This window comes from Gossypium arboreum, chromosome 11, assembly GCF_025698485.1.
Source record: "Gossypium arboreum isolate Shixiya-1 chromosome 11, ASM2569848v2, whole genome shotgun sequence".
In the NCBI taxonomy this organism is placed as follows: domain Eukaryota; kingdom Viridiplantae; phylum Streptophyta; class Magnoliopsida; order Malvales; family Malvaceae; genus Gossypium; species Gossypium arboreum.
In genome coordinates, this window is record NC_069080.1 from 115,680,808 (window position 1) to 115,746,858 (window position 66,051).

At 31.3% G+C, this 66,051-nt stretch overlaps 2 protein-coding genes and 2 long non-coding RNA genes across 4 annotated transcripts; 2 read left to right on the top strand and 2 right to left on the bottom strand.

Moving 5' to 3' along the window:
- Window positions 1–2,591: 2,591 nt before the first annotated feature.
- On the bottom strand, window positions 2,592–5,076 carry LOC128283794 (uncharacterized). Its single transcript, XR_008274204.1, has 2 exons — window positions 4,973–5,076; window positions 2,592–2,828 (listed from the first exon to the last, which is right to left on the bottom strand). It is a non-coding gene; the product is annotated as an uncharacterized LOC128283794 (long non-coding RNA).
- Window positions 5,077–14,635: 9,559 nt separating this feature from the next.
- On the top strand, window positions 14,636–16,028 carry LOC108472529 (auxin-induced protein 22D-like). The gene is made up of 3 exons (XM_017774067.2): window positions 14,636–15,111; window positions 15,207–15,509; window positions 15,606–16,028. Exons 1-3 carry the CDS (start codon window positions 14,939–14,941, stop codon window positions 15,679–15,681), a joined length of 552 nt encoding a protein of 183 aa, XP_017629556.1. The 5' UTR covers window positions 14,636–14,938; the 3' UTR covers window positions 15,682–16,028.
- A 2,035-nt stretch (window positions 16,029–18,063) lies between these two features.
- On the top strand, window positions 18,064–20,765 carry LOC128284329 (uncharacterized). Its single transcript, XR_008274736.1, has 3 exons — window positions 18,064–18,183; window positions 19,135–19,206; window positions 20,554–20,765. It is a non-coding gene; the product is annotated as an uncharacterized LOC128284329 (long non-coding RNA).
- A 36,979-nt stretch (window positions 20,766–57,744) lies between these two features.
- Window positions 57,745–62,709, bottom strand: LOC108470524 (transcription factor UNE12-like). Its single transcript, XM_017771868.2, has 7 exons — window positions 61,782–62,709; window positions 61,165–61,272; window positions 59,763–59,882; window positions 59,492–59,557; window positions 59,345–59,410; window positions 58,748–58,825; window positions 57,745–58,433 (listed from the first exon to the last, which is right to left on the bottom strand). The coding sequence occupies exons 1-7, from the start codon at window positions 62,094–62,096 to the stop codon at window positions 58,206–58,208; spliced, it is 981 nt and encodes a 326-aa protein (XP_017627357.1). The 5' UTR covers window positions 62,097–62,709; the 3' UTR covers window positions 57,745–58,205.
- Between the last annotated feature and the right edge of the window lie 3,342 nt (window positions 62,710–66,051).

A 66,051-nucleotide genomic window follows, 5' to 3' on the forward strand; every position in this document is an offset into this window, starting at 1 on the left:
TGAATTCCTCAGTTTGTCGGAAGGTTAATTACGACCAAACCTTCACCTAAAGATAAATTCACATGGTCAAAACTATAATTATACACTACGAATCAAAAATGCTATCCCAAATATGACAATCCCTAAAAGTAATTTTGAAACTTAGAACCACAATCTTACCACAGATGGCCCACAACGATGCAAAAAAAAAAACAAAGAAGGAGAAATCCTAAAAGCAAAGAAAAGCGTATCTAGAGAAAAATCTTATGGCTAAACTTGAATTGAAAAGCAAAGGAAATAAACGAAACAAAAATTTGTAGGAAAGAACAAATTGACATGAAAGTGGAAGGGGAAAAGAGAATGGACGGTTTGAGGGAGAGAAATTTTATGTAACACCCCTAACCCGTATCCAACACCGGACAGGGCTCGAGGTATTACCAGAACTTTACACTTTCAGTATACTAACTCGGATCACAAAATTTCATTTGAATTTAAAACTTTTCAATCATGAGCATCTCGTCCCATGTATAGGCCTTCGAGACCAATAACATATCGGAAGGCAATGCGGGACAAATACAGGCACGTTTAATTACCCTTGGGCTCCTCAAAAATTTTTTCTTATTATAAAGGGACACACGCCAGTGCAGGTGGGCCGTGTGGACTCACACGCTTGTGTATCTTGGGGCACGCCCTTGCCCTTCAACCGTGGGCAACACTGACTTATCAACACGGCCATGGCACACGCCTATGCTGCCTACCTGTGGACGAAATTGTTATTTTAACACGGCCGTGGCGCACGCTCGTGTGGCCTACTCGTATACAACTTTGAGCTAAAATTTTAAGTGTAGGGAACACACGACCATAGCACACACCCATGGAAGGGAACCGTGTGTCACACACGGTCTAGACACACACCCGTGTGTCCAACCATGTGGACTTTGTTAGGCTATTTTCCAAGCCTTTAGTCACCCCTTTCTACTACTGTGCCTAGTGGTTACCAAGTTTGAGAGAAAACATAATTTTATGCTTGTAAATAACCTTAATGAAAATAGTTGTATGGAAACCTCATATCATTGGTTTCATACATAATTGGTTATTTCCTCTTTAGTGTCATGGATTCCCATGTTACGTTAATCCATTCAAAATTGGCTCATTCATGTGACTCATTGCCAATTGATAGCAACCCATCATTTGTAATTAAAACCATGCATAAAATCGTAGGTCATAGCCTACTTAAATTAATCCAATTTTCATGGCCATATACAAAGAGATAAACATATTTTTACATGCCTTTACTTGGCAAATCAAATGACACATATAACAAAATACTAAAAAATACTATACATGCCATTGAACAAAATAAACAGAGTCTTTATACAAAAGCTTGTTTAGTTGATAGTGTGTTGACTCTCCAATTATCCTCCAATCCTTTCGAGTCCTCGAGCTCTGTGAGACAGGGACAAAGAGAGGGGTAAGAATTTACATGCTTAGTAAGCTCGAATAACCAGAAAGTAAACTTACCGAGTAATTAGCATACATCCATACTTAATTCATGAAATCATCTATTATGAAATGATTTCCTATCACATGCACTCAATCAATGAGTTAGTCACATAATCATGTATCATGTTATTTAACTAGATGAGCTCATCATTCAACATTTCATTCACACATATATATATATATATATATATATATATATATATATATATATATCCATGTTAATTTCGTTGAGTTTCTAGGAAATATCGATGGAATACCCATTATCTGTTAATTCTTACGAATGATCATTTCACATATAAACGCTCCCGCGAGCCTCTCATCTTATGATAGGATTACCAGTCCAAGCTAAATCCCCCATATCATGAACTCATAAGGTGACGTTAGGATTACCAGTCCAGGCTAAATCCCTTATGACGACAAACACCCTTAATGAGCTCAGATCTAAATTACCAGTCCAGGCTAAATTCAGACCCTAATCGGATTACCCGTCCGGGCTAAATCCATAATGCACACATATTCTTCGGGAGGCTTGATCATTCAAGGAACACCCGTTCGGGCTAAATCCTTTTCATACTTGAGATCACAGATTACCCGTCCGGGCTAAATCCTTACTGCAACACATGCAAGATCTCAGTTCACATGTCAAAGAGGGTTTGTCCATCGAATTCCCTTTTTCAACCTTAACCTAGACATTTTTACATGTTATCATCAAATATGCATTTCTATAATGTTTCATGTAACACCCCAAACCCGGCCCAGACGTTATGGCCGGATCTGACGTGTCACATTGAAGTTTTTAAGAATACCCATGCCTCTTTCAACGTCCTTCTTAGTATTTTAAAAGATAGTCTTTGCTAAGTTAATAAAGTGAATGGAAGTCATGCACCGGTAGGTATCCAAAGCAGAAGGTGAGCCATGAAGGTCGCTTAAGTACTAAGCTCTTGATTGGATCCAATCCTAGACATGCCCACAACCATTGCCACACTTTGGTGCGAGGTTAGGTTTTGAGAAAAACGAGTTGGAATTCATTTAAGTAAATATTTTTTATAAACCAATTAATTGTATCGTTGCATTATTTTGAAAACAATTATCATTTTGGAAACGCGCCCTAAGTCTAACCCATTTTGGATTGTTATCAGTAAAATATAGGGTATAAAATAAAATAATCCCAGAAAAATAATTAAAATAGCCTTATTACAACCCCAAACCAAATAATAATATTAATTAAGATAAAACTCATATAAAAAAATAAATTGGTTACTTATTGCGATTAAAAGAAACAGAAACAGTAGTGTGGCCATCTCCGAGTCCCTTGCAGCTCCAAACCATCTAAGCTTAGGGATTACCTGCACAGTTAGAAACGGGGTGAGTTTATGAAAACTCAGTGTGTAATCCCCAACAACAAAAAAACAGTGAATAACACAGTGTTAGTACAATCTGGGCCAAAGCCCTATTCAGTAACAGTATAGTCTGGGCCTTAGCCCTTAAACAGTAGCAATATGGGCCTAAGCCACGATTGATCTCGACATATCTTGGGTAAAGCCATTTCATAAATCATATCATCGGGTCAAGCCTTTTCATAAATCATATCATCGTCAAGCCTCATCAGAACGGTATGGCCCATAGGCCCATTTCAATATCACATGTAATATCAATGAATGTATACAAGCCCATTTGGGAGACTACTCAACCCACCATCCGCTACTCTCCACCGTACCAACCAACACACCATGTGGGAATAACTCAACCCACCCAACCAAACTCTCCACTTGGCAAAGATAGTCGCTTTATCATATAACTAGAGGCCTAGCCTCTTTTAATAACTGGGCAAAACCCTTTTGATAAACCGGGCAAAGCCCTTTTGATAAACCGGGCAAAGCCCTTTTCAGAACCCAGGGCATAGCTCTTTTGCTTCCTCCATCCATATAAACCTAACCCATGCATAAATGAATACATCATGTGCATATCATACATATCATGTGCATATCGTATCAAATCATATATATCAAAATCTCATGCACCAAACTCATAATTAAACCCTAGGGGTAAAATGGTCATTTTTACCTAGGGGCAAAACAGTCATTTTCATATTATAAGGGTAATTTCAAAATTTTACCAAATATTAGGGTTTTCCATGTTCATTATCAGTTACTAACAATTTCATGTGTTTTGACAGCGATTCTAGCCCATTCTTAGCGAAACCGAGTTATTGGGCCAAAAACCCCTAATAGGCCCTACATACCCGAATTAGTCATCTAGGTCTATTTAGCCCATCTTCCATAACGATCTTAGCCGTATTAACGCGCAGTCTGACAGGATTCCATTTTCTACCAAATTTACCCAAATGGGCCCAGAAGCCCATTGAGCCCGATTTCAGCCCCTCGAGGCCCAACTTACCGTGATGCTAAAAATCGTGCTCTTACCTGTTCCAATGACCCTGATCATCAACTTAGTGAATCTAACTAACCAATGAGCGTTCGCTTGCTCACAAGTCCTCGAAATGCCAAAATTTCGACATTTCAGCTTTTCGGCAAATATCGAGTTAAGCTACGAAAGAGGGTTCGTTACACACCTGTTATGGGTTGAAGTTGAAACGTTTCCAAAATCAATCACTTACGATAACCACCACCTATCACTCAAACTTAACTAATCCAATATCAATATATGTAAATCCTAAGCACATCAGTCATACAGAACATAAGGGCATATTCGTCATTTTACCATGCAGGGGTATTACGGTCACTTTACCCTACAGGGGTTTTACGGTCTTTTACCTATTAGGGGTATTTTAGTCATTTCATTCTACAAGGGTGTTTTGGTAAATCTACAAACCAAGGGTATTTCAGTAATTTTGTAAACCAATGGTATTTCTATAATTTTTAGAAAGTCAAGGGTATTTCTGTAATTTTATAAATTAAGGGTATTTTGGTAATTTTACAAATTAAGGGTATTTTGATAATTTCACAAACCAGTGGTATTTTGGTAATTTTGTAAACCAAGGGTATTTTAGTAATTTTGTAAATCGAGGGTAAAACGATAATTCTATAAATCGAGGGTAAAACGATAATTCTGTAAATTGAGGGTAAAACGGTAATTCTGTAAATTGAGGGTAAAATGTTAATTCTATAAATCGAGGGTAAAACGGTAATTCTATAAATCGAAGGTAAAACGGTAATTCTGTAAATCGAGGGTACTTTGGTAATTTTACAAATTGAGGACATTTTAGTAATTTGGTAAACTAAAGTATTCTAAACAGGGATAACAATACGAATGGGCCTAAAGCCTATTCTCGACCCAAATGGGCCCACACGCTCGTGTGACCCTTTTAGCCCAAATCTAGCCACAAATATAAGATTCACCTAGCCTAGTCCAATATTTACTACACAATCAAACAAACTTATCCAATTGGACCCGTAGGCCCATTGGGCCTACATGGCCCTTTTCGGCCCGAAGTAGCCATCCTACAGCTAGAGTAGTGAGAAATACACACCTGATAGGAGACTGGAGTTAATCCACGCTCTGAGCACTCTTAGCCGACGCCCAACCCAAACAAGCACGCCATATAGCGAAAGGGATCAGCCAAGAAAGGTACCTTTACTCTCCTCATGGTTCTCTCTATTTAAAGCCGACAGCATCCACTCTTATGTTAGCTTCCGATGTGGGATCCTTCCAACATCAGAGTTTAAATTCAACACCAACTCTTGCTGCCCCCTGTTAGCAAAATAAATGCTCTTTGATTGCCATGAGTTTCAAACCTTGGACATCCTTGCCAACTCTATGACGCCACCTTGCCACTTCACCACAGGCTCTTTTTGTGTCATATTTTATCCCCAATTAATTATAAGGTCTAAAGGCCAAAGTCCAGGTTCCCTTAAAAAAAAACAGAATAAATTGCAAGAGCCAAGGCTTGAACCCAGGCTCCCATACAACCTTAATTACGGCATTTCCACTAGACCACATTGCTCCTTGTGTCATTTATTTAACACAATAATTTAAAAGGCCCTCATCCAAGCATTCAGTTTTTTTCACTTAATACCAAAATTTTTGCCAAAGCCCAAGTTTGAACCCAAGATTTCTCCAACACTTCTCAAAGCCATTAACCACTAAAGCAAACATTTAATTGTTTCATTGCATTGCACAATTAAATACCTATATACAATCTCCTTACGGACCCCCACTCAAGGCCCAATACTTCTAGGCCCAAATTCGGGGTGTTACATTTCATGCCAATAATAAATGCAATCATCATGCATTCATAAATCATACAATTAAGCATATTAGGGGTTTACTTTAAGTTATTCGAACTTACCTCGTATTCTTTTCGGGATTGTGTTTCGGTTACTCCGAAACCTTGCATTTACCTCGATCGACCTCCGAAATTTGTTCCTCGGGGTCTATATCAACAAAATTAACTCATTAATACACTACATTATATATTTCAAGTCTAATTCTCACCTCCAGTCCAAAAGACCGTTTTGCCCCTAACCTTTCACATTTTTACGATTTAGTCCCTAGGCTCGAATAATGAAACACATGCACTTTCTATCTTATCCAAGCCTAGCCGAACACTTTTCCTTCTTATGGTAGCCCACATTATCCATTATTTTCTCATTTCTACGACACATTTACATCTTTTGCAAAATGGTCCCTATAAGGGTTTCTCATGAAAATCAACTAGAAAAAGATGTTTAATACACATTCATCTTTCATATTCCTCCATAATCCATCAAAACACAACAAACCCATGCATGGGTAAATTTTTAAACATGAACCTAACATGAAATATGGGTAGAAATGGATAGAGCAAGTTACCGGGATTTCAAAATATAAAGAACATTAAAAACGGGGCTTGGGAGCACTTACTATTGAGCTTGGAAAGCTTGAAAACCCTAGCTATGGTGAAAAAAGAATTTCAACAGCTATGGGGAAGAAAATGGTTGATTTTGGCTTGATTTTTCCCATTTTATTTCATTAAAAAGCCAAATAACCAAAATGCCCTTATCCCCTTTCTTTAAAATTTTATCCATGCAAGCCCATTTTTGTCCAAAAATTTAGAATTTGGGAAAATTGATCTCTAATACCTTCTAATTCATAATATAAAGCAATTTCATACAAATTGCTTCTAGAAACCAAATTTTGCAATTTATTCAATTTAGTCCCTAATTTCCAATTGGACATCTTATACTTAGAATTTCTTCATGAAACTTTAACACATACATATATTCATATTCTATGCCTCATAATAATCATAAAATAAATATTTTGATGTCGGATTTGTGGTCCCAAAACTACTATTCCGATTAGGCCCTATTTCGGGATGTTTCATTTTAGGGATTAAGCGAAATATTAATTTAAAAAAAATTAACAAAAAAAAGATAATAAAAATAATAAAAATTAAAGAATAGACAATTAACTACCCAAATCATATTTGAGACTTCCAAGATTTGAATTAAATTCAAATCCTGACTACATGGCCATACGAACAAAGAATAACAAAAATATTTTCTCTCCATACACACAAAATTCAAACACAAGACATATAGGTAAACTAAAGCCTTTCCACTGAACCAATAAGCTTATAATTGTTAATAAATGCGCAAAAATAATTTATAAATTAGATTCTGAAAGATAGGAGTTGACAAAAATTCAAGGGAAATAATTTGAACACATGACCTCTCACACACAAACACGACTCTTAACCACTAAACCAAATTAAATCACTTATCAAAATTTTCACAATCTTAACTCAAAAACTAAGCGTGAACACTCTTGGTCTCACTAACCTAATTTCTACTAACCCAGTTTTTAAGACGTGACAAGAAATCGTCAATAAAATTTTCAAATAGTTTAAACAAGATTGGTAAAATCTGTGTCTTGAAATTAAAATAACTTCTTAAACTTAAATCACTTGCTTTAGAAAGGCATATGATAATTGGTTTGAAGATAACTATTTGCTACCCACATAATTATCCCTTTGTCAACCTCTCGTAAGAATTGTATAATGCAATGGGGTACTACAATTACACTAAGTTCAATGAGATCTACTAATTATAATATTTACTCAAACATGTCACACATGTATAATTACAAGGATTTTCAAATTAAATACTATGTGGCTTTCTAAATGCGCTATTAAGAAATAAAACAATAATTCTAATTTTATTAAGAAAAACTACACACAATCAACCTTTTCTATAACAGCGACTCGCTATAACAACCACGTTTCTAGTATAACTAAATTTTATGTTTTATTTTAACTCTCTATTGGTAGGTTTGGATGAGCGATGGGGTGCGGTGCGTTTAACTTACTTTTTGTCTCACGCTACAGTATCGTTATAATATCTAATCTCACCGCAACCACTGTTTTTACACTAACTGCATGTAAATACACACCCATCCAAACCCACCCTATAACAACTTTCACTTATAACAACAATATCCATAATTATGAAGTACATTCTTTATTAAATTAGTTATGTACAACAACATAATATCTAAAATTATAGCTATTTCATAAAAGCAAGCCTATTAATTATAATTTATTAAACAAAATGATATTAATTTATATATTATTTCAACAAAATGTTAAATTTCACATGAAAAAATCTATTAATCATATTTATTAAATGAAAATACTTTTGAATGAGTGGGATTAAATATATCAATTCAATAAACTATTAAATTCACTAATTAAATATTCTACTATGAATTTGGAACATCATAAACTTATAAATTGATTACTTAAATTTAATAACTTGTGATAAATTAATTAATTTAATTTGATAACTCATACTGATTAAATGAACTTATTAGATTTATGAACTTCATAATTAATCATGTGAAAGAATGTAAAATAAAATATGCATAAGAGCAATAATGCATGCACATGTTATATGTCTTTTAATTTGATGATTTGATTCCCACTTTCTTTCTTTTTGAAAATAATTCTCACTTTTTTTTATTTGATGGAAATTCATGATATGAATTTTACGATAAGTTTACAATAATAATCTCCCTATAACAACATGTTGTCATTGGTTTATGACAAGAACCACTCTATAACAAACAAAAGAGAGAGTGAACCATATATAATTAATATTTGATTAAGCATATATATATATATATATATATCAACAAAATAATTAATATACATTTTTAGGATTATTATTTGATACACACGGTAGAGTTTTCTTACTTCACAAGCGAGGTTAGAAAATCGTAATGTGTATCATATATATTTTTTATTTTTTAAATATCAATTAAGGATATTTATTAATCTCCTAACCCTACTCGTGAAATTAAAAAACTCCATTATTTACGTATCAAATAAGTATTATTTTATATAGGATAAATCCCAAAACTATACATTAACTATAGTTTAATGTGCAATTGTATATATGAACTTTGATTTTGTGCAATTTTATACATGAAATTTTGATTTGATCCAATTCTTGTATATTATTAACACAATTATTGATATAACATCATTTTATGTTTATATATTGCATACATAAATAATTATATTTATCCAATATAAAAATAAAATTATGTATTTGTTTCTTTAAATGTGTATGATTAAATCAAAATTAAAGTTTCAAGTATATATTTGAACCACAATTAGAGGTTTTTTTTTAAGAGTAAATTCATTAATTCATTCAATGAATGGAACCATACAATTCAGGAGAAAAATAACAAACACTCATCGTAGATGGTGAAATACAAGCTCCATCAACACAACAAAGGCTTTAGCCTCAGCATCAATAGAACATTATGATACGTTGACAATTGGCTTTATCACAATTCAAGCATGACATATCTAGAGTGATTGCAAGCACTTAATACGATAAGGAAATCAACCGTGGATGGTCCAAAGCGGCGAGCAAAAATCGATAAAAAAATCAAGCATTCACCAAACTAGAGAGAATGACGACAAATCATCCCTAAAATCACTTGTAAAACTAAGATTACATGCATAAGTAAGACTAAAAAATGTGCTACAAGAACATATAAAAACTTTTAAATTTGAAGACTTATTAAACAATGAAAAAATAAAAAAATATATAAAACTTAAGACAACACGGGTCCAAATAGACTCGTGAAATTATTTATTATTCTGAAACACTCTCAAAACAAAAATAGATTAAGAATTTGATGAAGAGCCACCCACTTTCCAAGAGAAACTACTGGTGGTCGATATAGTTTTAGCGAATGACAGGCCATCGTCAGTTGTCCGTCACAACTTGTGAAGATAACAAAGATACCCACAAAACAAATCTGCAAATTGAAAAGAGAGAAGACATGTGTAATGAATGAGAAGAAGAAAGAAAGAAAGGGTTGATAGGAGGGGGAAAATGAGGGCGATAGCCAGCCCGAAGGTTGGCAATGGCGCTAGGCAAATCAAAAGATAAGAAGCAAACAGCTTGGAGAAAAAAGGGAACCACAATTAGAGTTTCATATGTATAATTACACAAAATTAAAATTTATGTATACGGTTACACATTAAATCATAATTTATGTATTGTTTTGAGATTTATCTATTTTTATATATAACTACAAAATAATGAGTAATAAATTGGTGATTAAACATATCTGAAGTCAGATTAAAAAACAATAGATATGTATGATGAAGTAGCTATCAAGAAATCCGACGCACATCTTGGCAATTAAGGCGTAAACGTGGCAATGCAAAGCTCACGGGTGAATTGTCGCCCTCCTACCCTAACAAGGAATTTATTGAGAAAGGGATTGAACATTTTAGATGCAATGAATCCCCTTCCAATATTTCTTTCATCCCTTTCCTTTATGGTTAGGATGTCTTATTCAAAGAAAATTAAATGAAATATATATTTATAAAAGAAAATCAATGATATAAAGGAAGAGATTTATTTACACGGTGTAAAATTTAAGTGGTTTTATAACATTTTGTAACTTTTGTATAATTAATATATTTATATTTGTCATGCATGTAAATTTTAAATTGATCTAATATTTTATCATATCAATTTAAAATATTATTTATATTAATATATATTTAACGATTGATTTTTTTACATAAAATGAATAGTTAGAATTTTTATTTATTCCAAGCTTGACATGACATGAATTAAGTATGAAATATGATGGCTAGATTGTTAAAATATTAATTATATAAAAGTTTTAGAAAAGTATAAAACCACTTAAATTTTTATATTAGTGTAAGTGGATCACTCCATTGATACGAGTATATATATATATATTGCAATATGAGTATCATTAGAAAAAAAATCAATGTCATTAAAAATATAAAACAAAATATATTTATATTAAATATAACTAAAACGGTAATATTTTTTTGAGAATTTTATTTTAGAGTTAGTATTAAGTATACTAAGGGTGAGTGTACTTTTTTATTTTAGGTTAGTCTTAAAAATTGTTACCAGTCTTTTTGTAATATATATATATATATATAATATTTTGTTATATTTTTATAGGATACTTGTTATTTTATAGGATACTTGTTAACTTTAACCTTACCTGTGAAGTCTAGAAATTCTATTGTTAGTAGTGCCATTTTCATTAAATAAAAATTGTGGAAATTAAAAAAATAAAAACTAGAATTTGAATGAAGAATTTGAGTTATTTAAATTTCTTTGAAATTTCATATAAATTTTGAAGTTGTCTATTATTTTACTTAAACTAGTTAATTAATTTATGAAATTTTATTTAATTTTGTGAAAATGAAATTTATACTCTAAATCCCTCATTCAAACAATTGTATTAGATTTTCCTTTTCTTTTCTTTTTAAAGATAAAAGAGCTACTCTGACTTTGTAGACAAAAGTGTTACTATCACAAGATCAACACAAAATAAACCAGACTTATCTAATGTGATTTGGGCACTTTAGCTTGTGTCCAACATCCAAAATAAACAACATTTTACTAAACTCCTAACTTTAATACAAACCTAGTAGGATTATCTTTCTCTCTCTTTTTTTTATAAGTCACAAGGATTATATCTCATTAGCTATTTAATTTTAAAAACTAAGCAATCATCTTTATTTATAGAGTTTGTTATAATAAACATCGATAATAGCAATAAAATTATCATAAAACAATAAGAAAAAAAATAAAACACGCAGATTTTACGTGAAAAACCTTTCGAGGAAAAATCACGGGCAAAGGAGGACAAATTCACTAATATTGAAAATCGAATGATACAAGAGGAGTTTAACTACATCTATTTAAAGGATTAAAACTCTATTCTAATCAATGTCAAATAGAAGAAGTGTAGTTCTATACGAATTCTACTTGTATGGCATGGTCCCTACCCGATCTCAATCCCAGTACAGTTTTATGCTTAATAGGGATCTATAGCAGGCTTCGACCTTTCGCCCCCACAAATCCCCTTATTTTGTCACAGTATTTTATTTCTTTAACAAGTTGTGGGATCCAGGTCACACAATTATAACAGAGCTATTACTTTGATTATCAAGAAATCTTATCCATATTAATTTTTTTCTCTTGCCCATCAACATTCTTTTTCTTCCTTCTTCTCATTCACTCCGTACTTCTTCTCTCCTTTTAGTTTGCAGATCTATTTTGTGGGTATCTTTGTTATCTTCACAAGTTGTGATGGACAGATGAGGTGCCTATCATCATTGAAACACCATCGACCACCGACAGTTTCCTTTAAAAAGTGGGTAGCTCTTCGTTGGCATCTTAATATGTTTCTATTTTGAGAGTATTTCAGAATAAAAACTGATTTCATGAGTCGATTTTGACTCGTATTGTCCTAAGTTTTATATGTTTGTCTATTTATTTTTACATTGTTTAATAAGTCTTCACTTTTAAAAGAGACTTTAATATTCGCAAAAGATAAAATATCACTTAGCTAAACTTGTAACTTTAATATTCCTTATAGCAATATTTGCACGGATAAAGCTTGAAACCCTCATTATAAAAATTTCCATAGGATTATATCTATCCTCTACTACATGATTCTAAAGGTTAAGCCTACTATATATTCATAGGGCTAGTACTTAAGATTTCCTACTAACAATATCTATTTCATTACCAAAAGTTGTATTGGACTAGAATGTTACTCCAATTTAAATTTTGGAATCAAAATATTCTATCCTAACCAAGTTGATCAAGGCTGTTGGCTATAGGGTAAATTTTAGTGTGAAGTATAATCTCAATATAATGGATCCACTTATTTACAATGATTGCTTAGCAGTTTAAGTTGGTGAATGTTCATCAGGCATCAAACGAATCTAAAGACCATTATTATATTAATATGGAAATGTAAAATATTAGGAAGATGCTTCCATCTTTGCCTAGTACTCATAGAATTTGATAAATATAAGCATAATTTATTGAGTTGTGCTTACTTGTTGGGGAACAAAAGAAAATAGAAATGTCCAAATTAATCAAAAAAAAAATGAATGAAGCAGTTAGGCAAATGGTGATTAATAAAAATGAGTTGGGTGGTTTTCATGGGACCCAAATTGTCCCATACAATTACTCTTAAAAAGTGTCATCGGATAAATATGATTCAATTTCAATCATCTGAAACCCAAAGAGAGGACTGGGGTTGTTGATTGGCTGGCATCAATAGGAGAGACCAGGAAGAGTAGATGGGAAAACCTCATAATGAATGCAAAGTATTGTGGACCCTTAGCGTGCCTGTGGTCCTTCACCTTTACCGAACCTTATGAGTTGTAGCTTAAAAGCTCAAAGATGTATGAGAAAAAACCACAGCTGCTGATAGATGTGGACCATTGTGACGACTATTTCAAAATCTAAAGTAGTGTGCATTATTGATACGCTCGTGTGCTTCCATGAAAGCAACGCATATGCGATTCATATTAACCAACGATTCTATTGTCGGTGCAAGTCCCATGTTTTTTTACCACCTCCACTTCGCCAATACATAAAGCTGCATGCATGGGATCAAAATTACATCTTATAATATCATATTTAATTAACACCAATTACAAATTTAATTTCTAAACAATATACCCTCTTCCCTTTATCAAAATTAGCTCCAAAAATGTAAATTAATTGATTATAGGTGTAGCAAATTGTTGTTTGTTAATTTCCCAACACAAACAAATTTGTTGGATCTTCATGTCATATCATAATTATATAGAGATTAGCCAGCATATTTCCACCCTTTCATCCTCATCTAAAGCCATATTTCTTTTCTAACAACTCTTTTTAAGTCTCATTTTTATTATTTGGTAGGTTGGATCTGTTTTTTTCTTTTATATAATGTCTAAAATTATATATAGCTCCTTGTCAACCTTTAAATAATAAAATAATACATTTCAGTGCATTCGAACTCACGTCCTCTTGCACTGACAACACTATTTATATCAATCGACTATATTTTATTTTTTAAAATATTAATTAATGATACATAACAGTTTCATTGAGTTAAAAAATTTCACTAGTTTCATTGAGTTAAAAAAATTTCACTATCTTTTATGAACAAAAAAACAAAAAGACACATAGCATCATCCTATAAAAAAAGTTAAATTTTCAAAATTTTCTCATAATCTTATTTGATTTAATACTGTGGCTATAAAATAAAAAGTTTAAACTTCAAAATATCATTTTATTTAATTCTAGTATATATTTTTATATTTATATTATTAAAATTTTATTAAAATTTTATAAATACAACAATTTTCATATTGCATATCTTTTATGTTCTTTATTTTTAATGTAATTATTTTTTTAACCCATGAAAATTAATAATCTAAGTCTTTTAAAAAAGTATTTATTCAAACGCAAATATTAAAATTTAGAAATAATATATTTCAAAATTTCTCATCCCAACATATTTCTCTTTTTAAAAGAAGAAAGCATTCATGTGGTTCCATGTCTTTATCAATCTGAGGTAATGGTTCCAACAGGAGACCATACCCACATGTATGGTTACCCGTAGTTATCTATCAAACGAAAGCCCTAAACTAAACCATGTCATACCCATAAACAACAACCCATGTGGAGTCAACCCAAGTCACTTCGAATCTACCCACCAGTCATTACATCCAATGCTCCAGATTTGTTCCCTACAAAACTCATCAATACATCTGAAACCGTCTGATCTTTTCTGATATCACAGACTTCAATATATATATGGGCGGCCAAACCTTTGTCCCAACCTTGTCCCTCTATTTTTAAGACAGCTGCCTAAATTATGCTGTTCATGTGACAGACATCTTAGCTGCCCCATGTCCAAATTCATGCACTCAACATACCTTTATCACCATATATTCCCATCTATAAAGTATCATAGAAATTTCCTAAGGCTGCAACACATGCATTTGTTCTTCATCATCATCTACCCTTTCTTGAATTATATATAGCAGAACTCATAGCAACATTTCCAAATATATACATATCAACCATAGTTCAATACATCGATCTATCAATCAATCAATCAATCAGCTATCAACCTTCAATCAATCATGGTGTTTGAGAAAGATCTTAACCTTGATGCAACGGAGCTCCGATTAGGCCTACCAGGCTCATCGGAGGAGTCTCTTAGGATCAGTAACAAAAGAGCCTTGCCTGATATGAATGATGATTCTGGTGTCGCAGCTGCTAAAAAATGTGACCAAGAAACTGCTCCACCCACCAAGTAAGAACATGGGAAAAAAATTTATGTTTTTTTTGTATAGTTTCTTTTTATTGATTAATGATTACTGATGATATACATATATGTAAATATTGCAGGGCACAAGTTGTAGGGTGGCCACCGATCCGATCATACAGAAAAAACAGCCTTCAAACAAAGAAAATTGAGGCTGAAACAAGTGGAATGTATGTCAAAGTTAGCATGGATGGAGCTCCTTATCTTAGAAAGATTGATTTAAAGGTTTATAAAGGATACCCAGAATTGTTCAAGGCCTTGGAAGACATGTTCAAGTTCAAAGTTGGTAAATATTCAGAAAGGGAAGGATACAATGGATCAGAATTTGTGCCAACTTATGAAGATAAAGATGGTGATTGGATGTTGGTTGGAGATGTACCATGGGAGTAAGTTCTTTACTCCATTTTATGTATATAAATTCATTAATTTTTTTTAATTAAAACAAAATAAATGCTTACAAATTTTATGTTTTGTCTATACAGAATGTTCATTAATGCTTGCAAAAGGCTGAGGATCGTGAGAGGATCAGAAGCAAGAGGCTTGGGCTGTGTTGTATGAAAACAAAATAACCCATAAATTGACAATTTCGAAGCCTATTTACAAATGATTGAGAAATAAGTTGAGGTCCTTTTTTTTTTTGCTTTGGGTTTATTGGCAAGAAAGAAAAAGAAACATTTTTTTTTCATGTATAGTTTGGAAATTGGCATGTTTTGATTTTCGTGGAATTTGTACAAAGGAGAATACGATTTTCCTTTTTTTTTTTTTCCATGTATCATGTAACAAGGAAAATTATATTATTAATTAAAAGGATGGATTCATCCCATTTTGTAATTCTTTTCCTTGGGTATTTACCCAGGTGGTGGATCAATATATATTCTGGAAAATGGACATTTTGGAGTTTAAAATTGATCTAGCATTTGCTGATAAGACACACAAATCTCAATTTTCAATAGTTCCATAAAGGCATATCACATCAAAGTTAGAAATAATTGGCAATTTGCTTAACAAAGTCAAATTAATAATTTATTACTTGTCTCCTAAAGATAATATTGTAAGAGTTAGATAAGGAGTCGAATTTGTTAGTTATAAGAAATTAAGAAATTTTAAGTATTAAAATAAAATTATTAAATAATTAATACAAATAAATAATAACACAAATATTCATTTCATAAATTATAATAAAAAATTATTTACACTGGATTTTTACAAATTTATAATACAAATTGAATTACTGACTTTTAGAGGGTATTTGGTAAATAGAGTTTTGGATTTTTTTTTTGTTGATTTGGACACAAATAGAGGATTGGATAGTTAAACTCTCTAATTGTAATGTTTGGTGAATAAAAGTTTGTAAGAACTTGTTGAGCTAACACCTCCAGTGGGCAACGTGGCAACATTTTTCACAACTGGTTGGAAATGAGATATGTCAAATGACATATCTTACTATGATTGCTCAAAAATTACTCCCTTTGCCACATGCTCTTATTTCTAGCATATCTTTATTTGTTATTTTACACATATAAGCTTTCAGCTATCAACTAAATTTTACAAAACATTTTTAAATTGTTAGAGATGTGACCCAAATTCATGATAAATAAAATACAAGTGGTAAAATACAAGTGTGCAATAAAAGTTCGAATAGAAGTATACTTCCTCTGTTTAATGTCGATTTGAATAAGGTGTTTTAACCTTACTGTATTACTTCTATTTTATTTTGATTAGAATATAGTTTTACACACCTATAAATAGACATAGCCTACTCTTCTTATAATTATTCGAATTCGACATAGTGAATTATCTTCTCCTCTGTCCGGGGTTTTTCCCAAAAGGATTTCCACGTAAAAATCTATGTGTTCTTTATTTTTCTTTCTCTTTTCTTTGTGATACATTTTCATTATCGATGTTCTATTTTTCACAAATTGGTATATGAGCTTTCTGGGTTGCTTATCTCGATCACAGTAATAGCGTCGCTGCAGTATGAAATTTTGCTGTTGGATCACAACACCATATTCGCGTTGTGGCAGATTAAGATGCAGGTAGTTCTTGCGCGGATGGATCTAGAGGATGCCTTGCTAGGGATAGATAAGATGCCTTCGACATTAACAGATAAAGAGAAGAAGCGTAAGGATCAAAAGGCTTTGACGCAATTACATCTACATTTGTTTAACGAAATTTTGCAGGATGTGATGAAGGAGAAGAATGTCATTCCATTATGGAAGAGGCTGAAGCAGCTATGTATGTCGAAAACTCTAATCAGTAAGCTGCATACAAACTAACGTCATATGTTTATCATTTGGAGGAAGGTGCGTCTGTACACGAACACTTAACAGTGTTTAAAAAAATTCTTTCAGACCTTAAGTCCATGGAGGTTTAGTATGATAAAGAAGATCTATGGTTGATTCTGCTTTGTTCGTTGCCCCCGTCTTATTCAACCTTTAGAGATACGATTTTGTATAGCCGCGAGTCTTTCACAGTTGATGAGATTTATGATTCTCTGACCTCATATGGTAAGATGAAGCATCTTATGGTTAAACTAGACTCTCAGTGAGAGGGTCTCATTGTTCGTAGGAAACAAGACTTGTAACGACCCGAATTTTACCGTTACCGAAAAAGTGTATTTTCGGGTCTCCATTTCTGAAAAAACAGATTCGTAAATATTTATTAAAAATATTTATGAAGTAAAATGAGTGGTTAATTAGAGTTTAATTAAGTGAATTTAATTTAATTAAGAGTAATTAAGAAAAAGGACTAAATTGAATAAAGGATGAAAGTTAAATTGTAGATTAAAAGAAAATGAAGAGGACCAAAATGACAATTATGCCATTTGTCCTAAGTGAGTGACATAAACATAAAAATCTGAGATTTTTATGTGTTAAAATATATATTAAATTATTATTATTAAAAGTAAAGTAAATAAAAGGAAATAAAGGAAAGAAACAAAAGAATAAAAAGAAGGAAGGAAACAGAATAGCAGGAAACGAAACAGAGAAGAAACAGGGGAGAAAGAAAGAAAGAAAAGAAAAAGGGAAAATAAGGTTTTAAAGGTTCCAAGTTAATTTGGTAAGTCAATTTAGCCCATTTTCTTATGATTTTTGAGTTTTTTGGAATCCTAGAGATAAATAGTACTTGTTTTAAGTAGAAATTTTGAAAGTCATTAGATTTCTAAGTTTGGTTCATGTTGAATAAAATGATGGAATTGGGGGTTTATTTGATAGAAATTTTGATTGGAATTGAATAAAGGATTGAATCGTAAACTAAGCTATAAGTTTTGAGTTTTAGGATTAAATGGAAATAAATTCGAAATTATGAAAATATGCTGGAAATTTAATAGTTAAGTATGAGTTTGGACAAAATTTGAATAGAAATAAAGTATGAATTAAGATAGAAAAGTAAGAGAATTTAGTTAGGATTAAATTGAAATTAAAATAAATCAACATTTTGCACTAAAACTGTTTTAGACAGCAGCAATAGTCTAACTTTGAAAAATCATAAAAAAATTATAGAAATCGAATTAGAAGATGAATAAAATATGAAATTAAAGCTTATTGAGTCTAGTTTCTTATAGAAGAAACGATATAAGCAATTGAATTGTAAATTATGAGATATAATGAATTTTGTGAGACAAGGTTAGAATGAATTCGGGTTCCCCTGTTCTGACTTTGGAAAATCACCAAAAATTGAAGAAAAATAATTAGAGGCTTAAAGTTATATTTTTAGAATCCCTAATGAGTCTATTTTCAGGAGAAATCAACGGGAATATTATCCGAGTTCTGTACTATGAGATAATTAATTTTTAGTGAAGAAGGGACGAAACTGTCAGACAGCAGAATATGGGTGAATTTAAAGAATAAACTGTACTTAATGGCTAAACCAAAAATTCTGAAAATTTTATTGTAAGAAGATTTGTAAGTCTAGTTTCAGGAAAAATTAGCGGATCTTAATTTAGAATTCTGTAACTCAAGATATGAATTAGTAATGTATTAATGATTATGAATTGTATTAATTTCGTAGTCAATGTGGTACCAGAAATCTCGGCTAAGAAAGGACAAGACAAAGTCAACAGGAGTTAGCTCGAAAATTACGGTTTGTATTTCTATAATCCGAACTTAGTTATTTTTTGTTATATTTATATACATATGGCAATTGTTAGTGTTAGAATTATGATGTTTTACAGTTGGAATGGATTGATTTTGGTATGCGATGAATTTATTAAATTTATATTGATTGAAATTATTTTGATTGAATTTATATTGATTGAATTATATAATATATATGATTTATGTAGAAATTTGAATATTGAATGAATATTTTATTGAAAAAATATATTGATTGGAAATATGAGGAAATTGATATGAATATATGAGATTGTGATATTTGAATATTTGATATTGAAAAGTGAATCGAATTGTATTGAATTATGAATTAATGTGAATAATTGAAATATATTGTTGAATTGAATGAAATTGTATGAATTGTGAAAATGAGTGAATATATGTGATTATCAGAATGGTATATTGATGAAAGAATTATTAAATTGAGAAAGTGAATGAAATACCCTATTAACTAGTCAGGCTAAGTCGGATATAATTGGCATGCCATAGGATCTGGAAGTGTACGGGATTTGCCGGCTTTATCGATCAGGCACTTTATGTGTCGTATTTTAGGCACCTCGTGTGTCGTATCAGGCACCTCGTGTGTCGTTTTAGGCACTTTATGTGTCGTATACTGATCAGGTACTATGTACCGTTTTAGGTACAATGTGCCGTACTAGTGTGTTTGGGTTGGAATCCGTGTATCCGTCAAAGTCCGGGTTTGTTAATAGGGGTAAATAAGTGAAAGATAAATCGAATAAATTTGATTGATCAAGCTATTGAAATGAAACGAGAAATTGAATTGAGAATTGAAAATTTAGATATGAAATTGAAAATATGAACCAAAGGTTCATGAAATGATTGGAGTTCGAATTGATGATATATGATGCCACTTGATGAATTGAAATGTGATTTGAGATATATGAATTGTATGTATATACTTGAAAGCTATCGAGGATAGTAAGTTGATACGATATAAATGAAATTGATGTTATTGAAATGAATTAAAATGGAATATGATTGATAAGTATATAGTTGAATATAGTTTAATGATATTGAATTGTGAGTAAATTAAGGAAAGCTATACCGAATAGTAAGTGAAAGAACGGAGTAAATAGTAATGGATTTATTTAAGAATTGAACAATTATGTTATTGTGTTTATTATATGAACTGTATAAAATTTATGTGGTAAGTAGTTAAAATTTATCTATGAATAAATAATTGAATAATTGTAATTATTATTATGATCTTAAGTATTTGTTATATTATTAATTGTTCGGATTATAGAAATACCACTGAGTATACCATACTCAGCGTACGGTTTGTTTCCGTGCGCAGGTTAAGTAAAGATAGTATGTTGAATCAGCATCTCAAGACGATCCCGAATTCATTAAGGTAAAGTATGTTGAGTATTGATAATGGCATGTACCCAGGATGTTTAATGAGAGTCATTTAGGTTGTAAAAGTATTGATGAAATGAGTAAATTATGGTTGGCAATGGTATGTAGTATGAATTTTGAAATTTACTAAAAATTCGTAGTGATTCTAAATTAGTCTCGAATTGAATTTACTGTTCATATTGGACTGCGAGGGCCCATTAAAGGGACGACATCTTAAAACTAGGATGTGTGTGAATATTTATTTTAATTAATGACCGAAATTGGACTGTATTGACTGGTAATGTCTCGTAACCCTGTTTCGGTGACGACATAGGGTTAGGGGACGTTACAAGACTGGAATGTTGATGATGATTGTGGAAGGACACAGGAACGGAATCTTGGTAAATCTAAGAGAAGATCGAAGTTTTCAAACAAAAGTAAAACTTGAAACTTATGTAAGAAAAAGAGACACATTAAATCTAAATGTTTTAAGCTGCAAAATAAGATCAAAAGGAAGGCTACGAATTAAAAGAGTAAACAATCAGAAAAATTTGGTGAAGCTAATGTTGTAGAAGACTACAGAGATTATGAACTTTTAACCACTTTTGTCAACAATTCTAAAGTAAGCGAGGAGTGGATCATTGATTCAGGTTGCACCTTCCACATAAGTCCCAGTCGGGATTGGTTTACAACTTACAAAACAGTGTCTGAAGATGTTTTTTTTTATGAAAAATAATGCTTCGTGTAAAATCACAGATGTTGGAATGATTAAAGATAAGATGTTTGACGGAGTTGTCAAAACACTTAGTGACGTACAACATGTTTCAGAATTGAAGAGAAATTTGATTTCGTTGAGTACTTTTGATTCAAAAGGGTACAAGTACACAACTGAAAGTAGGGTTTTGAATATTTCCAAAGAATCCCTCTTTGTGATGAAAGTGCAGAGAAAGACTACCAAGTTATATGTTTTTCAAGGTTTTACGGTTACTGGTAATGCAGATGTAGCTTCCTCTTTCTTGTCAGATGATGATATTACTAGACTTTAGCATATGCACCAAGGGAATATGAGTGAGAATAGAATGACACAATTGAGCAAAAGAAGACTTCTTGATGGGCAAAGAATTTGCAAACGAAAGTTCTGTAAGCACTGCGTTTTGGGAAGAAAAAGAGAGTTCGATTCAATAGAGGAACCCATAACACGAAGGGAACATTGGAGTATATTTATTCTAATCTGTAGGGACCATCCAGAGTGCCTTCGAGAGGTGGAGATAATTATATGCTAACACTTATTAATGATTTTTCTAGAAAAGTTTGGGCATTTTTCCTGAAGCAGAAAAGTGATGTGCTTTTCACATTTTCGTATTGGAAAACTATGATTGAAAAATAGACGAGAAAACAAATAAAACATCTTTGCACAAACAATAGCTTAGAGTTCTGTTTTGATGAGTTTAGTTGACTGTGCAAGTTAGAAAAGATCGTGAGACACTTGACAGTTCGTCATACTCCACAACAAAACGGTATTGTAGAACGAATGAATGGAACAACCATGGAGAAGGTTTGATGTATATTGTCGAATGCCAACTTACCAAATTCGTTTTGGGCCGAAGCTGCCTCTACTGCATGTTTTTTATCAACTGATCTCCATCTGTTGCCATTGAGAAAAAGACTCCACAAGAGGTATGGTCTGGTAACCCTATTGACTATTCTGATTTAAAGATCTTTGAGTGTTCTACGTATGATTATGTTGATAATGGAAAATTGGAATCGAGATCCATTAAATGTGTTTTCCTTGGTTATAAAGCTGGTGTAAATAGGTATAAGTTATGGTGTCTTGAAAATAGAAAAGTTGTGAGTAGTAGAGATGTTATTTTTTTATGAAATTACTATGCTACCTAACTTATCTCTTAAAGACTCTTCTAATAAAGAACAAAAAAAGTAGGTGGAGCATTAGATTAATCCAGAATCCACAACAGAATTGACTACTCAAGCCTGTACAGAAATTCAGAATAAAGTTGCTTCTTCACCACAATACTTTATTGCCAAAAACAGAACTAGAAGAGAGATTAAACCTCCAAAGAGGAATGTCGAGGCTGATCTAGTTATTTATACTTTAAATGTGGCTAAAGATATAGATGCAAACCAAGAGCCATCTACTTATTCTGAGGCGATTAGCTGTGAAGACTCAGAAAAGTGGATCTTTGTTATGCAAGAAGAGATGGAATCACTCCACAAAAAGAAAACATGGGATCTTGTGAAACTTCCTAAAGGCAAAAAGGTTGTTCGTAGTAAATGGGTGTTTAAAAGGAAAGAAGGGACTCTTAGAGTTAAAGAACCCAGATATAAAGTAATGTTTGTTTCAAAATGTTACAGTCAAATTCTAGGTGTGGACTTCACAAATGTGTTCTCCCCAGTTGTGAAGCATAGTTCAATTCAAGCTTTGCTTGGTATTGTAGCCATGCATGATTTGGACCTTGAGCAGTTAGATATAAAAACTACATTTCTGCACGGAGAACTTGAGAAGAATATTTACATGCAACAACCAGAGGGTTTTACAGTCTCAAGAAAAAAGGACTATGTTTGCTTGTTGAAAAAGTCCTTTTACGGTTTGAAACAATCACCAAGACAGTGGTACAAAAGGTTTAATTTCTTTATGACTTCTCATGATTTCAAAATAAGTAGCTTTGATAATTGTGTTTACTTTAAGAAAAATAGTAATGGTTCTTTTATATATCTACTCTTTTATGTTGATAACATATTGATAGCAACGAAAGATAAATGAGAGATAAGAAAGGTCAAAACCCAACTTAGTGAAGAATTTGAGATGAAAGATTTGAGACCAACAAAAGAAAATACTTGGTATGAAGATTTTCAGAGATAAAAAAACAAGTAAACTGTACCTAAGTCAGAAGGGGTATATTGAGAAAGTTTCTTTGCAGGTCCAATATGCAAAATGCTAAGCCTGTTAGTACTTCTTTAGCAGCTTATTTCAAACTTTCATCAGCTTTGTGTCTACAATCAAATGATGAGATTGAGTACATGTCATATGTTCATATTCTAGTGCAATAAGATCTCTCATGTATGCTATAGTTTGTTCACATCCAGATTTATCATATGCAATCAGTGTAATTAGCAGATACATGACAAATCCCAGTAAAGAATATGGGAAAGTAGTTCAGTGGATTTTAAGATACTTACGAGGTACTAATGATGTTTGCTTACAGTTTTGAAGAACTAGAGATGGATTCATTGGGTATGTTGATGCTGATTTTGCTGGATACCTTGACAAAAGAAGATTTCTCATAGGTTATGTCTTTACAATTGAAGGTTGTGCAATCAGTTGGAAAGCCACTTTGCAAACTACAGACGTTTTTTCTACCACTGAAGCTGAGTACATTGCAATTACTGAGGCTTGTAAAGAAGCCATTTGGTTGAAGGGATTCTTTAGTAAACTCAATAAAGACCTTCAAATCAGTACAGTATTTTGTGACAGTCAAAGTATCATGTTTCTTACAAAAGATCAAATGTTTCATGAAAAAATAAAGCACATTGATGTTCGGTATCGTTTTGTTTATGATATTATTGCTTGTGGTGATATTGTTGTGAGCAAAATTAGTACTCATGAAAATCCTATAGATATGATGACTAAGTCACTTCCCATAACCAAGTTTGTGCATTGCTTAGACTTGGTTGGTGTTCATTGTTGAAGTTAAACCCTTAAGGGATTTTATGGAAGAGGTGGAGAACTTGTTCATTGAGTGTTCATGATGAAGAACTTGTTTGTTGAAGAATTCGTGTCAAGATGGATATTGTTAGAGATGTGACCCAAATTCGTGATAAAATAAAATACAAGTAGTAAAATACAAGTGCGCAAAAGAAGTTCGAATAGAAGTATACTTCCTCTGTTTAATGTTTATTTGAATAAGATGTTTAACCTTACTGCATTACTTCTATTTTATTTTGATTAGAGTATGGTTTTACACACCTATAAATAGACAAAGCCTACTCATTTTGTAACCATTCGAATTCAACATAGTGAATTATCTTCTCCTCTGCCCATGATTTTTTTCCAAAAAGGTTCTCACGTAAAAATCTGTGTGTTCTTTACTTTTCTCTCTTTTCTTTGCGATACATTATCATTATCAATGTTCTATTTTTCACATAAATAAATGGCTAATAGAATCAACTTACCAATCTAACCACTACAATCAACCATTGTCAAATAGGGCTTAGTTCAATCCATCAATTCTAACTACTATGGCTAAAAGTAATATATATATTCTTTACAAATAATAAAATACGAAGCATATTTGAATGAAAATTACAAATATTAACAATTATCAACACTTCTCGAACTATTTGTGCTCATTTTAGTACCAATATGCCATTAAGTTTGGAGCATTTATATTTATTCAATTATTTGTCTCATTAAAAATTAAAAATAAATAAATAAACTACACTGCACATTATTTAATTATGTTTAAATTTTATGTCACCCAACTAATTAGATTTATTTTTGTTAGTTTCATTAAAAGGTGAGGTAACAGTTAAAAATCTGTTATAATAGTAAATTTGACCCTTACTCTTTATATATTGTCAATTTAGTTAGAAGAGTTAACCTCAACGTTACAGATTATCTTAATTTAATACTAATTCTAAAATTCAAATATATATAAATACGTGAATATTTTTAAAGATATAATAAATTTAAAAAGTATATATTTTAAAGATATTTATGTATTTTATTTTTAAAATTAGGATCAAATTGAGATAACATTTAAAGTTAAGGGTTATTTTTAAAAATGATTAAAATGATACAATATGAAAAAGATGATGGTTAAATTTATTGTTATACAATTTGTGAACTGCACCTTCCTGTCAAACACTTAATGACACTTGTGGATAAAAGAATAAACCCAATTAATTAAATGTTAAATATATATATTTTTAAAAAAATTATTATAAGTTTTGATCATATCTTTTTTTACACAATTTTTAGAATTATTTATAGACCCACCCCAACCCATAAATAGGAGGATAATGCACTTCAATACACTCGAACTCACGTCCTCCTTCATTGATAACAATATTCATACCAATCAAATTAAGACTCAATCAACAAAAAAAATTAATATAAATGAGCAAAAGAAAAATACGTATTTCAAAGAGGAGGCATTCCTGATCACTTTTAGAGGGAATGAAACCAATATCTATTTATGAGTACTTAAATTCTTCTATGCTATTTGTTTTATATATACACTCTATTTAAGCTATTGAATGTTTAAGTTATTGATTAGGTTGGTATTATAAATTAATTCGATATCAATTCAATTGAGAGATGATTAAAAAATTATTTTTACAAAGAAATAAATGTAAGGATTAATATATATATATATATTTTGCCCTTTGAATTTGGCTACTTGTATCTAATTGGTAGTTAAAAAGAAAAAATTGTACCTAACTAGCACTTAAATTTCAATTCTGTCACATTTTGGTATCTCAGCAATAACACCGTTAAAATATGTTGATGTGGCATTAACAATCAATAGCACAATGACACGTGACATCCTCACATTCTGACATGTAGCAAAAAAACATATAAGAATTTAAAATATATAAAAATTAAAAGCAATTATATTTCCACATAGAGAATTAACTTGGACAACTAGTTGTCCAAATACATTTGAATCAAGGCAACTAGTTGTCTCGTTCATTACAAACATGTTTTTAGTATTTATATATATATATATTTAGTTTCATAAAATATTATATTATTATATTATTATTATAAAATTAAAAAATATAAAATATTATATTTATAAAATATATTATTTCACATTAGATTTTGTAAAACATATATAATATATTTGTCCAAATATATAAAACGGAAAATATTTAGTATACCGCTAGTGGAGTTTTTAAACTCCACAAACAAGGTCAGGAGATTGATAAATGTCTTATAGGGGTATACAGTGGTGAATCCAGAGGGTTGGTAGGGGACCCGACCTCCCTAAAATGGAAAATTTCTATTCAGGCCTCTTAAAATTTTAAATTTGTAATGGCAAAATTGCACTTTGGCACCCAAAATGATAAAAATTTTGATTTAATCGTAAAAATGATACAATATAAAATTTAATTTCGGCCCCTCTCAAAAATTTTATTTTTACAATCGTAAAAATATAAAATTTAATTTCGGCCCCTCTCAAAAATTTTCGGCTTCATCCTTAGGGGCATAGTAAAATATATAAAATCTAAATATATGTAAAATGTATAAAACATCGTATTTTATAAAATATCAAATTTTATGCATTTTGTTTTTGCAAACAATGTATTTTTATTTTAATAATAATATAAAAATATGATAATTTATGATAAATAAAATATATAAAATTACTAAAAGACATATTTAGAATGAATATAGACAAATTGTTGTCGAAGTTTAAATGGATTTGGACAATCAATTGTTTATGTTCATTCTAATATCCAATATCATTTCTAATATTTTTATAAATTTATAACTTTTAAATTTCAAAATAATTTTTATAAAAATAATAAAAATATGTCTATAATAAACTTGAATAATCATTTATCTAGGTTTATTTCTTACGTAAAGAAATATAATTTGGTTATAAAATTGATAAATTGTTTTATTTATTTAAAATTGATCATGTATCAAAATATAATATTATTGCATGACTCCAAGTTATTCACCTTTAGAGCGACCATCAATGAATTGGGAACCAAACTCTTGTATAATGCTCCAAAACCCTTATAACGAATTGTTTTCATGAATGCATCAACCAAGTTGGCAAGGTGACTTATCGATCTGCAAATATGGCTAACAATAAGTGATAACAAGAGAAAACTCTGACCGTAAAGGCAAAACAGAGTTGATCCAACTTAACTCAAATTAATTAAGGTCCTAAATATAAACTCATTAGATTTCCTGCCACAAGAAACTAGTTTATTATAAAAATATAACATAATATATCTGATTAAAGATAGAGTTGTTGATTGAGTCTTAGTTCGATTGGCATGAACATTATTACCAATGCTGGAAGTTGTGAATTCGAGTGCGTTAAAGCACATTATCCTTCTATTTATGAATTGGGGAGGGGCTATGGGTAGTTCTAAACATTGTGTAAAAAAAAAACAGATATGATTAGAACTTGTAATGAGATTATTTTAAAAAATAGAAGGATAATAGACAAGAACATTCTTCCTTCTTCCTCCTCTCCAAACCACCCCTGCTTCTATGCTATTGTATGCTTATCTTGTTGTATGTCCCTCCATCGTTGATCTTGTAACAGCCCACTTTTGATAAAATCAGAACAATGGTTTCGGGATCACAGATCGGAGTACCGGAAAGAAAAATTATTTTAATACTATTTTATGATCTACAGTATGATAATAATATTGTGTGAAAATTTTGTAAAGAAATTTTATCGATTACATGTTTAATTTGATAAAGGACCAAAATGCATTAAATGCAAAAGTTGGATTCTAGTAGCTAGAAGGATCAAATAGCTATGGAATTCAAAAATTGAGGTCCTTATATGGTAATTAGACCATTAAAGAAAAGTTAGTAGATATTTTTGATGATTCATCCATGGAAAAATTAAAAAATGGCTAATGACTAAATTGGAAAGTGATAAAATTAAAAGATGATAAATAATTAAATAGAAATAAAAATCATTTCATATCATCTGTAATACCCCTACCCGTATTCATTGCCGGAATAGGGTACGAGGCATTACCGAGTTTATTTAATTAATTTTTTTATATTCAATATAGCCCTTTTATAAATATCTAACATTCAATGTAATATTAAATCGAGACCAATCCACATCAACCAAATCAATTCAACATATTTTTATGATAGATTCATGCATTTATATAAAATAACGTCATCACATATCTATAACCGTGTTTGTTAACCATACTAATGGCTAACTTTCATTCATTTCACGTTAACATTTACTTTGTTAGCTTATACATGCCATTGATTTCCAAAATAAAGTTTCTTTATATACCGAAATCTCGAGGTTGATAATGTGATGTGTCTCCCACCAAATCCGACCTCCGAGCTCTTAACACTACAAAACAGGGAAAAGGAAGCGGGTAAGCACTTTGTGCTTAGTAAGCTCATGTAACAAGAATTATACTTACCTAATATTTTCAATACAATATAATAAACATTCATATATCCATTCAATGCATTATTACCCTAACATGCACAAACTCAACATTCAAGTTAGTACAATAATTTCCATGTATCAATAATATATATATACCATGATTGATGTACTCATCAATACCATGATTTTCATTCCTTATTATTTTCATATTTATCCCGTTGAATTTATCGAATTTCAATGGATTTTCAGAGGTACACTTTTAGTGTACAATTCGGTCCGTCAATTCATATTCATGTGCGCACATTTCCATTTCGAAAGCACACTCCCTGAACCTCAACCTTGCAATGGGATTACCATCGAGCTAAATCCTCAATATAAACTCATAGAGTATTGTCGGGATTACCACCAAAGCTAAATCCCAAACGACAATTACTCTAATGAGCTTGGATCTGAATTACCATCCAGCTAAATTCAGACCCTAATTCGGATTACCCGTCCGGCTAAATCCATTTTACGATATTCTTCGGAGGGCTATATCAGATAGGATCACCCGTCCGGCTAGATCCTTTTACCGTCAATTCCTTTTCGAAATCCATCGAATTTTCCTTTCATTCAAACGGGATTTCTTCCCATTTTATCCAATATATCAATGTTTCATAAATTTTCATACAATGAACATTCAAATCATATTCATATAAAAACATACAATCTCAAGTAATTTAAGAATATAATTCAAGTTACACGAACTTACCTTGATACTTGTTTGTAAACAGTAAAATCTATTAATCCCGAACTTTTTCCTTTCCTCGATCTAGCTTCGTATTTGAATCTTCTGGATCTAAATAAATAAATTTAATTATCAATTTAATACATTTCATGTTCATATGCAACATTCTCTATAATTCAACTATCATTTATAGTTCATTCAAAGCTGTCTACTTGAGTCATAGTCACTAAATTATTTATAACTTGAGCTACGGAACTCCAAATTAATATCCGTTAATTTTCCTGAAACTATACTCATATATATTTTTACCATAAAATTTTCAGAATTTTGGTTTAGCCAATCAGTACAGTTTATTCTTCAAAGTCACCCCTGTTCTGTTGTCTAACAGTTCTGACCCTTCTTCACTAAAAATAAATTATCTCTTTATACAGAATTCAAATTATGTTCTTGTTTGTTTCTATTAAAAATATACTCATTCAGAATTCTATACATATAAACTTAAGTCCCTAATTATTTTTATTCAATTTTTTATAATTTCTCAAAGTCAGAACAGGGGAACCCGAATTCATTCTGACCTTGTCTCACAAAATTCATTATATCTCAAAATTTACAAATCCATTGCTTACAATATTTCTTCTATGAGAAACTAGACTCAATAAGCTTTAATTACATATTTTGTTCATCTTCTAATTCGATTCCTACAATTTTTGGTGATTTTTCAAAGTTAGTCTACTGCTGCTGTCCAAACTGTTTTAGTGTAAGCTGTTTATTACCATTTTTCCCCTAAGCTTTTAATAAATGATAATTTCGTCCCTACTCAATTAGCCTCTCAATTGAGCTGATTTTTCTCAATTAACATTTTATTCTATCACCTTAAACTAGTTTACAACCTTTAGGAATCATAATTTCAGCAATAGACTTTAATTCCAAACATTTTCACAATTAGGTCCCAAAAATCAATTTCCATTGAAATTGCCTAATAAAATCATCTCATAAACAAATTAAAGCTTTAATTTCATTCTATTTCATCATAAACTTACAGAAATCAACCATGGTGACTTTAAATTTCATCCATGAAATCAAAAACTAATGAATTTAATAGTAGGATCTAGTTGTAAAAGTCTTAGAAACACAAAAATTACAAGAAAAAGGCAAGGATTAACTCACTTGGTGCAAAAATTATGAAATACCAGCTTAGAGAACCCTCCTATGGCGTTTTTAGCTGCTGGAATTGAAGAGAAATGAAGAGAAATCTAGATATTTCCTATTTCGTCCTAGTTTTATTTAGTTAATTTTGCAATATTCCAATTTTACCCTTAATTTATCAATTTTTCTGCTGATTGCATACCCTTGCCGGCCAGCCCAAATAAATTTTGGGTCTAATTACCTTTTAAATCCTTTCTCATTAGACTAATAAGCTATTTAATCACTCTAGCAACTTTTACACCTATTACAATTCAGTCCTTTTCATTTAATTGACTACCCAAACATTAAAATTTCCTAACGAAATTTTAATACCACATTAATAACATTTCATAAATATTTATAAAATTATTTTTGACTCGGTTTTACGAGATAGAGGTCCCGATACCTTATTTTACCCAATTTCTTCAATAATTTCTTTTTCGAACTAATCACTAAATCGATAAAATTTTCCTATCAATATTTTCATACGATTTTCCTATCATATAAATTTTCAAGCAAAAATATTAAAATAATTTTTTTTTAAATCGGATCTATGGTTACGAAACCATTGTTCCGATAACCTTGAATTTAGGCCATTACATCATCTTCTTCCCCAAATATTCCCTGGAAACCCTAGGAAAGAGAAAGCTAGTTTTCTTGGCCAAATTAGGTAAGTATTCAAGCCCCGTCTTTAGTAATTTTTATATTTTTGAAACCGGGATAGTTTAATCTATCTATTTGGGGGATAAATTTGAAAAGTTATCAAAGTATAAAAGTTACGTCATGGATGAAAATGCTGAAAATTTGAAATTTGTGGTAGAAATTGAAAAGTTGTTGATAGATAAACAACTTGTACAAAGTGAATTTTGATGAAAACATGATTTAGGGACTAAATTGTAAAGTTGTGAAAATTGAAGAAAAATTCTGAATTATATGGAATACATGTGCTGCAAATTTTATATTGAAATTTTGGTTAGGCTTGGAATAAGGAATAAATTGCATGAATTTCATTTTCTGAGCCTATGGACGAAATCGTCGTTCATTAAAAGTTTAAGGGCAAAATGGTAATTTTACCTAAAATATGAAATGGACTGAATTGAGTTTTAAATTGTATTAAATTGATGTTAAATTTACTCGTATAGATCCAAATAGACCAAATTCAGAGCTAGAACGAGGAAAATAGGAAAATGTCAGATTATTAGATTTTACGTACACGAACATTTTGTCGAGGTAAGTTCGTGTAACTAAATTGTGTATATTTATATGCTTTAATTAAATATTATGTATGTAAGTTATATAAATATCATATATATATGACATTGAAAACATATCCGACAAAGCCTGATAAATGATAAATGATAATGCCCGATAAATGATAAATGATAAAAATGTTACTTTTATGCTTGAAATGAATGTGGAATGTGTTTATTTGAATTATATGAGTGCTATATATGTATGAAATAATCACATACTTGATAATGCCAAAAAAAATGTTAAATCCCGTTTGAATATTGGAATTTGATGGATAAATGTGATTTCCCTTATTAAATGAGGTCCTTCATTTGTTGCTGACGGGATTTAGCTCAGACGAGTAATCCTATTAACCTCATTACAGAAAGGATTTAGCCTAGACGGGTAATCCTGATATAAGCTCTCTCGAGCATATGTTATAGATTGGATTTAGCGCAGACGGGTAATCCAGATTAAGCTCTTTAGAGCATATGTTACAAAAAGGATTTAGCCAGGACTGGTAATCCTGATTAAGCTCTTATGAGCATATGTTGGAGACAGGATTTAGCCTGGACTGGTAATCCTATTATATGATATGTGGCTCAAGAGTGTGCTTTCTGATTAAGTGCCCTAATAGGTACTCATGAATATGAATTGGCGGTTATTGAATTGTACACCTTAAGTGTACTATGTGAATATCCATCGGAATTTCAATAATTCAAAGGATAAAATACTTGACATGATATGAGAAGATATAAATAGGAAATGAATTATTACACGTATCTGCCTGGAATACATGAAAATGATGATACATGATATATGAAAATATAAGATGGTGATATTTGCACATGGAATTTATTTGATGAATATGTTTATCCTTGATTATAGATTTGTACACCTTGAGTGTAGTACTACTCGTGTGACATTGATATTTCGAGTAATATGAGTAAAGTTCTGACATGAAATAATCTGAACTCGAGATAAATTATTATGAAAATATATTTGTAATATAACGATATGATTTATACATGTTTTATGAATATGTGGTATGGAAAGTATATATATCTGGAAATCTGATTGTTGTTGAGCTCATATATGTTTCTTGATGTTATTATAGAATATATTACTAACAAGGGCAATGAGAATATGTGTAGGGCTTGAGATCAAATTGATTGAATGTACCTTACATTTTTATCTTGAAATAGAATAAATGGTAAGTTAAGTACTATGTTATACGAACTTACTAAGCATTATATGCTTACTTAGTTTTATTTTCCTATTTTATAGTAAATTGGAAGCTTGTTGGATTGGAAGCTTGGCGGAGATCACTCACACTATCCATCAATTCATTTTGGTATATATGGTAAGTCAATTATGGTTATAATGGCATGTATAGGTTAAATTGGCCATATTGGCATCTAAATGATTATTGTAATCTAGCTATTTGAAGGGCTAGTGATGATTATGTTTTGGTATATGCATATATTAAGATTACTTTATAATGATATCATAAGTATTTATTATTGATTGGTTGAGAAAGGTTAAACAAGTATGCTTATAAAAGATAAGATTAAAAGCATGAATGCATGTAATAATATATCATGTTAGATGAATAGAATTAACTTGGTTATGATGGTTGAATTGGTTGGTATATGAATGAAAGTTTTGATGTAAGTCATTGGCAAAGTTTGTGTAAGAAATAAAGCTAGAAAATGGTTTTATTTTATCCACATGGGTAGACACACGGGCATGTGTCTTGACAATGTGTGACACACGGCCTGGCACATGGGCGTCTGGTTTGGCCGTGTGTCCCCTGCATCTTAAATTTGAGAAATAGAATGCTCAGAATTGTGCACAACGGTAGAGACACGGGCATGTGTCCCAACCGTGTGAAACCTGCACCTAATTTGTTGAAATTTAATTAACCACACAACCTAGCACACGGGCATGTGGCTGGCTGTGCTGCACAAATTAGAGAGCTACCCAGTTTCGAACACGGCTTGCAGCACGGGTATGTCCTAGGGTCACACGGGCGTGTCCTTTGGACCACACGGGCGTGTGAGCCATGCATCTTGGGAAATTTTTGAAATTTCACGAAATTTTCTTGGAGGTCTCGATTAAGTCCCTACTCGAATCTAATACTCATATTGAGCCTCAAGGGTCCATGTAAGGGGCATTATAAAGAATCTCGAAAAATGAATAGTAACTGATATGAATTATCTGTAAATGTTCTAAAAACTTTAGTAATGCTCTGTAATCCTGTTCCGGCGATGGATACGGGTTAGGGGTGTTACACTAGAAGTCAAAGGCTAGAAGTCTTTCAACTTCTAAGCATAAGTTCGACTCAATTAATTCCCTGCATAGTTCAAGGTAGACCTGTGACGGGTTTTGGTAAAGATGGCGTTGTGGAATGACGAGTCAATGTAGAGATTTGTTGATTATGCCACGTATTTCAGTCAAATTTGAGAGATAATCTCGTAGTTAAACTCTGTTTATTTGTTTCAATCGAACTCTGATTAAACTAGATTATTTTATTATTAATTTACCTATAAATTTAGCCTATAAATAAGCTCTTTTACAACATTAGAAAATACACACCTATTAAAATATTAGAACTCATAACAAATTTGGAGAATTTTATATTTACATTTGGAGGATTCTTTGTTTTCGAATTTTGGGGTTTAGTTTTTATGTCTTTCCCGTGGTTTTTATCATCTTTGGAAGAATTTTTATGTTAAATTTATATGTTCAATTTATTAATTTCTTTAACTATTTTTACTTATTTATTACTTAATTAGTACATCCTCAACACTTACCTACTAGAAATACATAAAAAAAAATTTAGAAAATGGATGTTCTTTCATTTATTTTTTAAAGTAAGGAATGAATCCATGATGTGATGGGATATAAAGAGGCTGAGTTGTTTGGCAAAATTCACATTCCTCTTTTTTGTCGCTTACTATGTTAAACGAAGTTGCAATTAAAATTTAATAGTTGAGTAGAGTGAAACACGAATATTTTTTTTATGGAGGATATCTACGACAAAGAAAGCCAGAATCTGAAAAAGGAAAACCTATAATGATGCATTAATGCATCCTTTGTTAAAATATCTGATCTGTATATAAAATTAATTCTACCCAATTGTTGTGTAGAAAATTTTGTCAAAATATTTGTCTCTTAACGTTTAGTTGAAACTCTGAACATTGTTGAGGAACTCTTTCTTCTTAACCTTTGGGTGCATAAATGTTGCTTACGGATACTGTTTTGTGAAGGTGACAATGAAAGACTTCTCGATCCTATGGTTGCTTTGTTGCTGGCAGAAGGTCTCCTCCTCCACTATCTTTTTTTTTTTAACATAAGTTTCCTCCTCCACTAGGCTTTGTGAGCTAGCCTCTTATATATACACACACACAAAGATATAGAAGCATGATTTTGACTTGGTGAATTTGGTGGCTTGAGCTTGAATACGTGGGTATTTCCCAAACTAATAAAATTGTGACGATTGCTAGGTTTTGCATTTTGGGTCAAGCATACAACTATTAACAGTTTCTGCATGCAATCATATTTTGATTATATACAAAATGTAGAAAAGGAAACTATAGGATAAGCATATGGTAGCAGTGGGTAAATGAAGAGATGGTGTAGTGGCCAGAAGCGGTGAGCAAAGGAAAAGGAAAAAAGAATGGTGGAAAGGGTGGTGTGGAGGGGAAGAAGATGATGACCAGTAGTGAGTCAAAAAATTTGGAATGCCACATCAGACTCCGTTAGTGGTAGTTTAATATCCTCTGGAAATTACTCACTAACATTTGCAAGTTTTGCTGTCTTTATCGACATTTTATATCATTTTAATCATATCAATTGCGCAGTTAAAGTTCAAAGGAGCAACTGTTGTGATGTGCTACTACTAAATAATACAATATTATAGTATTTAAGCACCTCATATTTTGCCGCATTGCCACCAATTGACATCTACTTTATCAAGTCATACGCATGTTTCACCCAGGCTATAGATTTATTATTCTTCATGCAAGCTTGTGCCCCTTCTATGTGTTCCTTCTGAGGCTCAAGTCCTACTCTTAGGATCATCTTCTTTGATCTGATATCTGATGGAGGAGTGGTGGTTTTGCACTGCTTAATCAAGGTAATGAATCTGATTCTGCTGCTCTACGGATTAAAACCTGTCTTTTGGCTAGATTTTGATAAAAATATGGGTGCATTATCCTCGGTATCTTGCCCATATATAAAAATTGAACCTCGACCAGATCTGCAGATTAAGGGTCAACATAGCACATTATGTTATTGATCGATTAACTGGCAAGGAGGTAGGCAGGGTTCTCCCTCCAGCGTTGATGCTGAAAAGCTGCTATATCATGCAATAGATATACTCCACTGCTGAAAAGCTAGTGAAAATTGTGCAAACTAGCCGAGCTGCTAGTGATGTTGTTCTCTATACATAGGATGGTGAAGCGGGTGGTAAGCTTGATAAATAAGGAGCATGAGGAGTAGGAAGTATCAAGTGTCTGTGCTTATGACTCATCAATTTTTTAAACTTGGTATAAACATAAGGCTCTATCTTGTAGATATCAAATAACCAGTTTTGTTCTTCACTTTCACCTTTACTTTGATTTCTGGGATTTCATTCATTATCTACTGGTTTTCATGAGTTTGGCCTATTCTATATTATCTTGTATTTTTATCAGACAATTGAACGGCAGCACTTGACCACATAATTTTCTTAAATTACTTGATTTACCAAACTCTCATGTTAAAGCACCCATAGGAGATAAAGGTGCTTTTTAGGCTGCTCAGAAGTTATCTCAACTAATGAGGTCATTCAGAATTGAGGCACTAATGTTCAATAGTTTAAAATGTGTATATATATATATATATTAGGCTTAATGTACACTTTGGTGCCTAATTTAATGTACACTTGTTAAGGACTGAAGTGAACCAAAAATAACTTTAAGAACCAAAGTAAGAAAAAGGATATATTTGGAGAACTAAAGTGTAGATTAAACCTGAATTTATTAAAAAGCTACCATCCTTTTGAACCTTTAGCACTACACTTAGTTGCTAAGTGCTTTATATCAGACGTATACAATGCATTCCTATTGGATACTAACACAAAATCTATAAGTAGAAGAAACAAAACCCAAAATCATCATTATTGGAAAACAATAATTGAATTAGACCATATTTAGAAAAAACAAAAATAAAAATGCTAAACTTATTTCTTACTTTGATGGCCTGCAATTGCAATCAAATATATATGTTTTGTTGTTGCATCTTTAGTGGGAAAAGATGTGTAGAACAAAACCAACAATAACAAACATAACCAACTTGTTATTGACTTAATCACATAGTCACAGGTGGCATAAAAGCCAAATAAGTATTATTAGTTGACGGGTTAACTTTAATGACTTAATCATAACTGTTCTTTTTTATATAATGTTTAAAACTATTCATAATCTCTTTTCAACCACTAAATAAGAGGATAATGCGCTTCAATGCACTCGAATCTACGTCCTCTTACATAGGCAACAATGTTGATATCAATCAAATTAAGACTCAATCGACACTCTAATTAATTTTTAATTTGAATATTGTTTTGATTTTTTTTAAATATATATTGAATTATTTATATTTTATCTAATTATATATAATTTTTAAATTTTATTTTGAATATTTAGATTTTTTAATTTATACATATCTTTAACATTTTATTTTTAAAAAATTATATAATTAATATATTATAAAATAAATTTTCATAAATATATATATTTGAATTTTGTATTCTTTTCTTTTCTTTTTTGAAATTATTTAATTTAAATAAATACATGACAATGCTTATGTGATTTTTGTGTCATATGGCAATAGAGGCAAAGCTAAAAAAAAAAAAAATTAAGTAGGTCGAAATTGAATTATAATTTTTATAAGGTTAAAATGTAAACTTATCTTGTTTTAACTTATGATTCATTATTTTAAGGGCTAAATAGAAATATTTTTATTTTGGGAGGTCAATGTGTAATTTTTTCATACATTAATTTCTAATTTTATTATTTATAAAGGGACTAAAAGACAAATTTTTTTTATTCAAGAGCAAAGGCCCTTACTTGCCCCCTCTAAATTCGCCTGAAATTTTTTTTAACAGATGTAACTTTGGCGTGATTTGGGTAATAGATATATAGTTTAAGTATCACTTTTGACCAATAAAATTTAGGTGCCAAGATAAAAAAACGAGAATAAATTAAGTACTAATTTTCCATTTCAACTTTTTTTTTATTTTATATTAAGAACAGTAAATGAATGGTTAGTAGAATAAAGAGGTCTTGAAAATTAGATGTAATAAATGAAGTAATCAAAACTCGAAAACCTTTTCGGAATATACATTCATAAAAATTTTGTTTTAAATTTGGTATGCAAAAAAAGGAGAAATTCTTAGGTAGGCTATTCCTACCACGTTAATCATGGTCGCATTTAAAACCATAATAAAAAAAGGTCATGTGGAATATTTTACAATGTCAATATTAAATTAAACTAGGATGGATGTAGTAATAAAGTTCTACTTAATAATTTTTCCAAAAAATGTTAATGTAGGACACAACAATAAATAAACTCAAATTAATTTCAAAAAAAGAAAGTTGATTTTACTTTTGCACAAGAAAACAACTTAAGAAACAACCAAAATCTCTTTCATTAATTTTTATATAAATTGTTCAATTGATTTGACAAGACATTAAAAATAAGAATATACTAATCAAAACATCCCAAAATAATTTAAATTTTATTCTTTTTCAATTTCAACCTCAATGCTACTCATTTCCTTAAACAAGAATTATAGTGAAAATTTATTTGTTTGATTTATACCTTCAAGTTTAAAAATATTAGTATGAATTCCGAGTTGTAATATATATATATATATATATTGGTCCAGTGTTTGTTTTTTAGGCCATGTTGTACCAAAAACAATTTTATTATATTTTTTTAATTTTAATTAAACTCCTTAAAATTACAAAAAAATTTAAAATTTTAATTAGACCCTAATTATTTTTAAAAAAATTCATTACATTCTTAAAATTTTTGAAAATTTTACTAAACCCCAATAATTATTCACTGGATGCGCCACTGAATGCAACAAAAAAATGTGAAACAAAAACGAAACATTAGTGAAAACAAAAAATGATTGTTCAGAAAAAACAAGTGTCAACATAAAAATATAAAAGAGAAAGAAAAAAGAAAACTAGACTATTGCAAGAGGTGTATTCAAAATTAGTAGTAATTTATATATAATATTTAATAAATTAATATAATTTGAAACTTTTATAATTCAATATACCTAACACCCATATTTGACTTGTACTTTATGATCAAATCTAAAAAAGTTATATTGACTCGTTTGGAAAATTAATTTAAAATCTAACTTAAAATCTTAATTTAGCTAAACTTATACGAGTTACATCAACGTTATGACCAAACGTCAATTTTCCCCTAACAACATATTAAACGATTAAACTAAACACCAGAAATCACTTATAAAGATCACCCCTACACATATATAAGAATTACTAATTGAATATCACCGCAACAACCACCGAAACAAAAAATCATTCACCTACTCAACACACACAAAAAAAAAATGAACAATGGAAACACCACTATTTCCTATACTTATCTAAATTAGATTCTTTTCTTCAGAGTTTAAAACAAAAATAAACTCCACTTTGCACACGCAATACTTAACCACTATAATAAATTAATTTATTTAACAAAGTTCTTACAACCTTAATTTAAAAACAGAACGCGACCACCCTCAATTTCACTAACCCAATTTTTTCTAATTTAATTTTTGAGATGTAACAATTTATATATATGTACTATTCTCTAAAATAATTTAAAAATAAAATAAACTAATGTTATTAAAATATTAATTATATAATAATAAAAAACCAATGCATTGCACGGTTATAAAAAAAGTATTATTAATAAAGGATAGTCATGAATTTTATACCTTTATTTTACAAAGTTGGAAAAGTTAGTCTCATTACTTTTAATTTTTTTATAATTTAATCTTCGTAAATTTACAATAAAAAAGTTAGCAACACATGAATTTGAACAGTTACTTTTTATTAATTTATTGCATATAATTTCTTGAAATATTTCTTTTTCCTAACTTTTGCATATAAATTGTTGAATTATCAATTTTATGTCAATAATTTAACAACTAAATTTAATAGTGTTATCTAATTAGACTAACCTTTTAGTTTTTGTAAAGTATGAGGACTAAATTTTAAAAATTAGTGTATATGAACTAGTTTCTCAATTTTCATAAAAGAAAAGGATGAAATTTATAATTGAACCTATTTATAAATACAAATTATTTTATATGAAAATTTTAGGGTAAACCACCTCGTTAATCACTCTAAAATTTGGTCATTCCTATTTTGGTCATATCTAATTCTTTTTGTTAATTTGATTCCCGTCGTTAAAGAAATTGATCAAACTAGTCACTCAACTATTAAATCCATCTCTTCCACCATTAAATCCATTTTTTTTTATTTTTTTTCCCTTTTTTTCTATCTCCTCTCTTCTCATTTTCTTTATATTCTTTGTAACGACCCTATAGTGAGGGGTGTCAGGAAGTGTATTTTCGGGACTCCGTTATTGTAAATCGGACTCATAAATATTTTTAATAAATATTTACAAAGTTAGTTGTGTAGTTAATTAGATTTTGATTAAGTGAATTTTGTGAAATTAAAAATTATTAAATATAATGACTAAATCGAGTGTAATGCCCCAAATTTTTGGGCCTAGAAGTCCTGAGTTTTGAGTGTAGGGATAGTGGGAAGGTTGCACACATAAGTTAAGTTGTGCAGTTTAGTGGAAGAATGGGCCTATTGGTCTAGTGATTGTGAGTGTGTTGGTTTGTCTCAAAGTTCTGAGTTCGAGTCCTTGTGTGGGCGTTTTAGAAAATATTTTAGTTATTTTTTATTTCAGTTAAAATAATTATTTTATTTATTTGTCTTTAGTGTTATTATTAATTATTTTTATTTTTATTTTTATTTTTATTTGCTTCTACTTGTCATGTTATTTTTTGTTCTATTTCTTCTTGGTTTTTGTTCTGGTGTTCTTCATTTTGCTTTTCGGAACTAGAGGTGTTGTGGGGTCGAAGGACCTTGATCTTCTGCTCCTCTGTCGTCTTCTTCGTCATCGAAACAGGTGTGGGATTCGAGCTTTGACTACTTTTCTATTCATTTTTTAAATAATTGTTTTGGCTTTTCTTGGCTTCATGTTAAGTTGTTGATTTTGAGTTGTTAGTTGATGGAAGTGGTTAGAAATCAATACTTTCTGATGTATTGTTGATAGGGAAAGGATTAGGGATGGTTCCGGTGGCTTAGATGGTAGTTTCGGGCTATTTTAGGGGTGGTTTCGTGACCTCACGGCCGTGTGGATTTGGGAAGTTAAGGTTTCGACTAATTTTGGTGCCACACGGCCATGTGGTTGATTTGGGAAAATTTGTCAAAAATCACACGGCCTTGCCCCTTGGGCACATGGGTGTGTGGGTTTAGGAATTAGAGATTTAGAGTTTTGGGGTCACATGGCCTGGCTACACGGCCGTGTGACTGATTTGAAGAACAAGGGTTCCACACGGGCGTGTGTTTTGAAAGACACGGCTGTGTTTGGTGGCCACACGGGCGTGTGAGACCCTCGCACGACCATATCTACTCCAAACTTAAATTTAGTGATATTGGACAGTGTCTTACACGGCCTGATCACACGGCCGTGCCTCAGCACCACACGAGCGTGTGCCTCTGTCATACAGCTATGTACTACCCTTCACACGGGCGTATGGATCCCCGCACGGCCTGCGTTGCTCCACACGGCCAGGGCACACAGACGTGTGGCCCTACCTCTCCAAGTTTTGAATTTAATCAATTTAAGTGTAATCATGACCTCTGTATGATTCAACCCTTGGCTAAGTTTTAGTAAGGGTAATTGTGACTCTGATTTGGCTTCGGTTTATATGTGTTATTTGCGAATGAATGTGTGACTTGGTTGATACTGAATTCGAGCTATGAGTGTGCACATGTCTGATTCTGTACTGTCTGACTGAATGTGAATGGTTGTTTCTGATTGAATGTCTATAACTGGTTTTCTGAGTTGATGCATCCGCATATATACATCTGCATACATTCATTTGCAAACAAAGCTTTTGGGTGGGATGTTGAAGAGAAGGGAGATCTACGATTTGGCAGTTTATCTGCATTCTGAAAGCCCTTAATAATACCCAGAGGGTCATGGGCGGTCCCAATACCCAAAGGGTCGTGGACATTACTGATAACGGTATAGCGGATTACTGCCTTGCACTGTACCGCATGTACGTTAGCTACGCTACGTACCATTATCTGATCTGGCAGTTATACTACACGTTTATACCGTAATTCATCGCATTGCACAATACAGCTTATACGCTAGCCTTGCTGTGTAGCATATCTGTTCTAGCAGTTATACTGCATGTCTGTGTCGTGGTCTTCCGCATGGCACCGTACAGCTTACTGATAGCCCTAATACCCAGAAGGTGGTGGGCGGTCCCAATTCCCTGAGGGTCGACGACAATATTGATGATCACCGTTGCTGGGCAACCCAGGATGACGTTCTAAGGAGTATAAGGTTGGATGGGCTTTTCGAGGTCCTACTCAGAGTTCAGGGATGAGTGAGTTGATTAAATCCCCACAGGATGTGTCGGGATGGACGGAGATGGTGTGTTGGTTAGATGGGTGGGTTATTTTATAATTCATTTACACTCATATGCGTCTGTGTGACTCTGTGACTACAATATCTATTTGACTGTCTAACTGAATTATTTGACTCTCTGATTGACTGAGAAGTCTGATTGTACTATTTGACTGAAAGGCACTCATGTCTAAAGAAACCTTGTGTGATGGGCTAAGGCCTACCGATTCTGATTCTGGAAAAAGGGCTTAGGTTAGCTTGTGTCTTCTGAGAATTTCTGATATTGTGTCTAATAGAGCCATATGACTATAAAGTTACATATGGTCTATTTTGTTAACGTCTCTCTGTAAGTATGTTCTGCTGTTGAACTATTTTCAGGTTTACTTTATCTATTTCTGTTTCGGTAGCTAGTTAATTTGATCTCACACTAAGCTCGTATGCCTTACCCCCTCTTTTGTTTCCCCTTTCAAGTATATTTCGGGATTTTGGATGCTGGACTCAGTATGTAGAGGACTCGGACAGTTTTGAGGCTAATAAGTTATTAGTTTGTGGTTTCAAACTTTTATTGGTTATTCAGTTTTGAATATAAGGTTTTTAACACTGTGGTATAATTTTGTTTTACCGTTTAATCATTTTATTATTTTAGTTTTTTTTAATACTCGATATTAATTATTTTAGATATCAAATTAAGAATGACTAGTTTTGTAAGATTTTCTCACGATTACCTCGGTGGTCAATGTAGCATTCCGAATTCGGTCTAGACTTCTAGGCTGGGTTTGGGTTGTTACATCGCGTATAAGGTAGAAATTGAATTATGATTTAAAAATAATTAAAGGGACTAAAAAAGCAATTACACATTTGTTTCTTTAAGTGGACGTCATTAATGATGATTGTATATATTCATATGTTAACTTATTATTATATATATTATGTGGTTTTAATTAAATAAAATAAAATTTATATGTATAAGTTATAAAACAATAACAATATTTATAATAATAGAATAGGTAAGTGGAAGCATGCAAATTAATAGAAAAAAAAAAGAATAAAGAAAAATAAAGAAAGAAAGGAAGGAGAATACATTTCCACAAAGGGTTCAAAACTTTTCAAGTCTAACTGGGTAGTCAATTTAGTTCATTTTCTTGTAATTTTTATATTTTTAGAATACCGGCATTAAGTACTACCCGACCAATGTTGAAATTTTTGCATTGATTAAGATTTTAAACATTTTTAATGTTGAATAGTTTTAGTATTAGGGATTAAATTAATGGATTTTTAAGCTAGAAATGGAAAACGATTAAATTGTGGAACAAATTGTAAATTTTGAGTAATAGGGACTAAATTGTGAAAATTTTGAAATTTAAGGGTTTAATTAAAAATAGGAAACTAAATTTAGCTTAAAGTGAAATTAATATAAAAATATAGGATTAGATCTGAAGAATAAAAATTAGTCTCGATTTAGGGACTAAATTGGAATTTAAGTAAAATTGAGTAAAAATTAAAATATTTAATGTAAAATTGAATTTTGTTGCATTGATATATTTTAATTGTTTTAATTTCGTAGCTAACATCATACCAGAATCCTCAACTAAAAAGGGGGAAGGATAAAATCGACGTCGAATAGCTCGGAATCCACGGTTTGTATTTCTATAATCCGAACCTAGTTGTCATTCGTTGTATTTGATTTAATGCATATGGTAAGTGTTTGAGGTGAGTATTTGGGCAATTTGATAGTGAATTGAAATTATAGTTGATTGAAATAGATTGAATTGGTATATACATTATGAATGTATTGATTATTTGAATTGAAATGAATATACGTATAAATGTGATAATGTGCAAATATGAGAATTGGATATTAGTTGTATTTGAAACGTGAAATGAAACCCTATTAATTGTATTGAGCTGAGTTAGATATAGATGGCATGCTATAAGATAGGAAGAGTTCAGGGATTTTTTCGACTTCGAGACGATTAGACACTGGGTGTCAATTTGCTTCGGTTTAACCTATGAGACACTGGGTGTCAATTTATATACTGCTGGGCGTAGTTATTACTTCAAATTTATCCGATGAGGCATTGGGTGCCAAACTGGTGTATTGGTTGGATTCATGTATTCATCCAAGTTCGAGTCATTTTAATAGGGGTAAATAAATAACCAAGTTCTATATTTAATATTGAAATGACATGGTACGTGAAATGGAAATGAGATAATAGATTGAAAAATGAAATGTGAAATATGTTGTGAATAAAAGAAATATATGAGTTATGTACTCATGAATTGAATGTGGAATGAGTTGTGCCATTGTATAAATATAATGTTGATTGATATATGGAAAGCTATTTATATAGCAAGTGATGGGAATTAAGATAATTGTTTTAGCCAAATCAAGTATGAAATCATGTGAAAAATTGAATAATAGAATGATGCATTAATATGTATGAAATTGAAATGAAGATATCTTGTAATACTATGCTTAGTTAATAATGTGATTGAAAATTCAATTTGAGCATTCATGTATTATTATGTTTTTAAATGTTCGGATTATAGAAATATCACTAAGTTTTACTCAGCGTACGGTTTTGTCTTTCATGCGTAGGTTAGGTACTTCTCTTTTGATCACTGACTCAACATTCAACAACGTTCCCGATCTCAAATGTGGTGATGTTTACCTTTTGTGATGGCATGTACCTAGGATGTCTTAATTGATAGTTATTTTGTGAATTATTTGTAAATGGAGTTTGTAATGACCCAAAATTCACGTGCATCGAAAAGTACATTAACGGGCCTCCGTCTTAGTAAATCGAGTTCGAAATAATTACTAGAAATATTTATGAGTTTAGCGATGTGTTTAATTAGGTTTAAATTAGGTGAATTTAGCTTAATTTAGAGTAATTAGTAAAAATGACTAAATTGAATAAGGAGTAAAAGTTTAATTATAAATTAGTAGGAAATAATAAGGACCAAACAGGGAATTAAGCCTATTTGGGAAGATGAGGCGGCAAAAGGAGTAAAAATCTAAGATTTTTACTTGGTTATATAGTATAATTTTGACAAGTGGATGGTAAAATAAATAAATAAATAAATTATTATTATATATTATTAGTAACTAAAGTGAATAAAAGAAACAGAGTAAAGAAAAGAAACAAAAAGAATAGAGAAAAGAGAACAGAAAGCATTCGAGCAGGGGAAGGAAAGAAGAAAATAAAAGAGAGAAAAGGAGAAATAGGGTTTTTGAAGCTTGGAGTTTAATTGGTAAGTTCAATTATGTCCTTTTCTCTTAATTTTGATGTTCTAAAAGTATTAAAACAAGGTTTTGATAGAATTAAGTTAGTAGTTTAGAAGTTTTTAAGTTTTTAAATAAAGTTCATGATGAACAAAATGATGAAATAGGGGTTTAATTGAATGAAATTAAGTTAGAATAGAGATTGAAATGTAAAGTAAACTATAAGCTATGTGTTTTAGGAACTAAATTGAGAAAAATTCGAAATTAGGAAAATATGTTGAAAATTTAATAGCTAAAATTGAGTTTAAATTAAATTTGAATAGAAATAAAGTGTGAATTGGTGTTGTAAATTTGGTTATTAACATTTTTCACAAAACAGTTTTGGGCAGTGGTAGTGTTGAACTAGATAATGAAAAAAAATATGAAATTAAATCTTATTGAGTCTAGTTTCTTATAGAAGAAACGGTGTAAGCAATGGAATTATAGATCATGAGATATTATAAGTTTGGTGAGACAAGATCAGAATGAATTCGGGTTCCCCTGTTCTAACTTTGAAAAATTATTAAAAATTGTACAAAAATAATTATGGGTTGGAATTTATATGTTTAAAATCCTTATTGAATCTATTTTCAATATAATTAAACAGGAACATCGTTCAAATCTTATACAAGGAGATAATTAATTTTTAGTGAAGAATGGTCGGAACTGTTTGACAGCAGAACAGGGGCAACTTTAAAGAATAAACTGTACTTATTGGATAAACCAAAAATTCTAAAAATTTTATGGTAAGAAGATATGTGAGTCTAGTTTCAGGGAAAATTAGTGGATCTTAATTTGGAGTTTCCTAGCTCAAGATATAAATGATTTAGTAATAATGACTCAAGTAGACAGCTTTGAATGAACATATAAGTAAATAGTGGAATTATATGTATAAAACTGGTTAAATTTGCATGTTTAGGCTCATGGATTAAATTGAATTGTGTTATATTGATGATTATAAATTATTATTATTTTCGTAGTTAACAAAGAACCCAAGACATCGGCGCACAAAGGAAAGGAGAAAGCTATCGAGGATTAAAACGAGAAATTTACGGTTTGTATTACTATAATTCAAATTACTTTTTATTAAATGTTTTATATCAATTCTATATTTAATAATTGAGTTATAAGGTAAGTATTGATATTTGAGTTGAATGAGAATTGAATTGAATGGTGAATGTGTATGTATAATTGAATTGTAAATTGATTTGAATGTGAAAATTTTAATTGAAAAGTAATCTTGGAATGGAAATGAAAGTGAATTGAGAATTGAAATACCCTATTAACTAGTTGGGCTAAGTCGGATATAATTGGCATGCCATAGGATCTGGAAGTGTACGGGATTTGCCGGCTTTATCGATCGGGCACTTTATGTGTCGATTTCGAGCACCTCGTGTGTCGTATCGGGCACCTCGTGTGTCGTTTTAGGCACTTTATGTGTCGTATACTGATCAGGTACTGTGTACCGTTTTAGGCACAATGTGCCGTATTGGTGTGTTAGGTTGGAATCCGTGTATCCGTCAAAGTCCGGATTTGTTAATAGGGTGAACATCTAAAATGAGAAATTTAAAATAAATTGATTGATTATATTATTGAAATATTGAAAGAAACTAAAAAGTTGAATAATGGATTGAAATTGAGATTGAAAATGAAAGGCATGAACTTGAAAGAAACTAAAAAGTTGAATAATGGATTGAAATTGAGATTGAAAATGAAAGGCATGAACTTAATGTTCATGTAGTGATTGAAATTGTCACATGTAATATGTGATGGAAATTGAAGAATAGTTAAAAATTGTATCGTTATTATTAATTAATGAAAGTTTAAGAATGAATTGATATTTGTGAAATTAGATAGTTACATGTTTGGTAATTGTTGCTATTATAATTTGAATTATGGTAATACCACTGAGTATGGAATACTTAGCGTGCGGTTGTTTCCGTGCGCAGGTTAATAGGAGTCTAGTACCCTGGTCCAGCATCTGAACGATCCCGACTCCAACAAATTTTGGGTGACGTTTTCTTTCTTAATTGAAAGTGGCATGTACTAGGTGTTGTATAAGTTATATAGATATACTTGTAATGTTGGTTATAAGAATGGTATACCACATTTTGTTATTAGTTTGATAAAATGGTAAATATTATATTATATAATTTGGTATTAAGTTGGAATGAAAAATGAATGAAGTTATTAGTTAATTTGGATTAATATTATAAATGTTTAGTTATTAAATGACTATGTTAATGAATTGGTTATGATTTAGATATATTTAGGTTTAAATTGTTTTTTATTGTGCCACTGGTTTTGGATTAGTTTGGTTTTTGGTTTGAACTTGAAGGGGGTTTTATGTAAAAATTAAGAAGAAATGCTGTCGAAATTTTTGTAAAAATAAAAAAAATAAAAAATCTCTGAATACTCGAACAAGTCCCGTTCCATTCCACTTTAATACTTGTGTTGGGCTTCGAAAGTCCATTATAGGGACACAATTCTTCAATTATACTATGAATGTTATAATAATTGTAAAATATCCATAAGTTGTCTGATATATCCGGTAATGCCTCGTAGCCCTGTTCTGGCGACGGTTTGGGGTTAGGGGGTGTTACAGAGTTATAAGTGTAATGTTGGTTTGAGTATCTAATTATATGTTTGTGTTTAAAGACATAAATTGGCATGTTATTTTGGATCCATTGCTTGTGATGTGTATGTAAACATAAGCTTGATATTTAGGTAGTTATAAGTTAGGTTAATTTGAAAGAATTGGTATACTTAAAATATTGATTTGAATGATGCATTGATGATATGTTTTGATGATATAAATGTGGTACCAATAAGGGTACATTGGTTACGCACTTAGGATGATTGTTTTGGCGTGTTTTGAGTATGTTTGATAGTGTTTTGAATAGGTTAAATGAATGGTTTTTGAGTTGCTTAGTGCCTAATTAAGTAGGAAATGGTAAACTTGAGTTTTAAGGTACTTTTAGGTGTACATAGCTTGGTCACACAGGCGTGTGTCACACACAAGCAGAACACATGGGCGTGTGACCCAAGTTAGAGAGTTACACAGCCTGGCCACACAAGTGTGTGACCCCTGCAGTTGAAATTTTTCTAACTTTTTCCTAAATTTTTCAAATGTTTTTGATTTAGTCGTTTCTAAAGTGATTCTAAGGCCTCGAAAGCTTGAATAAGGGACATTATACATGTTTAATGATAAATTATATTATGATTATTGAAATATTTTGAAATGAATGATTTATATTACATTTATTTGGTAATGCTCCGAAACCTTATTCTTGTGACAGATACGGGTTAAAAGTGTTACATTTAGTGGTATTAGAGCTTACATGTTTAGCCGATTCTCGAACTAAATCGAGCTCCGAATTGAGTCTAAATGTAAATGCCATAATTGAGTCGGGATTTGGATACTGATATATTTGTTTTGTTTTATAGTTGAAAATGTCAAATGACTATAATAATGATGTTGATCAAGAGATGTATACTGGAAATGATGTCTCTAATGAATTAGATAGAATCGAATCAATAACACCGAGTGTTAACCCAGTTAGTGCTCAACAACCTAACATTCAGCGATGTAATATTGAGGGAGGAGGTGACTCACATTTACTTCGAGCTATCGCTGAGGCATCTGCATCTTCTGTTCTTCGAGCTTCGATAAAATAAGTTACGTAGATATGGTGCGACCGAATTCTTAGGGTTGAAAGGAGTTGATCCTTTCGCAGCTGAAGTTTGGATTGAATCCACTAAACACGTTTTGCAACAACTTGAATGCAACTCGCGTGAAAGTATAATTTATGTTATTTTTCTACTGCAAGTAGAAGCATATACATAGTGGCAATCAGTGACACATCACGTATCTTCAGATTAGGCTAATTGGGAATTCTTTATAAAGGAATTTCAAAAGAAATATATTGGTGAACTATATATTGATGATAGAAGACAAGAGTTTTATGCTGAAACAAGGTGGAATGGCTGTGGTTGATTATGAGCGAGAATTTACACGACTTAGTAGGTATACCGTTAAATTTGTGTCGACTGAAATTGAAAGTTGCAAGTAATTTTTGTGTGGTTTACATGATGAGCTTCGGGTACAATTCGTATCGCATAGAATTACTGAGATTGCTAATTTAGTTGATCGGGCAAGAATATTATAACAAGCTTTGAGTTTTGATAAAAAGACTGAGGCTACTCGTACTGTTGGAAAACATCCTAGAGCTGCTAGTTCAAATCCACAACCAAAGTAATCAAAAAAAATTCGTGGTAATTGAAAGTTGACTTTTAAGCTAGATAGAGCTGATAGAAATCATGATCGACAACTGACTGTGTCCACTGGTAGTGTGCGAGGTCCATCCAGGTATATTGATATTCTGAATTGTGAGCACTACGGGAAAAAGCACCGTGGCGAATGCTAGAAGTTAATTCGAGGTTGTTTTCACTATGGATCCACGGAGCATTTTGCTAGAGAGTGTCTGAAGAATGAGAATGCTATCCTTGTTACTTCTTAGAGGCCTGTGCCTGGACCTAGAGGTCGCAGGTTGAGTCAAGGTGGTTTATTTTTAAGAGGTGGTACTAGAAAGGGAAATGATGTTGTTGCTTATCAGTCGGAGGCCAAAGTACCAGCCCGAGCTTATGTTGTACGGACACATGAGGATGGTGATGCTAATGACGTTGTGACAGATGTATTTTTATTACATTCAGAGCCTGTTTATGCTTTGATAGATTCGGGATCTTCGCATTCGTATGTTAATACTGAATTAGTTAGATCAAAGAGTTTAAAATCTAAGACATCTAGAGTATCAATAGTGGTGTCTAGCCCATTGGGACAATCTGTGTTAGTGGATTAGGTGTGTAGGAGATGTCCGTTACTGATATAGAATATAACCTTCTCTGTCGATTTGTTGATAATGTTGTTTGGTGATTTTGGGCATCGATTGGCTTCTGGAGCACGGAGATATTCTAGATTACCGTAAAAAGGACTGTGATATAATTGAAGTGAATGGTGTTCGAACGAGTGGTTCAACTCGTATCATTTCAGTAATTCGAGTTGATCAACTTCTCAATTAAGGTTGTGAAGTTTTTCTAGCCTATGTTATCAATTCAAATTCTGGTGATAGTCAGCGTAGTAAAATTTGAACTATTAGTGAATTCCTTGATATGTTTCCTGAAGAATTACCGGGATTACCACCAGATCGGGAAATTGAGTTCACAATTGAAGTATTTCCTAGTACGACTTCGGTGTCAATGTCTCCCTATCGTATGACACCCATGGAATTGAAAAAATTAAAAGCACAATTGCAAGATTTGCTAGATTGCGACTTTATACGACCTAGTATATCGCCTTGGGGAGCTCCAATACTCTTCGTCAAAAAGAAAGATGGCTCGATGCGGCTTTGTATTGACTGTCGGCAATTGAATAAGTTGACGATTAAGAATCGATACCTTCTACCTTATATTGATGGCTTATTCGATCAACTAAAAGGAGTTTATGTCTTTTCAAAGATCGATTTAAGATCGGGTTACTATAAGTTAAAAGTGAAAAATAGTGATGTACTGAAGACAATATTCCGTACGCGTTATGGCTATTATGAATTCTTAGTGATGCCTTTTGGGTTGATGAATGCTCTGGCGGCATTCATGGATCTCATGAATCGTATTTTCCAACGTATTTGGATCAATTTGTGGTAGTTTTTATTGACGACATTTTGATCTATTAGAAATTTGAATCCAAGCATGAACAACATCTCAGAACTATTTGGCAAGTGTTACGAGAGAAATGGTTATATGGAAAGCTCAGGAAATGGGAATTTTGGTTATCTGAAGTTGTGTTTTTGGGACATATTATCTCAGTAGATGGGATCAGAGTTGATTAGAAAAAGATCGAGGTAATTCTTCAGTAGAAAGCACCGAGAAATGTATCAGAGGTTCGTAGTTTTCTTAAATTAGTTGGTTATTACCGAAGATTTGTAAATGGATTTTCGAAGATAACTTTGCTGATGACAAAGCTGCTACATAAGAATATTCAATTCATCTGGGATGATCAGTGTCAAGAAATTTTTAAGAAATTGAAGCAGATGTTGACTGAAGTGCCAGTTTTGACTTTACCAGAATCGGAAAAGGATTTTGTGATTTATAGTGATGCTTCTTTGAGCAGTCTCAGTTGTGTTTTGATGCAAGATAGGAAAGTGATCGTTTATGCATCTCGTCAGCTAAAAACGCATGAACGCAATTATCCGACATGCGATTTAGAGCTAGCTGCTATGGTTTTTGCTCTAAAAATTTGGAGACACAAATTGTACGGTGAAAAGTGTCACATTTATATTGATCATAAGAGTTTCAAATACCTCATATCTCAAAAGGAGTTGAATTTGAGACAACATCGTTGGGTCGAGCTTTTGAAGGATTTTGATTACGTTATTGATTACCGCCCTAGTAAAGTTAATATTGTAGCTGATGCGTTGAGTAGGAAGACAGCGATTGAGTTACAAGCAATGTTATATATTTTAATTAAATGAAATAAAATTTATATGTATAAGTTATAAAATATAACAATGGTTATAATAATAGAATAGGTAAGTGGAAGCAAGTAAATTAATAGAAAAAAAAAAAGAAAGAAAGGAAGGAGAACACACGGCCACAAAGGGTTCAAAACTTTTCAAGTTCAACTGGTTAGTAAATTTAGTTCCTTTTCTTATAATTTTTAAATTTTGGAATATAGGTGTTAAGTACTACCTGACCAATGTTGAAATTTTAGCATTGATTAAGATTTTAAATGTTTTTAATGTTGAATAGTTTAGTATTAGGGATTAAATTGATGGATTTTTAAGCTAAAAATTGAAAAGGATTAAATTGTAAAATAAATTATAAAATTAGGGTTTAATTGAAAATAGAAAAGTAAATTTAGCTTAAAGTGAAATTAGTATAAAAATATAGTATTAAATGTGAAGAATAAAAATTAGTCTTGGTTTAGGGACTAAATTGAAATTTAAGAAAATATTGAGTAAAAATTGAAATATTCAATGTGAAATTGAATTGTGTTGTATTGATTTATTTTAATTGTTTTAACTCCGTAGCTAACGTCATACTTGAATCCTTGACTAAAAAGGGGAAGGATAAAATCGACGTCGAATAGCTCGAAATCCACGGTTTGTATTTCTATAATCCGAATATAGTTGTTAATTGTTGTATTTGATTTAATGTATATGGAAAGTGGTTGAGGTGAGTATTTGTGCATTTTGATAGTGAATTGAAATTATAGTTGATTGAAATAGATTGAATTGGTATATACATTATGAATGTATTGACTATTTGAATTGAAATGAATATATGTGTACATGTAATAATGTGCAAATATGAGAATTAGATATTGGCTATATTTGAAAGGTGAAATGAAACCCTATTAACTGTATTGGGCTGAATCGGATATAGATGGCATGCTAAAGGATAAGAAGAGTTCAGAGATTTCTTCGACTTCAAGTCAATGAGACACCGAGTGTCAATTTATATAGCGTTGGACGTAGTTATTACTTCGGATTTATCCGATGAGGCACTGGGTGCCAAACTGGTGTGTTGGTTGGATCCGTGTATTCGTCTAAGTCCGAGTCGTGTTAATAGGGGTAAATAAATAATAAAGTTATATATTTGATATTGAAATGGCATGGTATGTAAAATGGAAATGAGATAATTGATTGAAAAATGAAATGTGAAATATGTTGTGAGAAAAATAAATATATGAGTTATGTACTCATTAATTGAATGTGGAATGAGTTGTGCCATTGTATAAAAGCAATGTTGATTGATATATGGAAAGCTATTTATATAGCAAGTGATGGGAATTGAAATAATTATTTTAGCCAAATCAAGTATGAAATCGTGTGAAAAATTGAATACAATATGGAATGATGCATTAATATGTATGAAATTTGAAATGATGATATCTTGTTATACTATGCTTAGTTAATAATGTGATTGAAAATTCAAATTGAGCATTTATGTATTATTATGTCTTTAAATGTTCGGATTATAGAAATATCACTGAGTTTTACTCAGCGTAAGGTTTTGTCTTTCGTGTGCAGGTTAGGTACTTCTCTTTTGATCGCTGACTCAATATCCAACAACGATCCCGATCTCAAAAGTGATGATGTTTACCTTTTTTGATGGCATGTACCTAGGATGTCTTAATTGATAGTTATTTTGTGAATGGTTTGTAAATGGAGTTATAAGTGTAATATTGGTTTGAGTATATAATTATATATTTGTGTTTGAAGCCATAAATTGGCATGTTATTTTGGAACCATTGCTTGTGATGTGTATGTGAAATTAAGCTTGATATTTAGGTAGTTATAAGTTAGGTTAATTTGAAAGAATTGGTATACTTAAAATATTGATTTGAATGATGCATTGATGATATGTTTTGATGATATAAATGTGGTACCAATAAAGGTACATTGGTTAGGCACCTAGGATAACTGTTTTGGCGTGTTTTGAGTATGTTTGATAGTGTTTTGAATAGGTTAAACGAATGGTTTTTGAGTTGCTTAGTGCCTAAGTAAGTAGGAAGTTGTCAACTTGAGTTTTAAGGTACTTTTAGGTGCATACAGCCTGGCCACACGGGTATGAGTCACACACGGGCAACACACATAGGCATGTGTCACATACAGGCAACACACATGGGCGTGTGACCTAAGTCAGAGAGTTACACAGTCTGGCCACATAGGTGTGAGCCACACGCAGGCAACACACATGGGCATGTGTCACACACGGGCAACACACATGAGCATGTGACCCAAGTCAGAGAGTTACAAGCTTGGCTACACGTGTATATGTCTTGGTCATGTGAGGCACTGGCTAGGCCACACAAGTGTATGACCCCTGTAGTTGAAATTTTTCTAACTTTTTCCTAAATTTTTTAAATGTTTCTGATTTAGTCATTTCTAAAGTGATTTTAAGGCCTCGAAGGCTTGAATAAGGGACGTTATGCATGTTTAATGATGGATTATATTATTATTATTAAAATGTTTTGAAATGAATGATTTATATTACGTTTATTTAGTAATGCTGTGAAACCCTATTTTAATGACAGATACAGGTTAGGAGTGTTACATTCACCTTTTCAACCTAAAAACACTAGTTGTCACTTCCTTCAAGTTGTCGTCGTTGCTTTTGTTAAACCGTTGCCAACATGCTTAAAAGTAAAAAGACATCTCAAAATTATAACATATCGATAGCGGATTAGGAGATCAAAGCATAGAAATTCTAAAGCTTTGGGAGTGACCTTATGATTTTTAAGGATTTTTAGAAATCTAATCCTATAAATTTGAAGAGGAGATTTTGGGTTTCACTTTGGTGGTTTGGATTAATATTCTGACGCCGAAGAAGATGTCAAACAACCATAATAACAATGATGAGTTTGTAACGAGAAACTCTCCTCGTCCAGAAAGGAATAGGTATCAAATGACCTAAAATGTACCAAAACAGAGTCTACATCGAGACGAGAAACTCTCCTTGTCGCAATGTTGACTAACAATTTGTGACATCCTGACGTCGAGTGGCTAGAAGTCGTGATGTGACAAACTATTTGGTGACGTCACGACGTCAGTCTTGAATTTTCAAAACTTTACAATTTGATCCTAATTCAAGCTCGGGTCAACAAAAGAGTTTCTGTAAGCTCGATCAATGCTTGGATTTAGTTACGAATCGTATTATGAATGTTTTTAAGTCATAAATATTTACTTAATTGACATATTCACTATATTTTGACGGAAGTTGCTCTGGCAACGGATGTGGCTTCCCATAACTTGGACCCGATGATCGGTCAAGCAAGGGGTGTTACAGTGACCTTACAATTTTTAAGGATTTTTAGAAATCTAATCCTATAAATTTGAAGAGAAGGTTTTGGGTTTTACTTTGGTGGTTTTGATTGATAGTCTGACGTCGGAAAAGACATCAAACAACCACAATAACGACAATGAGAAGAAGTGGTCATGGGTAAAAAGAAGAAAGGAGAAGGAAAATAAGAAAAATAGGGAGAAAGAAGAAGCATCCAATGGCATCATTCATTGATAGGAGAATGTTCACCAATGGTGGTTTGACAGAGAAAGCAGAAGCATCTTTAAGGGGGGCGAAGATGATGGTTTTTGGGTTAGAAAGAAAAAGGTGAAAAAAAAGAAAAAAAATTAAAGAAAAAGAGAGAGTATTCCTTTAAATTTAATGATGGAGTGATCGATTTGGTCAATTAATTTAACAGTAGTAATCAAATTAACAATTTCTTTTGGTGATTAAAATAGGAACAATGTAATTTTAGAGACTAACAACATAATTTACCCAAAATTTTAAAAATACAAATAATATTTTGCATAAACAAATCAAATTAGAATATAAAAAATTACTCTAAAATTAAATTAAATAGAAACAATTATACAATGAAATCTTTAAAAACAATTATATAATGAAATCTTCACTTTGTTATTCAAAGGGATAAATCTTAAAACTATACATGAACCTTAGTCTAATATGTAATTCTATATATGTATTTTGATTTTGTGCAAGTTTATACATGAAAATTTGATTTGATTCAATTCTCATAAAATTATTAATAAAATTATTGATATAAAATCATTTTATATTTATATTTTATATAAACATATAACTATATTGATCTAATATAAAATAAATTCAATTCATATGTACATTTAAATCACAATAAAATTATATAATAACATCAAATTAAAATTAATATATTAAATTACACATTAAATCAAAATTAAGTATATGATGTTAGAATTTTTCCTTATTCAAATCATCAAATCTAACCGAAATCAAATATATAATTTCTAAAAGCATTAATAAAGTAAAGCACTTTTTCTTCCCCCTTGAAACAAATTTATGAGAAAATGGATTTGGGAAGTCATGTCATGTCATGTCATTTCCTATATATTATTTTTCAAAATGTCCTAACTCATTGTGTATTGGAAGTCCACTTGATTTGTTTTCTTTACCAATCATACATACTTTTCATAATCTAAAATATCCATAACCCAAATGAGTTCAACAAACCCTAATTATAGTGGACTTGAGTATTAGAGTTCACTATGCCTATCCCTTCCCCCCTCTTCTCCCTTTTTCCTCTCAAAATAAAACCAAAACCAATGTTTTTTACACTGAATACTATTTTTTTATTAATTAACTCAAATTAAATAAATTATTAAAACTTAAAAATAAAATTCAATTAATTTTAATCTGATTCAATGGTTCATAACAATTTAAAATCAATCAACCTTTTATTTATTATTAAATTAACATTCAATCAGTTTTTGATCTAATTAGTTTGACAACAATATAGTTTACACTTGAACTTTTTACTTCATTGTTTATAGTAAGTATCACCAAATATTTATACCCAACTAAATTCTTTTGTACTACTATTCTATATATATATATATAAAGAAAAGGATCATTAGATTTGTCCCTTTTAGAAGATAATATAAAATTATAAAATAAAGCTTCTTTTGCCACTTTCTCTCAATCCTCATTCATTCAGAAAAGAAAAGGACTGAACTTTATTTTTCAAGACTAAACCTTTACTTTTTAAAATCAATAAACTTATAACCTTATCCTTGTAAATAATGTTAGCAATACATTTTCATTTTATTTTGTTTCTGAAAACCACACTTCCAACAAAACTTTATATATTATCCTAAACATACTTCATTCAAACAAATCATCAGAAAAGCCCAGTATAATTAAAATTTTAAATAATTGATTCTAATCAATTAAATTGAATATTGATAATAAATATTTAATAGGTTTAATCTCATTTAAATTAAGCTTAAAACAAATCTTTATTTTTAATTCCATTGGGTTGAATTTAATTTAATTGGTGAGCAAAACCCATATATATATATGTAAAAGGTCAAGTTGCACTAAAACTTTCTTCAAATACATCATGGACAAACCTATCCATCCATTTTCCATGGTCCCACTTCCCATTATCCAAGGAAAAAAAAAAAAAGGAAAAAGAAAGAAAGAAAGCGAGTTCCTACCACCATTATTTTTTGGTCATCCTCCACTTACATATTAGAAAGATGAAGACACATCAATGGACCTTTGGAATTTGTTTTCCCTTGACTTACACCATGCCTATGGGGTACACATCAAAATAACTTTCCATGTTTTTTTTTTCTTACTGGAAAAGACAAGGATGGAAAGGTTGCACTGACTTGATTGAAGTTGCTGGTCGGAGTTAGAGTTTGGATCGAAGCACTAAAAAGCCATTGCGAGTGAGCTAGGAGTGAGTTCTTGGCGGGTCATAATGTTGTTTTTTATCTTTACGAAGGAGTGTTTGATTCGGGTTTGACAATTGTTGGTGCATCAGGTTGATGTGCAGGGAAGATCGCAGATGCCAGTGATATCGGCACAATGCAAAGTGCCTTGGACTGAAGAAACTGCATGGCAGCTCCGATGTCTTCTTCCATCAGCTTAGCGACTTGCTGTTCAGTGCCATCGTTTGACCATTTCTCCCAAGCAGGCTGGGTTCCACCTCCTGCACCATCACCCTATTCATAGAAAAAAAAAAGAAAAAAAAAGAGGGTAAAATCATGGAAAATAAAACTTAGAAGCCACGGCAGGTCTGAAAACGACAGTCAACTACTTGATCCAATAAATAGATTCGTAGAAACGACCTGTCAAAGTGTAAGATAATGTACATTCATTAAGGCCGAAGCGATAAGGGATTAAGGCACCAACAAAAGAGATGCCTTAACACACAAGTTATTACATCTTCCTTAAGTACTTTTCATGCTTACTTGATAGTTTAGTACTTGAGGCGGAAAGATTCACTGACTTAAGAATTATGCTTATTCCGTATTACCTCAACGGATAGTAGGGGTACATCAGCAACAAGCTGAGCCACCGCACCTGCTGCACCGAGTCTGCTCATGCTCAGAACCTGTTTGAATATTCAACAAACTCGATGACATCGATACCATAAATTTGATGTTGAAAAAAAGGAAATAAACAGTAAGGCAGTTCACATTCTTCAACTATTCAAAGTAACAATAATGCAGTTCACATTCTTTACTATTTGAATAATAACTTATTTGTGGCCTTGACAGACAAAAGAGTCAATTTAGTCTAACATTGTAGCAGAAAGTAATGGCTTAAGGTCTTCATAGATGTCTAGGATTCAGCATACGGGTCCTACAAATTATCAAACAATTAATCAAAGTAGTTGAGGAACTTTTCGGTAGTGATGATGAGGTGTTTTCGTCTCGACTTCCTTTTACTTTTGGGGGCTTAAAAAAATGCGAATGCAAAAGCCACAATGACGATTTTGATGTTCTAAAAGCAACCTTAGAAGATATTTGAAACTTAAATACCTTTAATGAAATGATTCCTTTCTAAGCATAAAGACAAAAAATAAAATAAAATGAATCTTAGTTGATAGGGAGATTTTAGAAGTTAACACCTTAACTTGAAGTCTAAGAAACTTCACATAATCCACAATTTCATCAAGCATAGCGGCCCTATCCGTCTGCAAAATATTTAGTAATGCATCAGCAAGTAGGTCTGTTTCACTTTTCATATACCACGCAGAAGAACTGAATGGAGGAACCTTATTGCAGCTAGGAACCAACTCTTGCAAAGCCTTCATTCTTTCAGCTATTCTTTCTCTACGCAACTGCATTCACCAGAAAAACCATGGAGGTACGGGGAAAGGGGCAAAAGACTAGAAGATAAGGACTAAATAAACAAAACGGGAAGATTACCAGAATTTCTTTTTTTGTCCAAGTTCATTACTAAGAGGAAGAGGAACTATAAGTAGCAGCTCATAAAAGAACTTTTGTTATATCATTCCAGATTCTGAAATTAGAAATTGAGTTTACCCGCTCAGCAATACTGTGGGGATCCGTTGCCTGTCCTCGCCTAGCCCGTACCCTTGGACGGACGGCAGGTGGGTGCGGTGCCGCAGCAACTGGACCTGATGTTGGCTGGCTGTGAAATGGCTGCACCAGCATGTCACAGATTATGCAATCAAAATTTTCTCATTCATCGGAATCGCAGCATGCATAACATATAAATCTTGATAAATAGATTAGTGAACTCAATCAATTTTCACAAAGGTCTCACTTTCTTATTTCATTAAACCCAACAAGTCCAAGACAAGTCTACAACGATCGGAAACACAAGATTCCGGTAATCATAAACACAAAGAGCACATACGAACTAATAGTTCTCAATATCAGAAACATGACATGGAAAATCGATGCCTGATTAAATTACTACCATACACTTTGGGTTAAATTTTCAACATCAAGCTTTCTAAAGCTGAAAAAGAGCCGAAATAAGGCAAACCAAATCGAGGGTACTTTCTATATTTTCTCATAAACTTAGTGAAATGAAATAAATAAATAAAATTCCAACAAGTACTTGCATGAGTTGGTAATGCCACACTAAAATAATCACAACATTCTCTTAAAATTTCTCAAGCCAACGATAAACCCTTCACTTATGAAATTAACAAAATAAGAATTAATTTTTTTCCCCAAACTCATGCAAAAAATCTGGAAATTGAAAATAACACGGATATTTTAAAAAATGGCTTTAAAAAACTGAAAACCCCAAGCTAACTTTTGAAGCGTTTGCTACACACGCGCTAGCTAGTCACGTGGGAAATCTATCTCCGACAAAGATCATCACTGCATTGTTGAAAAAGACCACTCGAGTCTCTCTCACTTTTCACCTTTGTAAATTGTATAGGATGAGATGATGATATAATAGCAGAGTTCTCCACACGTGCACAACACATTGTATCCGTGTCAGTAATTGCTTCCCTTTCACCCACGCTCTCCATTAAAGAGCGTGAAAGGCACGAATAATAAAAGGGAAATAATAATTAAACCCCTAGGTTTTCTCCAAATATCAAATATACCCCTGATTTTAATCATGATGAACCGTACAAAAAGGGCAAATTTTACAGTACAACCTTAAAAGAAAGAACAAAAAGGTAGTTCAATTCCAAATTTTAAATTTCTTTTGGTATATACTAAACATAAAAAAAAATATGTTTTATGATAAGTTAATACATTATTTATAACAATATTATATCAGACATCATAATTGATAATTTTACTGATATTTTACCCATGAAAAAGTAGTCCAAATTAAGTTTCAAATGCTATAGGAAATAGGCTCCTTATAGGGCATCTTTATTAAGCACAAAGTCCAAAAAACTTTAGGGGAAAAATGAAAATATAAAGGGTATATCTGTCCCAAAAAAAGTTTTACCTGGTGGAGTTGCGGTGGAGGCTGAGGTGGCGGTGAAGCACGGATTTGCTGAGTTTGCATTTGTCCAAAAGGTGGAAACAAGCTTACCATATGCATAGAATCTCTCTCCTGCCACAAAGCAAAGTTACAAAAGAAAACACACACGCACATTATGACTGAATTACCCTTCTAATTTCTTGATGTTCATATATAAAGCATATAAATATAGAACATTAGAAAAAAAAAATCGCTTTATTTTTCAAAGGAGGAACATCAAGTCCAAGTTAGGAGGAATTAGCAGTAGGAAAAGCCGACTTTAAGAAGGAAAAATTAGGTACAAAAGCGAAAATATTTTTCAGCATGAATTATGAAAAAGTAGTTAAAAAATAAGAAACCCTTGGAAATAATGCTTCTATTCCTAATATCCTACCATTGATAAATCTTCAAAAGAAATAATTGGTTCTACCATATGATTTCATGTCATTTTACTGTCAAAGAGAAACTTGTATCAACTCTTAAGTGCAAAGGGTATAAAAATTGTATAATAGCCCATATTTTAAAGAAAAGGGAAAGTGAAGGAAGACAAGTAAAAAGAAAGGTTTAATAGATGGAAAGTGAGATTGATTGAATTTTCATACACTGATTCCAGAAACAGCAGAAGCAGCTGAACAAGAAGCATTGTTGTTGTTGTTGTCAACTACAACTCCATCTTCATGTCTTAAGAATCCATGTTCCAAATTCAACCCTAAAGGCATCATGCCTATTCCTCTAAATCCACCACCACCACTATCGCCACCACTGGCGCCAGTTGCACCACCACTTGAACCTAATTGCAACCCCATAGGCAAGGTGGCACCACCACCTCCGCCACCACCATAGCCTGGTGGTACTGCCAGGATCTGTTCAAAGAAATCATCACCTAACCCAGCTTCCTGTTGTTGATTACCTGCCATATTTAAAAACGCAAACACGCAAAGCAACTTCTTCTTCCCGGCCCTCTCTATTACTTGTATGTGTATGTGTGTAAAATAAGACTTTTTGTCTTTAGGTTTCACTATATATATAAAAGACGTGTTTCTCAATGTTTTAGACAGTGGGAAGAGATTTTAAAAACAGGGTTCTTTCTCTTTTCTTCTATTTTTGGAGTTTGATTATATTTTTTCTTGGTGGTGGGTTTTATAGAAAGTTAAGAGGGGTTTAACGGGGTAACCAAGAAAAGGTGGAAGGGGTGTTGGTGAAATGGGTGGCAGATCCGGAACCCGATAATCCGGAAAGGAAATTGTGGATTCCAAGAAGAATTTTCAAGGTATGGCCTTTTCACTTGGTGTTGGTTTGGTGTTTTCTTTTTTTTTTTTTTTGGTTTAAATGGATTGGAAACTGTGAGAGAGAGAGAGAGAGAGAGAGAGAGAGAGAGAGAGAGAGAGAGAGAGAGAGAGAGGGTTTGAGTTTGAGAAGAGAAGGGAAGATGAACTGAAGAAAGTGTTTGATAGTGTGGGTTTGGGTTTTGAGTCTCCAACTTTGTGTTTAGTGAATATGGGAGAGGAGCTTTGGTTTGTGTTCTGAGGTATGGTTTTAAAGGAAAAAGGGTTTTTTACTGAAATAGGACAAAAAAATAAAAAAATATTAAAATAATACAAAGAAAAAATTATGTATCAAAATAGTATATTTGGGGTGGTGCCGCCTCTGGCAGAGGCATGACCACCCCATGTCAGATCAGAAATTACTGTAGTTGTTGGTCAAATTGCGGCGTAGGACTAAAATGTAATAATATAAAATATTTAGGGACCTGTTATGAAATTATACCATTTAGAATGGCTGTTGGAAGCCGGCACCAAACTAAAAATGGGTTAATTTCCTTGTAAGCCCTCCTTTTTTGTTATTTTCTTTTTATTCCTCCTTCAACTCACTATATTATTTTTAAACAAGCCTTTAACCTATTTTTTAGTTAAATAAGCCCTTAATTTATAGTTTTTACTCATAAGCACTCTCAAGAAATTTTAAAATTTTAATTTTTATTTAATAAACTATTCACATCAACCTAAAATGTGAATTAGTTTATATTTTTTAAATAGCTTTATTTTGGGTAAAATATATTTACTTTAATATTAAAATAAAGGGCTTTTTGAGTAAAAACTATAAGTTAAGGGCTTATTTTACTAAAAAATAGGTTAAGGGCTTGTTTAAAAATAATATAGTGAGTTGAAGGAAGAATAAAAGAAAATAACAAAAAGGAGGGCTTACAAGAAATTAGCCTATTTTAGTTTGGTGCCGCCACTCTGTCAGGCGGCACCCTTTCACTTTTTTCCCAGCAGCCACTCTAAATGGTATAATTTCATAACAGGTCCCTAAATATTTTATATTATTACATTTTAGTCTGCTACTTAATTTGACCGACATTCTGATAATTTCGATCGACATGGGGTGGTCATGCCTTTGCCATAGGCGGCACCACCCCAAATGTACCATTTTGGTACATAGTTTTTTCTTTGTATTATTTTAATTTTTTTTATTTTTTTGTCCTATTTCAATAAAAAACCCAAGGAAAAATAATAATACCAAAGAAAAAGAGTTGGCTTTTAGGCAAAACTCGAACAGCAGAGAGTGGGAAAAGAAAAAGTAATCAAATGGAGTAATGATTGTGGTTTGATGAACTCCATTTTGTGTTGTATTATATATTAAATTTTTAATTCAGTTTGGAAATTAATAAAATTATGTTATTTTATAAATTTAAAAAATTATATTTTTAATAAAATAATACTTGAATAAAATTTAAATTTAAAATATTAAATATTTAAACTTTTAACTTAATCACTTCAATTAACACTTTACTTGCTTTTAACATAAAACTTTTATAAATAAATTTTTCAGGTGAACCACTAATTTACGGTACATACAATCCATGGGTTCTTTTTATTTATTTAAATATATAATGCAAGTTTTGTTTAATATATAAATCATAATCTTATTTTTTATAATTAAGATTTTTTAAAATGAACTAAATATGATTTATTACTTTTTAATAAAAATAATTTATATATGTAATATTATATGTTACAATTATTTTTAAATGATTGTTGAAGAAAATAACAATAATTTTGTTTTTTGGCCTCTTAAAAGGACTATTGCTTGTATTTTCTTTGATTCATGAATAATTATTCCATATATAATGTTGAAATCAAAATAAATATGAAACCATGCTCAAGATGAGGTTTGCAAGCTTAATTATATTCACTAAAAATAAAAATATATATGATTATGTAAAATTTAAAAAAATGAGTGTTTTCTTATAAAAATAACTATAAACAAAAATTAAATAAAAAGAAAGAAATAAAATGCAATAAAAAAACTCTAACATAATTAAGGTCTTGCTTGATAAAAGGTTAAAATATTAGTAAAATAAAAATTAATATTTGCAACAACTTAATGTTTTTTAAACATTTTTATGACCCGCAATAAAATTCAATTATTTTTTATTTTATTTTATTATTTAATAACTTAAATTCAACGTTTAATTTTTAATGCTTATTTTTTTACTTTATCAAACATAACCTAAATAATTACAACTAACAAATGAGGAAATATATATATATATAAAACACTCCATGCGCAATCATTTATATAACACAACATATTTTATTTATATGCTTACCAATACTAATGAAAAATTCGTTAAAGAATAATATAAATGATTGCAAATTATTTTATTAAAAATTAAATATCAATTCAAAAATTTTTAAAAAATGAAACACATGCATAAATAATAGATGTATTTTATAGAATTCATGCTATTTCTAAATAAATAAAAATACATGATATACTAATGAAAACAATTAAGAATATTAATTAATATATATTTTTATATAATTGTCCTATCCGATCCTTAAATAGGAGGATAAATTTCTTCTTGCATTGACAATAATATAGATATCAATTGAGCTAAAATTTAATCCGAAAAATATTAATTAATCTCTTGAATTATTTTAAATAATTGAAATTTAAATGTCAATTCAAATTTGAATTCAAATTCAAAGATAATTATCAATTGTTTTCTTTTGGCAAAAACACATTTTGAGTCTCTCTCAATTCAATGTCGAGCAAATCAATTCCTCTTAAAAAAATCGAAATCCTAGTTAATATTGAGTATGCCTCATATTTCAGTCAAATTTGAGAGATAATTTTTCAGTTAAACTTTGGTTATTTGTTTCAGTCAAATTCTAATTAGTTTAGATTATTTTATTATTATTTGACCTACAAATTTAGCTTATAAATAAGTTCTTTTACAACCTTATAAAATACACTCATTAAAGATTAAAACTCATAACACTTTTGGAGAATTTTATATTTACGTTTTGAGGGTTCGTTCTTTTCGAGTTTCAGGGATTAGTTTTGATCTCCATCTTTTTTACTCTTCGTTCTTTTGCCATTATAGTAAAATTATCTTTGCCCGTGGTCTTTTATCCACATTGGAGGGGTTTTTCCATGTTAAATTTGTGTGCTCAATTTCTCAATTTCTTTGATTTTTTTTGCTTGTTCGTTGCTTAATCAGTTTGATCCCCAACAAGTTGTATCAGAGTTAGTTTGATTTTCACAGATTAGCCCGTTCAGAGATGGTAGCAACAAGGTTCGACATTGAGAAGTTCGATGGTGTCATAAATTTCAATTTGTGGCAAGTTCGGATGATGGCAATTCTAATTCAGACCAGCTTGAAAAAGGTCATTACCAGAAAAAAGCCTGAGAATCTAGATCAGACAGAATGGAAAGAGGTTGATGAAAAGGCTTTGTCTACAATCCAGTTGTGCCTTGCGAATGGGGTATTGCAGGAGGTATTGATGGAGAAATCCTCATCTGCCTTGTGGAAAATGTTAGAAACTCTTTATGCGACTAAGTCTCTGACTAACCATTTAGAGT

Excerpts from the sequence above, each read along its gene's own strand:
- LOC108470524 (XM_017771868.2), bottom strand. The coding sequence starts at position 62,096 with ATGGCAGGTAATCAACAACAGGAAGCTGGGTTAGGTGATGATTTCTTT. Across the intron at positions 59,558-59,762 it reads CCCACAGTATTGCTGAGCGG|TTGCGTAGAGAAAGAATAGC; the intron begins GTAAACTCAATT and ends TGGTGAATGCAG. Across the intron at positions 58,826-59,344 it reads TTCTTAGACTTCAAGTTAAG|GTTCTGAGCATGAGCAGACT; the intron begins GTGTTAACTTCT and ends ATATTCAAACAG.
- LOC108472529 (XM_017774067.2), top strand. The coding sequence starts at position 14,939 with ATGGTGTTTGAGAAAGATCTTAACCTTGATGCAACGGAGCTCCGATTA. Across the intron at positions 15,112-15,206 it reads GAAACTGCTCCACCCACCAA|GGCACAAGTTGTAGGGTGGC; the intron begins GTAAGAACATGG and ends TAAATATTGCAG. Across the intron at positions 15,510-15,605 it reads GTTGGAGATGTACCATGGGA|AATGTTCATTAATGCTTGCA; the intron begins GTAAGTTCTTTA and ends TTGTCTATACAG.